The sequence below is a fragment of the Nicotiana tabacum genome, chromosome 12 (assembly GCF_000715075.1).
Source record: "Nicotiana tabacum cultivar K326 chromosome 12, ASM71507v2, whole genome shotgun sequence".
NCBI classification, from domain to species: Eukaryota; Viridiplantae; Streptophyta; class Magnoliopsida; order Solanales; family Solanaceae; genus Nicotiana; species Nicotiana tabacum.
This window is the reverse complement of record NC_134091.1, coordinates 19,627,903-19,699,991: the sequence shown is the minus strand read 5'-3', so window position 1 is coordinate 19,699,991 and position 72,089 is coordinate 19,627,903. Positions and strand designations below refer to the sequence as shown.

The window sequence follows — 72,089 nt, the reverse complement described above, 5'->3', positions numbered from 1 at the left end:
ATTTCATCTTGTTGTTATTCCTACTTGTTGCAATTATCTTTTCTTTTTCAGTCGTTCTCTAGCCGAGGGTCTATCGGAAACAGCCTCTCTGCCCTTCCAGGGGTAGGGGTAAGGCTGCATACATCTTACCCTCTTCAAAACCCATTTGTGAAAAACTACTGGATTTGTTATTGTTGTTGTAATCGCACAATAAAAAGAGATAAAGAAAAAAAAAAAGATTTCTTTTTTTTTTCAAAGAGATACCAATCATCAGTACAATTGTGAGAAAGAGATGATATCACTTGGAAGAAGAAGAAAAAAAAGTCATTGGTATGGGAATTTGATTTTTTTATAAAAAAAAAAATAGCATGGACATAAATCCAAGAACATGGTATTAATGAAAAGATGCATTAATGTTACTCTCTTTACACTAGCAAACACAAAACAAAACAACAAAAAGACAAAAAAAGTAGAGAATTCTCACCGATTCCAGAAATATCAAATGTTGCCTCATTGTATTAAGAAGTCTTAATTAGTAAATTGCATATTCACTTTTCTTCCTATCTGCCAACTTTTCTGCTTAGCTATGTCAAGACTTTCTTTTGCTTAATATTACTTTTTCTTTTTATAACATCATATGATTAACAAGGGAAGAAAAATATAACCTCCCGATCCTAAAATTTTTTTGTCCGACCCCAATAAATATCACCGCAAATCGTTCACTCTTTTCTTTTATTTTCTTTTGGAGTCTTTCACTCTTTATTTAGGAAAATTAAATGGCATAAGTGGGTTGGTCAGTCGGGTTGGAATTTAGTGGGCCTAATTTGTTGAAACATTGAAAAGGACAAAACTCATCTAATGAATCCAAAGTCCTAAATTCTCTGTTTGTCCCTTGTGCTAGGTGCGACGTATTCCCTTTGCCTCCATCGCTATTACAATCTTTCGAAGTCCAACAAAATTTAAAGAGGTATATTATAAATTTATAGAGATAAATAAATAAATAAAATCAATACTGAAAAGCTTTGTCTGCATTATCTTTTTGAATATGGCAAGGAAAATAAAATAAATTTATACAATTTTATCGACAATGCCAACAACAACAACAATAACAAACACAGTATAATCCCATATAGTGGGGTGTGGGGAGGGTAGTGTGTACGCAACTTTACCCTTACCTTGTGGAGATAGAGAAACTGTTTCCGATAGGCTCTCGGCTTAAAGAAGCATAAGGACTACATTAAAGAAGAAAAAAACAAGAATCAAAAACAGTGAGGAGCCATATAAAAGTATCATAAATAACAACCAAATAATCAGGGGAACGCAATGAAAGAAATGACACGTAGTCCTAGAAATCTAATGCCAATAAAATACTAAAGTACGGGCTAATAATACCGGTATGACAGTGAGAACACTGAAGAATTTTCTCGACAATGCTGTTGGGCCCAATCAAAAGATTTTCTTTTAATTTGATTCTAAAATTTTAATCGGTCCTTTTATTTTTATTTTCTCCAAAATAAAATGTTGTGCTTAATATCGCCCATTTTCACCCAAAAAATGAAGAATTAATTGGTCGTCATATAGAAGGCCCGAGAAACAAAGCTCAATCCAAGAACATTTCGTATTCTACTCTGCTAAATCTAAGGGCTTGTCCCATGGTAGATTATGGGCCTATAGTGCTCAATTTCGAATGAGATTTTTTATCTAGCTACACTATAATACAAATCTATTTACCATATTTATTTAGGTTCCTTATTAATTACTTTGTATATCTATATTTACAAGTTATATACAAAATCATAAAATAAAAAATAAAAAATCAAGATCCCTTAATTTTAGTATGTTAGTTACACGACAACCACCCACATTTCCATAACCCCCATAAATTTAAGATTCTGTTTCTCATTCAAAGGATGTCAAAAATATTTTCTCTCTATTTTAATAATCACCCAAAATCTCTCTTTTATTTTTACATCCCCCCAAATTCCGATTCTTTTTCCTTTTCCAAAGGTTTTCAAACCCAATTTCTCTCTTTCTTACTAATCACCCAAAATTTCTATTTCTTATTGATACAATGCAGACGAAATTCAAAATATTGCTCTAGAATCAAGCTGTTGGTAAGTTTTGAATCTTGTTTTCTTTCTTTCTGAAATATTTATTGTATGTGACTTGTATATGATATATACATCAATACCCAAAACAATACTTGATACAATACTAATACAATTATAATACAATTATATAAGATTTTTAGTGTAGAGTTGTGATTGAAACTTGAAGAAGATGAAGATTATAATTGTATCATAATTTTTCAGAAATGTATCGTGGTTGTATTATAATTGTACATGTAGCATAATTGTTGAAGGAATTGTATTACAAATGTATGATAATTGTATATTCATTGTATATTGTTATGAGCAGTTTTGAGTTCGTGATGAATTTCAAAGTTTGTATCACAAATATATGATAATTATATATTAATTTATTAGTATTGTATCAGGTATTATTTTGTGTATTAATGTACCATATACAAGTTAGATACAATTGTGATAGAAGTACGATACAATTATATTTTAGGCATAGATGTATCTGATACAATTATCATATAATTATCATACAATTCCTGAATATTTCTTCATTTTCGGTGTTGTCCAGTATCCCAGTAAAAGAACGGTACAATTGATGATTTTTAATAATATTAAGCTGTCGGCAATGGTGGGGGAGAGAGAATATGGAGATTCTAGGAGTAGATTAAGGGATTTTGATGTTAAAAAAAAGAAGGAGAGAGAAAAGGATAGTGAAAAAAGGAAAGTATGTAAATGAATCCCTTAATTGAAGGCACTAATAATGGGGTGCGGGCCTTTTAAGGAACAATGTACATAATTTGAAAGAAAAATCTAGATACTTATTAAAAATTACAAAACATAAAGAACGTAGGTAAATAAGTTTCTAATATAGTATAGCTAGGTAAAAATTCCATTTCGAATAGTGGGTTTTTCCTATATATACTTTAATAGAAACTTATTTACCTATTTTCTTTATGTTTTTGTAGTTTTTAGTAAGTATCTAGATTTTTCTTACAAATTGTACACTTTTCCCCTTAAAAGGCTCCCTCCCCATTATTAGTGCCTTCAATTAAGGAATTCAATTACATACTTTCCTCTTTTCTTTTTTTTTTTTTTCCTTCTCCTCTTCTTTCTCCTTCTTTTTTTACATAAATTTCCCTTAATCTACGCCCAGAATCTCCATCTTTTCTCTTCCCACCATTGATGACAGCTATATATTATTAAACAAATGTCAATTGCATCGTTATTTTGTTGGGAGACTAGACAATGCTGAACATGAAGATACATTTAGATTGTTTCTAGAATTATTTTCAATGTCGTTCCATTAAGAAGCATTGAATTCGATATTTCAATTTTTAGATTTTGTGATTTGTTTGGATTGGGTATTCTTAAAAATGATTGAAAATATCATTTGGAATTTATATCTCAATTTTGAGGGATATTAGTTAAGTATAAAGTTGGTTTAAGGTGAAATTTCAGATTGAAACTCAAAAAAGAAGATGTTGCAGGAATTGTATGATAACTGTATCATAATTGCATTTGAATTGTATCTAATACATCTGTCATGACCCAAAATCCAACTAATCGTAATGTCACCTAACTCAACCCGCTAGGTAAGTCAATAACCAACTATCCAACTTAATGAGATTTATTAAGAGAAGAAAAGATAATATTACTGCTTTTATACAAAATATTTTTCAAGGACTGGTAGTACAAATCATGAGTTTCTAAGATTTAAATTTTTACAAAACTGAATTGAAATAAGTACAGTATCTGTGTGAAATATAAATGAATAGAATTCGAATCTAATGCTACCAAGGACAAGTGATAGCCATAACTGGAATGCAGGTACATCTTCAAATCCAGCTCCCGTTGTACGCAGCAACATCAACATCCAATATCTGCACGCAAGGTACAGAAGTGTAGTATGAGTACAACCGACCCCATATACTCAATAAGTAACAAACCTAACCTTAGGTTGAAAGTAGTGACGAGCTGGGACAAAGGTCAGAGTCCAACTCCAATAACCAGCAATAGTTCATAATAATATAATAAAGATGGTACGAGAAATAACTCAACTCGTTCACAATTACGGAAAATAGGCATGCTTTTAAAGTATAACAGTAAATCCTAAATATTTCACCGAAAACCCCCAAAATATATGAGTAAGTTTGAAAATCGTAATTTTTTCCAAAAACCTTTCAACAATAAATAAGATATTTTTTTTTCCAGATAGCATGAGGTAAGTACATCTCTATGCCTACATGTCAATATACAGGTGAAATCATGAATGTCATCAAAAATCGAGTAGCATGAGGAAATGCACTTCTATGCATGTATCTCAAGTACGCGTGTCAAATATAATGCATCTCAGTGATGAACTCATGTACTCACACTGTCACGACAAAAAATTCCACCACATGCGTCGTGATAGCACTTAGTCTCCAAGACTAGCCGATTATAATAACAATTCAAGCCATTTTTTAAACATATAATTAAATACTAGTGTCAAAACCAACATCGAAAATATTCAAACAACCTCCCAATACTAGTAATACTGAATCACGAACTCTAACTGAATATATGAAATTATCTCGAAGGTCGAATATACAATACTGTTCGAATAAGAAATTAACAGCACAATAAAATGGAAACACTCCAAGGGATTGTGACGACCAAGCAGTCCTACCTTGAATCCTTGAGATCATACTCTAATCTCTTTTCGAATCCGATATCTTCAATATCTGGCTCTGCATAAAAATATGATAAAGTGTAGTATGAGTATACCACGGTCGGTACCCAGTAAGTATCAAGACTAACCTCGATGGAGTAGTAGCGAGGTACAGTCAAGACACTCACTAGTCAAATAACCTGTGCGATATAGCATACAAAAATAATAGAAAGCAAATAGCACTAATAGCAACACCAATCAACTAGTGATTTAAACAGCAAGGCAGCAAGAACACCATAAATATTTCACAAACGAATAATAAACACAAGTACATCCAATTAATTAAATCTTTCAAAATATACATCTTCTATCTATAGATTTTTCAAATAAAAATATTTAGAATGTAATCCGTACAATTAAATATATCCTGAATATACTTCCTTCAAATAAATATCTTACGAATATAATTCTTTCAAATAAATATTTTTCAAATATAATTCTTTCGAGTAAATATATTTCGAATATAATTCTTTCAAGCAAATACCTTTCGAATATAATTCTTTCAAGTAAAGTCATCATGTGACACTTCATTTAACTTTCCTGGTGTGAGAAATATATTCAACATATCACATCAAATGGCACGGCAATACCTTCGTGCACTTGTCTCATTCTCACCCAATATATATATATATATACCCAGTATATATTTATATATCAAATCAATTGGCACGACAACACCCTTCGTGCATTTATCTCTTTCTCACCGAGCATACATATAACAGTACCAATTAGGTAGGAAAAATTCCAATAACAACAAAAGAAATAAAGTGGGAGGCACACATGAAGCAACAATGACTACAAGTCACATAGAAAATATAGGTGCACAATAACATCCCATGATAAAGGCATGAATGTATAAACAACGAAAAGATATCACAATATAATGTATATCTCTTGTCCTCGCTTGCACAGAAATACCTTTCGTGCCATGAACATATGATAATATAAAAATAATGGCACGGCATCATCCTTCGTGCTTTTACTCTCATCCTCACGTGATAATATAATTGAAATGGCACGGCATCACCCTTCATGTTTTACACTCTCAAATGGCACGGCATCACCCTTCATGCTTTATACTCTCAAATGGCACGGCATAACCCTTCGTGCTTTTTACTCTCAAATGGCACGGCATCACCCTTCGTAATTTACACTCTCCCTCACATGATAATGTATATGAAATGGCACGGCATCACCCTTCGTGCTTTACACTCTTCCTTACCAAGCACATGTATATCATTAACAAGCAAGGTAATAAGAAGCATAAATAACATCAAGGAGAGTGTTTAGACGATAACACAATACAACAATTCATATCACAATTTGCCCACAGGCCACAACCAATTCCAAAGATACAATAAAAATTAATTAATTTCACAGCAAATAGTTCAAGGATCCACCCAACGTATATAAAACCTCAAAAACAACAACAGAAATGGAAAAGTAACTCAGTATAGGATAACACTTCTTTAATCTAAATTTTTGATAAATATATAAACGCCTCTTTTTAAGCTTATTTAATTAATTATTTACAAATAAAAAAAATCCATAATGAAATTAATTCCAAGAGATATAAAATCAATAAACACATGGAATTCACATAAAACTTCAAGTGGCAATCACCCCAAATTATCATAAAAAATACAAACTCGACAAACAAGGAATGAGGGATGACAAATACATGACTTAATAAGTGCCAACAATTTTCAATTTAATACATAAGGGCGTCCACGAATTTTAACCGATATAATTTACACATATAAACTAAGTACGTACTCCTCACCTCGCGTAGATGGTTTTCAATTACACAATTTTCATATAAGGCTCAATGCCTAAGGGGTAATTTTCCTCACTCAAGGTTAGGCAAGATACTTATCTTTTTGAAATTATGCCGATATTCTAAAATAGCCTTCTTGCTTGAATTGACCTCCGGACAGCTCAAATCTATCCAAATTGATTGTATAACTTTATTTAAATTTATAGGAAATAATTTCGGATTATAAAACGCCAACTTAAAATTTTGCATTAAAAAGTCAACCCAAGAGTCAACGCGGGGCCCGCCTCTCGGAACCCGACAAAAGTTTTACGAAATCTGAATACCCATTCCGATATGAGTTCAACCATACTAAATTTATCAAATTCCGATAATGAATCGACCTCCAAATCTTAAATTTTCTTTTTTGAAAGATTTTGCAAAAATCCAATTTTCTTCCAATTGATTCACTAATAAAAGATGAAAATAATCATGGAATCATGACATATAATGAAAATCGAGTAGAAAATACTTACCCAAACTATTTGTTGAAAATCTTCTAAAAAATCACACAAATCCAAGTTCCCTAGCTCCAAAAATGTTGAAATGACCTAAAAATGAAATTCCTCAAAAAAAACCCATTTTTCGTCACTAAAAGTCTATTTTCCGTCACTAAAAATCCATTTTCCGTCACTAAAGGTCCGCACCGGAACCTGCTTGCACCAGCAATTTAATATTTCACTAAAAAAGCTCTAACTCCTTCATACGAACTCGAAATTCAACGATTCTTGTTCCTATGGGTCACAAATAATAATACGAACCTAGTAGTTCAATCGAAACTTAATTTGGATCTCATTTGCTCAATGCGATACCAATTTCGCTCGTTAAACAATTAACTCATGTTTCGCGCTAAAAACCCAATCATGACTTGATGAAATTAGACCAAACATTCCAAATCATTCCTATAATTCATTATCAAACTCTCGGAAGTCTCAAAATTAAATTTTAATATCTAGAACTAAAAATGGACCTTTGGATCATTACATGCTTATGCTCAAAACACCAAATTCTTCCAAAAACGTTTCCTAGACAACCTGTAGTATATCAATCATAACCTTTTGTACCAAACTACAACTGTTAAATGGTGTAAATTTATGAAAACTAGATACAAAGAGCTACAACTTTTATTTTTGGATCATCGCCAAATTCCTTATAGATTGCAAGATATAAGGTCTCAAAGTCAGCCCTGTGCAGCAGAAATTTCTGGCGATGCACACTATTGTAGCTAAAATTTGCAGTATCAGCCTTCAGTCAATCGATCATAACTTTCTGTGCAAATTTTAAAATGATGAATGGTTTATCATTATGGAAACTAGAATCAAAGGGCTACAACTTTCATGTTTTGATAATTTTCATATTCCTTATAGATTTTGAGATATAAGCTTCCAAATTCAGCTTTGCGCATCAGAAATTTCGCACATTGCTGTCAAAAATCAGCAGTTAAAAATGACCCGAAACCACTTTGAAACTCACTTGAGCCCCTCGGGACCCCGTCTGAACACGCCAACAAGTCTCTAAATATATTATGGACTTAGTCGAGGTCTCAAATCACATCAAACAATGCTAAAAACATGAATCACACCCCAATTCAAGCTTAATAAAAACTAACGAATTTCAAATTCTACATTCGATGCCGAAACCTATCAAATCAATCCGGAATAACCTCAAATTTTACATGCAAGTCATAAATGACATAATGAAGTTGTTCCAATTTCCAGAATTAAATTTCGACTCTGATATCAATAAAGTCAACTTCCGGTCAAACTTTTCAAAATTTTTCTATTTTCCAATTTTTGCCAAAATGTGCTGAATTGTCCTATAGACATCCAAATCCAAATCCGGACATGCGCCTAAGTCCGAAATCACCATACGAAACTATTAAAATCATTAAAATTCCATTCCGGAGTCGTATGCTCAAAAGTCACATCTTCGATCAAACTTTAGAAATTCAAGCTTTATTAAATCAAACCTTTTGTTTGTTTTTCAAAAACTAACGGAAAACATGCCTACACACCTCGGTATAACTTTAAATTTTGTACATAAGTCATAAATATTATTACAAAGCTGATCGAACTCTCGGAATCCAAATCGGGATGCGGTATCAACAAAAATACAATTATGGTCAAATTTTGGAATTCTTTAAACCTTTAAATTTCTACTTTCCGTCAAATGGCGATAATTCAAGTTAGGGACTTCCAAAATTGATTCCAGACATACGGCCAAGTCCCAAATCACGATACGGATCCACCGGAACTATCAAAATACCGATACGGGTTTGTTTGCTCAAAATATTGACCGAAGTCAACTCAAATAAGTTTTAAAGGCAAACTTTCACATTTTCTTTGGTTTTTCACATAAAAAAATTTCGGAAAAAGATACGGATTGCGCATGCAAATCGAGGAAGGATGAATGAAGCTATTCGAGGTCTTGGAATACATCCAAATCGAGGAAGGTTGAATAGAGCTATTCGAGGTCTTGGAATACATCAATGAAGGTTAAAATTAAAAATGACCTATCGGGTCATCACATTCTCCACCTCTAAAAACAAACGTTCGTCCTCGAACGTAGCAAGAATTATTTTGAGGTTATCAAATTGTTGAGTGTACTATTACACACCTACTCGTGGTGAGTCCACGTCACTGATATTTTAACATAGTCCGACAACACCATCTCAGTTGAGATTATTTCTTTATCCACATTTATAAATTTTAAAACCAATTTCTTACACTCCAAACATTTTCAAAAGGTCTGATTTTTCACATCAACATGCGGTATTAGTCTCAACCGGTTGTAGCAACTCGTGCCTACGCACATATCATATATATGCCCATAATCACATCTCTAGTCATAATAGATGTTCATAATTAATTTCAGCATCGTCAATTAACCTCATATTAACCAAAATCTCGTTTCGAATTTTCACAACACTGACAACTAAACGTGAGGCATGAAAACCTCATAACTGTTTACCCGACTTAATGAGTCACATTTAATGCCACCTGGGCACTCACCCCGTGGGCTAAAACTCAATAATTACAATACGAATACAGTTAAATAAGCACAATAACACAAAAGAATTATCAAATAATCCTAACGGGCATGACTCTCTATTATCACTATAGTACAAATTTAAATTTCACAAAGGGAGAATTTAAACACATAAATTTTTACCACAAGGATCTCGTCCTTATATAACTTCCACCGCGGCTTGTAGCCCGATTTAAATATTTTACATCATATAAAAAATTGTGAGGATCTCGTCCTCAACTCTGCATCACAAGTATTTTGCACATTGTGCCAATTGAAAATTTTCCATTCCCTTTTTTTTTTTTTTTTTTTTATAAATTCCATGAAATAATTTCACAACACACAATGAACCCCCATACAGGTAAGGCATATAATTTACAAATTTTAATTAAACTATCCCGAATTTATATCAAAACCCACTGTAGTGAGTAACAGAAAGTCACTTTTGGACTCTTAGCCCTCAATAGTGTACAAAACAAAATGATAGACTCGGGCTAACACCATCAAATCTACCAACAGGGATAAACACGTGAATGGTGTACAAAATCACTAACTCACCATACATGGAGCATGATAGGAGGTCTCACTTCAATAATTGGAATTCAATCAAACTAAGAACAATGCTCCTCTATTATAAATTAAATCATACCTATAACGACACCATCTGTGTAGCGGCCTCAGCCATATCATATCAATTATATCAACGGGTCAGGCCTCCCCCTCTAGGGCGCCACTTTATCGGCCTGTCCTCCACCCCTAACTGATTGTACATGTGGGGTAGTAACTGGAATAGAGCCTGTAGTATGAGTATTCTGATGAAACTCGTCTCTCCCAAGTCTGGGACAATCTCTCATGATGTGCCTACTATCACCACACTGATAACAACCCCTCTGCAAGTTTAGATGCTCATACTGAGTCTATACCATATAACTGGAATAACCATTATACGAACCCTGTGTCGGTGGTGCATTAAAAGAACTTACTGGAGCACTCCGAGTATTCTGAAATTATTTCCATGACTCTGCTGATACTGAAATGTAGAATTATTAAGGACACAGGAATACCGCAAGTCCCAGCATCATCCCATACAAATCTCAACTCTTAATTATATACAAGTTTCGGAGAACTTTTCAATACCACATAAATACATCTCAGGCCAAAATTGATATAACACATGACCCCGCAATCTGATCGTTGATAGTGGACTCCCCTTACTTGGCGCGAAGCCATAGGACACATTCTGATGATCCACAATACTAACCTTCATCGCTCGTACGACACCGGTCATAAGACACCTCAAGTTATTTATTTAGCGTATGTCATCCTCGTGACAGTAAACTCGCTTCCTCTAGTGGCTTGGCTGCTAGTATGTACCCTTCGCTAAATAGAAATCCCATACGAATCACATAGTCTCTAATACCACCAACTATCTTCATATCTACATCCACCTCGTGACCCTACCACGATTGTGATGATTAGGCAACTAATTAAACTTTCTTAAGATCGTACTTGTGAGAAAGCACGAGAGAAAATATATTATTTATATTAGATAATGAATACAATACAAGAGGTCCTTATTTATAGTTATACACTACAAGGACATATTACTGATATTCCAATGTGGGACAAGACTATTTTATGTACATAGCTCTAAACTAATACCCCCCCTTAAGCCGGTGCATACACATCATATGTACCGAGCTTGTTACATATGTAACTAATACAGAAACCAGTAAGAGACTTAGTGAAAATATCTGCTAGTTGATCATTCGACTTTACAAACTTTGTAACAATATCTCCTGAAAGTATTTTTTCTCTGACAAAGTGACAGTCGATCTCAATGTGTTTAGTACTCTTATGTAACACCGGATTTAACGCAATATGAAGAGCAGCCTGGTTATCACACACCAGTTCCATCTTGCTGATTTCTCCAAACTTTAACTCCTTGAGCAACTGCTTGATCCAAACTAACTCATACGTTACCATAACCATGGCCCGATATTTGGCTTCAGTGCTAGATCGAGCAACTACATTCTGTTTCTTGCTCTTCCACGAGACCAAATTACCTCCTACTAGAACATAATATTCAGACGTAGAACGTCTATCAAAAGGTGATCCTGCCCAATCAGCATCTGTGTACCCAATAATCTGCTCGTGGCCTCGATCCTCGAATAGTAATCATTTGCCTAGAGCTGACTTTATATACCGAAAAATGTAAATAACTGCATCCTAGTGACTATCACAGGGAGCATCCATACACTGACTTATAACACTCACCGAAAAAGAAATTTAAGGTCTATTCACTGTGAGGTAATTCAATTTTCCAACCAACCTCCTATATCTAGTAGGGTCTCTAAGAGGCTACCCCTATCCAGGCAGAAGCTTAGCATTCGGATCCATAGGAGAGTCAATAGGTCTGCAACCTATCATTCCAGTCTCCTAAAGAATGTCTAAGGCATACTTCCGCTGTGAAATAACAATACCTAGAAAATACTTCAATCTGCCCAGATCCTTAGTCTGGAAGTGCTGAAAGAGATGCTGCTTCATATTAGCAATACCGTCCTGATCATTGCCAGTAATAGCAATATCATCAACACAAACCACTAGATAAATACACAGATTAGGAATAGAATGCTGATAAAACACAGAGTGATCAGTCTCACTACGAGTCATGCCGAACTCCTGAATAATTGTGCTGAACTTACCAAACCAAGCTAGAGGGGACTGTTTCAAACCATATAATAACCTGCGCAATCTACACACACAACCATTAAACTCCCCTTGAGCAACAAAACCAGGTGGTTGCTCCATATAAACTTCTTCCTCAAGATCACCGTAGAGAAAAGCATTCTTAATCTCTAACTGATAAAGAGGCCAATGGCGTACAACAGCCATGGACAAAAAGAGATGAATAGATGCTACTTTAGCCGCGGGAGAGAAAGTATCACTATAATCAAGCCCAAAAATCTGAGTATATCCTTTTGCAACAAGACGAGCCTTAAGCCGATCAACCTGTCCATCTAGGCCGACTTTGACTGCATAAACCCAATGACAACCAACAATAGACTTACCTGCAGGAAGAGGAACAAGCTCCCAAGTGCCACTCACATGTAAAACAGACATCTCATCAATCATAGCTTGTCACCATCCTGGATGAGATAGTGCCCACTTGTAGTCTTAGGGATAGAAACAGTGGACAAAAAAGATATAAAAGCATAATGAGGTAACGACAGACGATGATAACTTAAACTGACATAGTGGGGATTAGGATTAAGTGTTGATCGTACACATTTGCGGAGTGCAATTGGTTGACTAAGAGGAGACAAGTCCGCAGTAGGTGAAAAATTTGATGCAGGGTATAAATCACATGGGCATGATGCTGGATGTGGACAACGATGATAAGTCAAGAGTGGTGGAGCTACAGAAGGTTGAACTGGATTATGTAGAGGAACTGGAGCTATAGGTGGTGGAGCTACAACTGGAGGTGTAGGAGCTGCAACTAGAGCTGTAGGTGGTGGAGCTGTAACTGGAGCTGTAGGTGGTGGAGTTGGAGTGACTGAATCTCCAAAAGATGAAACTGGTAGTGCCTCAGAAATATCTAAGTGTGACCTGAACCTGGGAAGTATGATTGGGTTTTAAAGAAGGCAACATTAGCGGACATAAGGTACCGCTGGAGGTCAGGAGAGTAGCATCGATACCCCTTTGTGTTCTTGAGTAACCCAGAAATACGCACTTAAGAGTACGAGGAGCTAACTTATCTTTTCCTGGAGTAAGGTTATGGACAAAACAAGTGCTTTCAAAGATACGGGGTGGAAAAGAAAACAAAGATAATTGGGGAAACATGACAAAGAATGGAACTTAGTTTTGGATAGCTGAAGATAGCATACGATTAATAAGATAGCAAGATGTAAGAACTGCATCCCCCAAAAAATGCAACGGAGCATGAGATTGTATAAGTAGGGTACGAGCAGTTTTAATAAGATGTCTATTCTTTTTTCAGCTACCCTATTTTGTTGAGATGTGTACGGACAAGATGTTTGATGAATAATCCCATGAGATTTCATAAACTGCTAAAATAGGGAAGACAAATACTCTCGGGCATTATCACTATGAAATGTATGAATAGAAACCCCAAATTGATTTTGAATTTCAGCGTGGAAGGTCTGAAAAATAGAAAACAACTCAGATCAATTTTTTATCAAAAATATCCAAGTGCACCTGGAATAATCATCAATGAAACTGACAAAGTAGCGGAATCCCAAGGTGGAACTGACCCGACTAGGACCCCAAACATCTGAATGGACTAAAGTAAAAGGTGACTCTGCTCGATTATCAAGACGCCGAGGGAAATGGGAGCGAGTATTCTTATTGAGCTGACATGACTCACACTCTAGAACTGACAAGTGAGATAAACCAGATACCATTTTCTGAAGTTTTGACAAACTGGATGTCCCAACCGTTTATGTAATAAATTTGGTGAATCAGTAACATGACAAGTTGTTGAAGGAAGTCAAGATGTGAGTCCATGTAATTTAGCAAGGATAAGGTAATAAAGTTCGTTTGATTCATGCTCGGTACCAATGATCTACCCCGTACTGTGTTCTTGTATAAAAACATGGTCATCAAGAAATAAAACAACGCATTTAAGTGATTTTGCTAAGCGACTAACAACTATGAGATTAAAAAGACTATTGGGAACATAAAGGACTGAATCTAAAGGTAAGGAAGGAAGTAGGCTTGCTTGACCTATTGCAGTTGTCATGGTTTGAGACCCATTGGCCATTGTGATTCTTGGAAGAGATTGAGAATACGAAATAGTAGTGAAAAGAGATTTGTTACTAGAAATATGATCTGATGCACCTGAATCAATGACCCAAGACTCAGAGGATGAAGATTGGGAGAAACAATTCACGCTATTACCTGTTTGAACAACAAAAGCTATCTCAGAAGATGTCTGCTTACATGTTTTGTACTGAAGGAACTCAATATAATCTGCTAAAGAAACCATCTGACTATTCAAAGCATCGGTTCCCATGTCGCTACAATTTGTAGTAGTAGGGTTAACTTGAAATAGTGAAAATAAGTAACTCTTGTGAGAAAACTGAAGAAATAGCTTGAAAAACACTGTTTACAGCATGAAAACAGAACACTGTTCTGCGCCGGAAAACACTGTTCACTCCGGAAACATTGTAGCTCACCGAAAATTGCAAAGTTGCCAGAATTTGTTGGGGATAGCACTGGTCGACTCGGAATTTCTGTGCGAGTAAGCTTTCCTGAAGGAAGATCGTCAGAATCTGATTGTAAGGAGTCTCACACGCTCGTGGTAATAATGGTCGAGAAACCCAGACTCCCTTATAACCCCTTTATAGTATCATGAACCGTTGGCGCATAGTTGATACCGAATGCGCAATTTCATACACGAGTGGATGCAAAAGAACATAAGATATATGTTTCAAGCTGAATAAATGCTGCACGATAAGGAATGAAAGAATTGAAAAATTTTTCTACTAGTTCTATAGCCTCTTGAAGATAAGTACAAACGTCTCCGTACCGATCTGCAAGACTCTACTAAACTAGTTCGTGACTCGTAGAACCTATGAACCTAGAGCTCTGATACCAACTTGTCACGATCCAAAATTTTACCACAGGCGTCGTGTTGGCACTTAGTCTCTAAGACTAGGTAAGCCGATTATAATAACAATTCAAGCTATTTTTTTGACATATAATTAAATACCAGTGTCAAAACCAACAACGGAAATATTCAAACAAACTCCCAAGACTGGTAATACTGAGTCACGAACTCTAACTGAATACATGAAATTATCTCGAGGGAAGAATATACAATACTGTTCGAATAAAAAATTAACAGTACAATAAAATGGAAAGACTCCAAGGGACTGCGACGACCAAGCAGTCCTACGTTGAATCCTTGCGATCATACTCTAATCTCTGTACTAATTCGATATCTCCAATACCTAGCTCTGTACAAAAATGTGCAGAAGTGTAGTATGAATACACCACAGTCGGTATCCAGTAAGTATCAAGACTAACCTTAGTGGAGTAGGACGAGGTACAGTCAAGATACTCACTAGTCAAATAACCTGTGCAATATAGCATACAAAAATAATAGAAAGCAAATAGCAGTGATAGCAACACCAATCAACTAGTGATTTAAACAGCAAGGTAGCAAGAACACCATAAATATTGCCCAAACGAATAATAAACATAAGTACATCCAATTAATTAAGTCCTTCAAAATATACATCTTCTATCTATAAGTTTTTCAAATAAAAATTTTTAGAATGTAATCCGTACAATTAAATATATCCCGAATATACTTCCTTCAAATAAATATCTTACGAATATAATTCTTTCAAATAAATATCTTTCAAATATAATTCTTTCAAGTAAATATATTTCGAATATAATTCTTTCAAATAAATACTTTTCGAATATAATTCTTTCAAGTAATGTCACCATGTGACACCTCATTTAACTTTTCTGGTGTGAGAAATATATTCAACATATCACATCAAATGGCACGGCAATACCTTCGTGCACTTGTCTCATTCTCACCCAATATATATATATATATATATATATATATATATATATATATATATATATATATATTGGGGGCAACATCCTTCGTGTATTTATCTCTTTCTCACCGAGCATACATATAACAGTACCAACTAGGTGGGAGAAATGCCAATAACAACAAAAGAAATAAAGTGGGAGGCACGCAGGAAGCAACAATGACTACAGGTCACATAGAAAATATAGGTGCATAATAACATTCCATGATAAAGGCATGAATGTATACACAACGAAAAGATATCACAATATAATGTGTGTCTCTTGTCCTCGCCTGCACGGAAACACCCTTCGTGCCATGAATATATGATAATATAAAAATAATGGCACGACATCACCCTTCGTGCTTTTACTGTCATCCTCACGTGATAATATAATTGAAAAGGCACGGCATCACCCTTCGTACTTTACACTCTCAAATGGCACGACATCACCCTTCATGCTTTACACTCTCAAATGGCATGGCATCACCCTTCGTGCTTTACACTCTCCCTCTGTCACGACCCACACGACATCACCCTTCGTACTTTACACTCTCAAATGGCATGGCATCACCCTTCGTGCTTTACAATCTTCCTTACCAAGCACATGTATATCATTAACAAGCAAGGTAGGAAGCATAAATAACATCAAGAAGAGTGTTTAGACGATAACACAATACAATAATTCATATCACAATTTGCCCAACGGCCACAACTAACTCCAAAGATACAATAAAAATTAATTAATTTCACAGCAAATAGTTCAAGGATCCACACAACGTATATAAAACCTCAAAAACAATAATAGAGATGGAAAAGTAACTCAACATAAGATAACATCTTCTTTAATCTAATTTTTTGATAAATATATAAACGCCTCTTTTTAAGCTTATTTAATTAATTATTTACAAATGAAAAAAAATCCATAATGAAATTAATTCCAAGAGATATAAAATCAATAAACACACGGAATTCACATAAAAATCCAAGTGGCAATCACCCCAAATTATCATATAAAATACAAACTCGACAAACAAGGAATGAGGGATGACAAATACATGATTTAATAAGTACCAATAATTTTTAATTTAATACATAAGGGCGTCTACGAATTTAACCGATATAATTTGCACATATAAACCAAGTATGTACTCGTCACCTCGCGTACATGGTTTTCAATTACATAATTTCCACATAAAACTCAATGCCTAAGGGGTAATTTCCCCCACTCAAGGTTACGCAAGATACTTACCTTTTTAAAGTTATGCCGATATTCTAAAATAGCCTTCTTGCTTGAATTGACCTCCGGACAGCTCAAATCTATCCAAATTAATTGTATAACTTCATTTAAATTCATTGGAAATAATTCCGGATAATAAAATGTCAACTTAAAATTTTGCATTAAAAAGTCAACCCAAAAGTCAACGCGGGGCTCGCCTCTCGGAACCTGACAGAATTTTTACGAAATTCGAACACCCATTCCGATACTAATTCAACCATACCAAATTTACCAAATTCTGATAATGAATCGACCTCCAAATCTTAAATTTTCGTTTTTGAAAGATTTTGCAAAAATCCCATTTTCTTCCAATTGATTCACTAATAAAAGATGAAAATACATGAAATATAATGAAAATCGAGTAGAAAATACTTACCCCAATTCATTTGGTGAAAATCCTATCAAAAATCACCCCAATCCGAGTTCCCTAGCTCCAAAAATATTGAAATGAGCTAAAAAACAAAACTGCTCAATAAAAACCCATTTCTCGTTACTAAAAGTCCATTTCCCATCACTAAAGGTCAGCACCAGAAAAATTTCATATTTTCTTTGGTTTTTCACATAAAAAATTTTCAGAAAAAGATACGGATTGCGCATGCAAATCGAGAAAGGCTGAATGGAGCTATTCGAGGTCTCGGAATACATCAATGAAGGTTAAAATTTAAAATGACCTATCGGGTCATCACACACACTCTCAGAGTACTCAATCTCTGTGTCTCGTATTCTCACTCAGCATACTCGACACTCAGCATACTCAGTCACTCAGTTTTGTACAGGGCAGATCCAGCCCAAACATAATGAGTCCAGGGCAGATCCAGCACAATGCAAATAACTAGGGCAGATCCAGCCCAAATGTAAATAAATGCTAGCATTGCGCCTACTGTAGATGTGCAGACTCCAAAGGGGCAGATACAGCCCAAGCGCTATAATAAGCCAAATTCTGGCATGAATCAATAAAGCTTGCTGCAACATGCAGCCCGATCCCATAAATATCACTCACAACAGGCCTTCGGCCTCACTCAGTCATCAACCTTTCCAGTCTCTTGAGCTCACAACACTCAAGATAAGCAGCCCAAATCAATGATATGAGATGTGACTATATACAATACAAAGACTGAGATATGATATGTAGTGATGAATGTGACTGAGTACATAACTGCAATTAAGCAAATAACTCAACAGCAAAGAACGACCACTGTAGGTCTCAATAGTACCAACATATAGCCTAAATATATTTTCTAGCATAAATCACAGCTCAAGTGCTCTAACTCATAGAGTACAGTAAAAATGTTCAGATAAGATAACTACACAGTTCTATGGAATCGACTAAATCATAATTCACACGGTGCACGCCCACACGCCCGTCACCTAGCATGCGCGTCACATCAACATCAATCACATAACTCGTAATTAGAAGTTTCATACCCTCAATACCAACTTTAGAAGTGTTACTTACCTCGAAAAAGCCAAATCCAATACCGAGCAAGGCAAACGATGCTCCAAAAATGTCATCTCGCGCGTATCGACCTCCGAACGGCTCGAAACTAGCTAAAAGCAACTCAAACACATCAAATGAATCCCAATGAAATAATTCCAAATGATAAAGGTCGAATCTTTAATCAAAAGTCCAAAGTCAACCAAAAAGTCAAACCCGAAACCGCACATCGGAACCTGACAAAACTCACAAAATCCGATAACTCATTCAATTACGAGTCCAACCATACTAGTTTCGCTCCAATCCGACTCCAAATCGATGTTCAAGACTCAAGAATTCGCTCTATGAAACTTTAGTGAAAACCCCCCCAACTTTCTCTTTTGAAATCATCAACCAAATGCTAAAAATGAAGATAAATTCATGAAATATTATCAAAAAAGGATAGAGAACACTTACCTCAATCCACATGATGAAAATTACTTCAAGAATCGCCTCAATCCGAGTTTCATAGCTCAAAATATGTAAAAATGGCTGAAACCCCCGAAATAGAGTACTTTATAATCACTGGACGAATCAATGAATCGCAATCGCGGAAATACCCTCTCAATCGGGAAAAAGAAAATGCACTGCCCCCTGAAAATACACTACGTGATCGCGAACAAACCTCAGCGATCGCGATAGACAACCAACACTGCCTCCCCGTATACCCTACGCGATCGCATAACTATCTATGCAAACGCGAAGAAGAAACAGCCTCTGCCCAGCTCAGTCTAGATCATTACGCGAACTCGCGCACCCTTAGCGAACGCGATGAAGACCAGCCCCCTCCCTATGCAAACACGTGCATACTCTCGCGAACACAGAGAGAAAATTTTCACAGTAGACCAAAACACCTTACGCGATCACGGCCAAGCCTTCGCGATCGCGAAGAACGCCAGAAGCAACAGGTAACAACAGAATCCAGCAAATGAAAACCATTCGAAATTATCCGAATTACGTCTGAAACTCACCCGTGCCATGCGGGACCCCGTTCGAATATATCAGCAAGTCCCATAATATAATACGGACCTACTCGAGGCCTCATATCATACATAATAACATCGAAGCGATGAATCGCACCTCAAATCAAAATTAATGAACTTTCAACTTTCAACTTCCAAAACTCGCGCCGAAACATATCAAATAAACCCTGAATGAACTCAAATTTTGCACACAAGTCCCAAATGACATATCAAAGCTATTCCAATTCCCGAAACCATAATCTGAATCTGATATCCTCAAAGTCAACTTCCGGTCAAACTTATGAACTTTCCAAACCTTCAAATTTTTAACTTTCGCCAATTAGTGCCGAATCCTTCTAAAAATATCCAAATACAAATTCGGGCATACACTCAAGTCCAAAATTATCATGCGGATCTAACTAAACCATCAAAACTCCAATCCGAGGTCAAACGCTAAAATGTCAAACTTGGTCAACTCTTCCAATTTAAAGCTTCAATCACGAAGTTCATTCTTCCAAATCGATTCTGAATAACCTGAAAATCAAAATCGAAGATTCACACAAGTCATAATACATCACGCGGAGATACTCGTGCTCTTAAACTACCGAACGAAGTGAAAATACTCAAAATGACTGGTCGGGTCGTTACAACATCAATGTCTAAAACATAATTTTATCATACATGTATCACAATTGTATCTGGTATATTACTACCCAAAGCAGAACCTGATACAATACTAATAAACTAATATATAATTATCATATATTTGTGATGCAAACTGTGAAATTGGTCTCAAACGCACAACTGCTCGTTATAATATACAATGAATATACAATTATCATACATCTGTAATACAATTCCTATAACAATTATGATACCAATACAATTATAATATAATCGCGATGTATTTCTAAAAAATTATGATACAATTATGATCTTCATCTTTTTCAAGTTTTAATCACAACTCTAAACTAAAAATCTAATATAACAGTGTATTATAATTGTATTAGTATTGTATCGAATATTATTTTGGGTATTGATGTATCATTTACAAGTCACATACAATTTTGATACAGTTGTGATACAATTCTGAAATAAAGCTAATACAATTATCATATAATTCAAATTTTTTACCTATCAGTGAATAAAGCAGATACAAATCGAAGTTCAAACCTGTAAGATTTTAGTGAAGAGATAGCAATTTGGGAAGATTTCTATTAAAAAAAAAGTCATATAAATCAAGAATGAAGAGAATGATAGAGTTAAACGAGTTATATGAGAAGAAGGATAAAAATAAAAAGAGAGATTTTGGGTGATTAGTAAGAAAGAGAGAGATTGGATTTGAAATCCTTTAGAAAAGGAAAAGAATTAGAAATGTAGGAGGGGTTATTGGAAATAGGGGGCGGCCGATATCGTGGATAGTAACTGATAATGGCTAAATTTAAGGCATCTTCAATTTTCTTTTTTTTCTTTTTTTTTTAATGATTTTGTACATAAATTATAAATATAGATATACAATGTAATAAAGAAGGAACCTAAATAAATGTGGTAAATAGGTTTTTATTATAGTATAGCTAAATAAATTTCCCTTTCGCATCGGATTCCCCAATCTTTTGATTAATAACCTGCACTCATGAATAGTATTAGACCACATAATGGAGTTCCCGGCCTCTCTACCTTCTCAAGGTAGGATAAGACTGCGTACACATACCCCTCTCAGGCTCTAATTGTATAATTATACTGTATTTATTATTATTGTTGTTGTTACTTAATGGAGTTCCCATTAATCAATTCAAAGGTTGTAGACCTCGATTTAAAGCTAATTTAAGGCGAATAATTCTGCATTAGTTATAATACATTACTATCCCTAATCATACCTTCTAGGCCCGCGTTACCTGTTATTCCAATTGAGGCACTGTCAGTATTTTGTTTGAAGTGACCTTTGGGTGAAGAGTGGATTGGTTGCTTTTGCCATACAATAGTTGACATGAAGTTGCATTTAGATAAGGCACAACACAATTCATTATCAATGTTTGCCTCATCAAATCATGTCAATCAATTAAAACAAGCACTTTTAGTGCAATATAGCGTCACCTCTTTGAGGTGCGACCCTTCCCCAAATCCTATATAAACATAAAATATTTTATGCACCGAACTACCTTTTACTTTTAGTGCATTACACATTGCACGGGCTGAATATCACAAGAGTTGAAGCACTTAATGTATAGTTCTCCCTTCATTTCATTTTATATGATAACATTTTAATTAATGGGCACAGACTTTAGAAAAGGAGGATAGGTTTTTAGCGCATACCAAAGTTTCCTTATAACTTGTTGTTATTAACATGACATGACATTTTTGTTGATATAAAAGTTTTGATCACTAAAAGTAAAAAGGAAGTTTAAAATTTAAAAATTCCAAATATATAAAAATAATATTCTCTTTTTAACAAAATAAAAAAGGAGTGTAAAAGGAGGTGTTAAATAAGAAGAGATAGGGAGCAGGACTCTTTGTGTTGGAGTAACTTTTCTTTGGTAAATAAAGTAGTTGTATGCAAAAGACGTTCGAATTACTTCATTTATCCCTAGTATCAAAAGTCAATTACAATATCTGCCAAATGTTACAAAAAGATTCAGTCGAAATTCCAAAAATTTGGCCGAGCGAAAAACAAATGAATATTAATCAAACACAAGATACATATCAAATATTAGTTTAAATAAACGAGATCCATGCAAAGAAAAAAGAATATGAACAAAATCAATGGAACCAAACCACGTGGAATAGACTGGCAAAAGAATAGTCAAAGAGAAACCACGAAATTAGGTGCATAAGACAGGCTGGATTACAATAATGTGTTTTCATTTGTCTTTTTCTACCAAATCTTCTTTGCCACAGATCCGAAAAATTATCCCAAACAAGATTGTGGAGATGAACAGCTATAGTCTGTGCCATGTTAGATCTGGATATGGTTAATCAAACTTATAATCATACACAAAAGCTACTTAAAGTGCATTTGATATTATGGAAGTAATTCTTTATAGAAACTATTTTCTTGAAAACATTTTACTATTTAATTGGTAAGTGGAAAATATTTTCTGAAGAAAGTATATATATCTAAGATTAATAAGTAAATCAATAGTATTTTAATAACAAATTTTGAGTACTACACATTAATGATAATGTTTAAGAGTTAGTTGGAGGAAGTAACATGAAGTTAAAAATTAAGGATCCGTGTCACGACCCTAAATTTCCTCCGTAGGAGGTCGTGATGGTACCTAGTCTCTAAGACTAGGTAAGTCTATCAATGCGGAATAATCATAAATATCTGAAATAAATAAACTACAATTCAAATAATTACAACTCCCAAAATCCGGTAGAAATAAGTCACAAGCTTCTAAAAATTTATTCTTAATGTCTCTATGTATCAAGGTCTAAAGAAAAATAAGAAAGCAACATAAAAATGATAGAAGGGGACTTCGGAATCTGCGGACGCTGGCAGATATACCTCGAAATCTCCGTGCGCAGGTAACTCACTGACGTCTAGACTGGTAAGATGTACCTAGATCTGCACAAAAAAAGATGTGCAGAAGCGTAGTATGAGTACACCACAGCAGTACCCAGTAAGTGCCAAGCATAACCTTGGTAGAGTAGTGACAAGGTCAGATCAGGCCCTACTGGAGAATAGATAATGACATGGAAAAATGTTTAAATAATTTAATAAGATAAAATGATAATGGAATTGAATCAAGTAGTATGTCACATTTAATTACACCAAATAATGACAAATAAATACCTCGTGGAAATAAAACAGAATTTCTTTTCAACTTTAAGAAAAATCACAATAAAAATCAAAGGCAACTACGACCATAAATCAATATCAACAAGGGCACTACCGAGGTACCGCCTCGTAGTCCCAAATCATAATTTAATTCACAATATCTCATTTTCTTATCTCATCGCGGGAGCCTTCACAATTTATTTTAAAGAAAATATTTTTTCCGAAATAGCATCCCACGTTTTAGCCATCCTTATCACATCGCATGACTTCTAGTAGATTTCCCTACTAGCCACGCGTATCAAGCCACCCTTATCTCACCGCATGCATTTCAATATCCAAACCTTATACCACCGCATGCGTATCAATATCACAATATATCATAATTTGCACCTCAAGTGCTCAAATAATTTAACGTGCCAACATAATTCAACAACAATATTTTCCAAAATAAAGAGTTCACGGCTCATGCCAAAATAAGTCATCAATAATATTTTTTCACAATAAAGAGCTCACGACTCCATCACAATGAGTACAAAAATCTTATACAAATATTCAGGAATAAATAATTCAGTAAAATAATATTTTAAAATCTTTAATACGTTGCTTCAATACCAAATTTTAAATGTCAAATATTTCATATTAATAATATTTAAATTTAAGAAAATCAATTTCAAATAATGCACAGAATAAAAGGAACCAAGTTTCAACTAAACAAGTAAAACAATTAGCAGGAAAAGGTCAACCAAATTTAAAGTATACAAATCAAATCCATGATGGAGAATATAACAAGATTTAATAATTTAATTAATATGCAACAATGATCTTCATAATTTGAACACATAATCCTTCACATTTAGTCTGTGTACACACTCGTCACCTCGTGTACATGACTTTCATCACATTACAATTAATACCAATCTTAGGGGAATTTCCTCCTCACAAGGTTAGACAAGTCACTTACCTCGACTCGCTCCAATTTAACCAAGTAGTATATTTTTTCCTCGCTTTTCTGATTCTAGTCGACTCGTATCTAGTCATAATTAATTCAATACAGTCAACAAAAATTATAGAATTAATTCTATAAGAAAATACTATATTTTTCAATAAAAATCCGAAATTAACTCAAAAATGGCACGTCTCGGAATCTGGCAAAAGTTACGAAATATGAACGCCCATTCAATCGCGAGTCAAACCATACCAAAATGACTAAATTCCAATAACAATTCGACCCTCAAATCCTCAAATCTATCCATAGGGGTTTTTCAAAATTTTCCAACTTAAATCACCAATTAAATGTTAAAATAGTGATGGATTCGGGTAATCTAATCAAGATTGAGTTAAGAACACTTACTCCGATGTTTTCTCTGAAATCTCCCAAAAATCGCCTCAATCCGAGCTCCAAATCGTTAAAATTAAAAAATGGGACGAAGTCCCATTTCTGAACTTAAACATTCTATCAAGTGGTTTCTTCTTCGCGAATGCGACCCTTGTCTCGCATTCGCGAAGCACAAAAATGTGCTGCCCAACTTTTCTCTTCGCGAAAGCGACCAACGCTTCGCGAACGCGAAGCTTTGCAAACTCATACCTTCGCGAACGCGTCCCTTATCTCGCGAACGCGTCAAATAAAAGATTGAGGTTCCCAGCTGCCTCGCTCTCCTTCGCGAACGTGACGCCACTCACGCGTTCGCGATGCACACACTCCCATACCCGTCGCATTTGCTTCCTCTCCTCGGCGAACACGTAGAACAAAAATTCACCAGCCCAGAACACTCTCCGCAAACGCGAGGATCCTCTCGCGAACGCAAAAGAAGAAACTAGAAAAATTGCAGCACCAGATATCAGCCATCTCACCAAGGCCAAAAATGATCCGTTAACCATCCGGAACATGCCCGAGTTCCTCGGGACCTCAACCAAATATACCAACAAGTCCTAATACATCATACAAACTTAATCGAGTCTTCAAATCACATCCAACAACGCTAAAAACACGAATCACACATAGATTCAAGCCTAATAAATTTTGAAACTTCCAATTTCTACGATTGACTTCGGAACCTATCAAATCACGTCTGATTTACCTCGAATTTTGCACACGAGTCATAAATAACATAACAGAGGTACTCAAATTTTCAGAATCGGATTTCGATCCCGATATCAAAAAGTCAACCCCTCGGTCAAACTTCCCAAAAATTTAACTTTTGGCATTTCAAGCCTAATTCCACTATAAACTTTCAAATAAAATTTCGATCACGCTCCTAAGTCCAAAATTACCATACGGAGTTGTTGGAATCATCAAAATTCTATTACGGGGTCGTTTGCACATAAATCGACATTCGGTCACTATTTGAACTTAAACTTTTAATTTTTCATCAAAATTCCATATCTCGGACTAGGGACCTCGGAATTTAATTCCGGACATACGCCCAAGTCCCAATTCACGATACGGACGTACCGAAACTGTCAAAATACTGGTCCGAGTCCGTTTGCTAAAAATGTTGACCAAGGTCAATTCAGTTGAGTTTTAAAGCTCTAATTCACATTTTAATTCATTTTTCGCATAAAAACTTTCCGAAAAATTTTACGGACTGCGCACGCAAGTCGATTAATGATAAATAGTACTTTTCAAGGTCTTAGAACACAGAATTAATTATTAAATTTAAAGATGACATTTTGGGTCATCACAACCCGTTTGTCCATAAAACAAATTATATTTTTTTTTCAAAATGTGCTTGTCTATGAAATTTTGCAAGTTTTTTGAAATTTTCAGAAAAAAAAATTTCCCACTAACAAAACTACAACACTTTTTCAAGTGAAATGCGTGTCCAAACATAATTTCAAATTTCAAAAACCATTTTTCAACTTAACTCCAAATATTACTATTTCAAAAATTATAATTTTTATGTCCAAACACCTGCTAAGATAACTATAAGGAAAAAGGCTTTGTCCATATGATGGAAATATTTTCCTTAGAGAACATTTTCTAGTAACCAAGTACAAAATAATGACTTTCTCAGGAAAAATATTTTCCTAAAAATGATCCAAACACACTTTAAAAAACAACAAACTGACCAAGAACGAGGAAAGCGGGGTACTTGAGATATGCTTATGACATAAAATATTTGACAACTCACATAATCTTATTTTTTATTATTAAACAAATATATGGGTACTTATTTTTTTACTTGTTATAAAATAAAATATGATCACTTATTGAATCAGCATTAGTTTACTAATTGACCGCCTTTGTAAGCCGTGTTTATTAATAAATAAATGTGTCATGTCCAGTGTGACCTTACTATATATGAATAAAGACTTCGGACGTTGTGAACAAATATAATCTGAAACTATTCATATATCAATGGCTTGCAACAAAGAATTCTGTAAAGATTATATAGAGTTGAAACCAGAAGAAGCTAGTTTTTGTGATTTTTTTCGTATATTCTGTTCATGTGAATTAGAGAAAAGGAACTTTTTTGATGCACCAGGAACAGACAGGATCAAAGGTTTTCGCCGTCGATGGATTATTTTTGCCTCTGTCGCTATGCAGAAATTTTTAATTTGTTTCAGAAAACCAATGAACAATTTAGGTTCTAAAATAGAGCTTTGGTCAAATTATCCTTCTTGCAATGGTGGTCTTCTCCAGCTTTTCATCAACATAATTCAAGGTTCGATCCATTTACAATTTTTCTTCTAAATTTTAATATTTCTTTCACTAATTGAATCTGTTTAAATTTGTAAGCTCTTAGTCTATGTCTTGAATATATACTATAGCAGTAAATTAATTAATAAAGAAATTGGCATACTTCATTCATGGAAGAGATAATTATGCGTTTTCATGATTCTATGGTTGGAAAATATATAACTACTCTTTGGCTTGCTACAAAAATCTGTATATTAGATATTGGGAAAAGTTGTCTTAAATTACTTACAGCTTTGAGGCGGCTTCTAAATTTGGTATACAAATTATGTGTACGTGTGTGTAAAAGAAAAGGGTACAGAGATATATAAAGAAAGAAAAGAAGAAAGAAGAAAATGATGAACATGTTAGTAAACATAATGGAAAATTGAGTAATATATTAACTGTGAGATATTACAGGAAAAACGGAGAAACCAGACATGAAATCGGAGAAGTTCACGTCGATAATCGGAAAAATTGATTGGAGGTTAGACTTAGACAAGACCATAAATATGGGGGACAGCCGGTATGTTCCATCACTGTCAGTTATGGCTGCTAAATTGTCTTATGAAAATGAAGCCTTCAGCAGGAAAGTGATCACAGATAATTGGAAGGTATTATTATTTAAAGCAGAATCAAGCTTTATACAATTTACTAATGACCTTTTAGAATATTCATAATTTCGAAAGATTAATGTAATAGTATATATTTTTTATTTTCTTCTGCAGATGGATTTCATAAAATTGTACAACTTTTGGAATGGTAAGTTCAGTCCACTCTCTTTTTAACCAGATGTTGCTGAGATCTTTTTATTCTTATTGTGTGTCAATTTGAATGTTATTTCCTGTCCTCTAGTCCGTGACAAAATACTAGTATCCAATTTTCTATTGAGAGAAACTTACAAAAGATATTATGAAGATTTACAAGGAGCCAGATCTTGCCTTCTGAAGTAGAGTTTTTATTTTTTTTGAATGAGAGTCTAGGAGCAAGGGTAAATTTATTTCCATGTTACCTATAGGTGATGGATTCGAACCGTGAAAGCCAACGGTGGATACACCTTGCGGTGAGCGATGTCACATGACACCTGCTTCGTCACAATTTATATATATATTGTGTATAAAAAAATGACACCGCTTTTCATTACAGTAATTTATTAATTCATTCATTTTTTAAAATTTTGACACCGCTTAACAAGAATCCTGCAAATGCCCTTGGTGGAAGCAGCCACTAATGCTTGTATTAGAGTGAGATGTCTACATTATTACCCCTTGGGTTACGGCCCTTCTGACTTCTCCGGAGCCAGCGTGCACACGGAATGCTTTGTGCACCGGACTACTTTTTTTTTCCATTCATAAATATCATCCGTCTAGTTTTAGTCCTTTTACTATATCAGTTATCAAAAGTTAACCTTCAAATATTAATTCGCATTATTGTTTGGTTACTTAACGAAATCATTCTATTTCCTTTGTATTTACAGCTTACCAGGAAAATTACTCCACACAAGCCATTATGTTCCAAGACAAAATTGAAGATTCAAATCTAGTCGTGGTCGCATTTAGAGGTACAATCCCATATGATGCAGACGACTGGATCACAGATGTGGACCTTTCTTGGTACGAGCTTGAAGGTGTGGGTAAACTACATGCTGGGTTCATGAAAGCATTGGGCTTGCAAAAGAACACAGGCTGGCCCAAGGAAATAGATGAAAGCCCATACCAAAAACTATTCGCATATTATGAAATCAGAAAAGAACTTAAAAGGATACTGACCAAAAATGAGAAGGCAAAGTTTATATTGACAGGACATAGTTTAGGAGGGGCATTAGCAATTTTATTTGCAGCCATATTGAGTTTACATGAAGAGGAATGGTTATTGGATAAATTGGAAGGAGTATACACATTCGGACAACCTAGAGTTGGGGATGTACAATTTGGGAACTTTATGAAGGACAAGTTCAACAAGTACGATGTCAAGTATTATAGGCATGTTTATTCCAATGACATGGTCCCTAGGTTGCCATTTGATGACACAGCCCTCTTCTTCAGACATTTTGGATCATGTGTCTACCACAACAGCTTCTACCAGGGCTGGGTAAAGTTTAACATACTTTTGGATCACTTTCTTTTTGTTTTTGTTTTCATAACGGTGGTGTGTAGGTCAACTTGCGCGTACCTTAACTATTCCGCCTGACACCTGCAATCTCCCATCAGCAAACTGTTTCAAGTAACGTTACCTCCCAAGGCTAAGGCAAATGGGAAGAAATTGCCTAGCTTATCTTGTCTTTATTGAAATTTAAACACTAGTCTCCCATGGTTTACATTATGCTTAATTGACCACTAGACCACACCCTAGATTTGGTTCACACCTCATTGCCGTGAATTCAATGTGTCTGCATGTTTTTCAAAAGTCTGATTAATTATTTACCTCGAGTATCAAGTGCAACAGCTCTATTTTTATTGTTATAATGCAGGTGATGGAGGAGGAACCAAACAAGAACTACTTCTCACTGCTATGGTTTTTTCCAATGGTTCTAATTGCAGCATATGAGGTTATTAGGGGGTTCATACTCCCTTGGAGAAAAGGCAGGGAATATAGAGAGGACTGGTTCCAGACAATGTTTAGGATGGTAGGATTGGTGATTCCAGGATTATCAGCTCATACAACTATAGATTATGTTAATCTAACCCGATTGGGATCAGTTCTTCATCTTCCACAACCGGTTCATCAAGACAATCCTAAACACGATTGATTTTCAAGATTCAGTCATTTTAAAGCAGGGAACGAAAGCTTGAATATTTTTATTTTATTTTATTATTGATATTTTTATTTTATATAATATTAGCTTGAGATGAGTTTATATTAAGGATTCATATATAGTCATCCACAACTTGTTTGGGACTAAAGCATAGTAGTAAAATCAAGTCAAATTGATATATAACTTAACTCATGGATCAAGCCTGTAGATGATGCTCCTTAGAGGTTTCAGATTTTTCATCCAATTATCATGCCATATGTTAATATCTAACCCTATTCCCACTGCCCACTTAAGACCATGTAAGCAGTTCGATTTCTGTTTCATGTTGCAAATGGCCACACAAGCTTTTGGAATAGTAACATTAATCTAGTCCTCCACAGAACCCCATGTAGAGATTCTTTGAGTTCTATCAAGTTCTTTGGTGATATAAGTAGGAATAACATTACTTTGCATAGCGTTGTCAGGAATTGAAGTAAGGCTGGATTTGCAAGAGTGGTTCTACCGTCTAGGTTAAGGACTTTACTTTTCCAACTCTTAAGCTTGTTGTTGCATTATAAAGTAACGCTTTGTCATTCGGGTGCCAAATGCACAAAGCAAAAATAAAAAATAAAAAAATAAAAAAAACTCGTGGATTATTGGTAAATTCATTACATACAGATCGAATCAAAGAAGATGTTTTTAGAATCTTACAGAGTAACGAGAATTTTGTTGAAGATGGAGGTGCTCGAAGTAGAAAGAAAAATAAGCCTTGTGACTGGAGCACCAAGTTGGAACTTCGACTTGCATTAATGTACACTACTACTATTCCATGGACAATGGAAACCTTTCATTCTGTTCATGCCTCTGCCCGTTTAATGAATTCAGTAGGCAGATATTATTGATTTCCAGAAAGCACGTCTTGACAAATTCCATTTCCAGATCACTGCCGCTTATTACAAGATTATACATGATCTGACTCATTCACTACCAAAATGCCGAAAAGTACATCAGGAAAGAAGGATCTAATCATTTAATACCAGATTTAATCTGTGCAAGGAAATCTAAAATCTAATACACCTCGATGTAAAGGTAGGAGAATACCTGATATAGACGCTCGTTGAAACATCAAAATGCATGGCATGTAAAACAGCCACTCAGAGATCCTATTTGGCGAGTCCTACGGAAAGATAAGGCCTTGCTGGAGGATCTTGCCACTTCATGTGATTGGTTGGCTAACATTGAGCTTCTCATTTCTTGGGCCTTTCTCTGTGCTGATCTAAGTTTGTTCATAATTTTATCCATGGATGACGATCTCTTTTTCTCAAGTTTCATCTGCATTATACTTGTAGAGTTAGCGTGTCTTCAACTGCAAACAGGAAACACTTTCATTTCTATTGGTGCAAATGCAAGTTCTATTCATTCTTCTGTCCTCTATAGAATTGTGAAATATGAACAATTAAATCTTTCCCCCTTATCACATGGATTAAGAAAACAACAAACAGATAGTAGCATCCACTAATGAGAGAACATGTATCTTAATGATAGTGTAACAATCCAATTCAAAATTTCAAAGAAGTACAAGATAAGGGAGCTATTCATTCCACCTATTTTCCTTCATAGACAATTTAAGCTTATGATGTAGACAGGGGAGAGAAGAAATCACCCAGAAGTTAGGAGGTTCATGAACATCAAACAATTAACTTATGTAACAGTTGAATGACTCTACATCCTAATCCCCTGTATCAACAACAAAACCTTTATTTACTATACAAGCCTTGTTCTCTGGGCCAGAGTCCAGACATCTCGGCAGAGGATATTTGACTTTCGAGATAAACCGAAATCTCAGAAGTACTGGTGGAAGTTGCAGGATGGTTACCACTTCAACATTAGCTGTCTTTTCCAATACAGAACTACTAACCTAGACCGTGAAATAGGTAGAATAGAAGTCATAGTTGATAAAGACGCTTTTCATTAATTGATAAAATAGCATGCTATTACATATACCTTATGTAGACATATGAGTGTTGCTTATTTATCACACTTTATAGTATACCCATTTTGTCCATATTCAAGTTTTGCTACCTCTAGATTCTAGACTAACAAAGAGTAGATATGTTTGCATTCATGCGCAATACACTCAATTGAATCCATATAATGATGAATCAAATGAGTTTATGGGCAACAGAAAGAAACTTTAGAAACTAAAAAGTTCATGAAAGAGGTATGTATGAAAAACCGACCTCTAATTTCCTCATTGCTGCCTCTGCTTTTGCCTTTTGCAAGTTCTCCCATGCAGTGATTCTCGCTTCTTCCCTGTTAATCCTGATATTTCGGAAGAGAATAGAGAGAATTAATAGCATGAATTGAAAAACAAATGCACTTTGATGCTTGGAGAAAGAAATGTTAAGGAGCATGAATGTGGTCTGTCCTTTCTAAAACAGTACAGCTTCTTGAGAATTTTTTTTGGGAGCGAAATCAACTTGAGATCAGATATGGCTAAGGCAATGTACAAAGTAAACCAATACTTTTGAAATACAATGCTAATGAACAAAACACAAGGAAGGCAACTAATTGTCAGCTGGATGTTTTCAGATAAATCTTTCTTCCAGATGTGCTTTTAAAGATTCATAAAATTCATGGGAAGCCCTTAGGGGCCTTGCGTAGGGGCCTTGATAATCTTCTGTATATCATTCCATTTTTATCAGATTCCAGATGAATAGATCTGGTACAATACAGATCTACAACCTTAAATTCTAATAATATACAGTTTAGAAGGAACTTCAAAGTCTTCCCTTCCCTTGTGTTTGCATCTTTTACGAAAGATTTATCAGCTTTTCTCTTTCTATACAGTATACTCTATTTGTAATATATCCATCACCTCAGACTTCCATCTAACTACTTTCCCCTGACAGGGATTCAAAGTAATTTACTTACAAGCTAACAAATAAAATAGCTTCACTTACTTTGAAATACTTTTCGATGTGTCTGAAACATCCCAGGCTGAAGACCGGATTTCTACAGCCTTCCTTTTCCAGTCATCACTTTCCATGCTCCTACCCGGAATTCGAGCTTTCTGTTTCTTTGACCACCTGGTCACTGTAACCCGCTCATCAATGGGAACATCTCTCATTTCTGCTTTAGAAGAAGGGATACTCTGGAATTCTACAAGTGGTAGAATAGATGGAGTTGAAGGGGAGAAGGATGACTGTCTTATTGGAGATGAGGAAGGGCTTGCCTCGGGACTCATTTGAGTGGCCATATCCCTCCTTGAGATAACTCGTGACACACCATTTGCTGCATCTTGAATATCATCTCCACTCTCATCTATAGATTAGATTTAGAGACAGTTAAATGCAATAGGAAGGCACAGCCCTCATTTCTTCACATATTACACAACCCATAGTCATGAGGATTAAAAGGGCAGATAAGATGGATTTAAAAGTATGTCTATTTATCCCATGTAAGGGAAAACTCCATATTGAAAATAGGCAAAAATAAACACCAGTGACAAATAGAGTAATTGCACGTCCAAAACGAAAAGATCATTCAAAACAACAATCACCATCCATGGCAATTGGTTATGCAACATCTTTTACAGTTCATAGTTGTCTCCTATGGGATTCATAGGCAAAAGCCTATGGCCAGTGTGATTGTGTTACAAGTCTTTACCACATATCAGAGCAGGTGCTTCCTGGTACAGATTTACATCTAGGAAGTTGAGTTGAGCTTGAAGATATATCAGATTAGTAATAAATTTAACAAATAACAGAAAATCAACTTTTGTTTCTTTCCTTCTGGTTATTTTTTCTGCCAGTGCATTCCATTGACATAAATAGGTACACTTTCAGTAACGTCCTATCTCCAGCCAAAAAGGATGGGTTCCTTTCAACTTTGACTCTTGAAAACATGGAAATACCGGACCTTCTAGGTTAACCAATTTGATAGAGCCCTCAGAAATAAGCTGCATTCAGTCAAAGGCGGATCTATGATTTTAAATCTACGGGTTCAATATTTAAAGTTTTTAGCATTGAACCCATTGTAATTTTTAAAGTTATGGGTTCATATTGCTATATATTGCAATGTTAATGAATTTTTACACATAAATTTATCCATGCCAAATGTATTGTGTTCAGTTGAACCCGGTACCCTCTGCATCCAGTAATGGAAATATGGATCTCCATCTTCCATAGAAAAAATCAAGTATTGCAATCAATTAATCAGTGAGTTCTATTTGTATTTTTCTTGCAAAATTTCCTCTCTTCTAGGTATTAACGTCTAAAATTATGCTACATTTCACTTGATTTAAAGAGACACATATGATTCTGCAACGCAAATCAATGGCAACTTCTTGATTAGATTAAGCAACCAACCAATTAACTGGAAAGGCTAAATCAGTACCTTGGGAAACTGGCAAGGTCGATAAACTGACTAGCTCAGAGCATCCGTGTATGCTAACTGACCTTGCCATGCATGGCTCTGTGAGTGCATGGAAGTTTCCACTGCCCATGCTGCCTCCACATCGAATTGACAAACCATCAGTTGCCATCACTCCAGTTGAAAAAGGGGAATTGGCTAACAGATTCCCACCATTTCCTCCCTTAAAAACTGGCGGTGCTGGAGAATACATTGAATAGTAAGTTAGACCAGGAGGACCAAGAGGCCCGCTTTTGGATTTAGGCCGCCTCTGAGACTGCTGCAATGAAGTTCTCACAGAACTATCTCCTGAGACCGGGCTAAAAATCCACCTCTCTGCATCTTCCCATTTGGAAGGTAATGTCCTTCCATTATTGTAAGGCAGCAATGCAGTATTAAGCTGCTTCCGATTAGCTGCCGAATGCAATGGCACACGCTCTGAACTCCAGCCTTTCTGAACCCCAACACTGGAATGGCGATAATTAGGCGTTCTAGGACTTGGAAATGAACCAGCTCGGCTCGTTGTAACAGGGGTTCTCTTCATGACTCCAAAACGCGGAGATGAAGAGTGGCTGGTGTTAATCATAGCATTGTTTAGATCTAGTGAAGCAGGTCTTCGCCTATCTGGTTTCTTCAGCAGAAATTCCGACCTAAACCTCCGGTCTTGACATTCTATTCAAACAAATTTTCCAAACGAAAGTCCGACAAAAGAAAAGGAAAAAGAAAATTTGAGTTACCCAAAATGTGAAGTGAATTGCTTTGTGCTTTGAAAAGCTTTAGTGTCAGTACCTTTAAGAGCTTGAGAAAAAGAGTTTCTTGCAGAATCTAAAGACAGATTTTCATCCTCCGTCTCAACCTCGCTGTTCTTCTCTAACTTTTGAACTGGAAAACATTAAATGAATGACTATTACAGAAATGTTGAAGAATCTAGTCTAGCTTAAGAGGCTTTCGTAGGAAGCCAGCTGATAGAGCGGGAAAAAGCGTCAAAATAGTACCTTTTGCTTTTTCTTTTCTGCCAAGGTGACTATTTTTGTGTACAATGACTTTGTTTGGATCTGTAACTGTACTACCCAAAGCTTCACGGCATTCATGCCCTGCCAAATGCTGTTTCAAATCAAAACATTTCAGAGTTTTCGAAATAGACAACAAACTCCAAAAAGTAGACTTAGTAACACTATACCACCAATTTCCATACCCAAAAATAAATCTACGCTAATGCTTGTTAATTTTTCCTTCTTTTTTTTTCAGTACAGAAATTTTTGTTCTTTTTCCTTGAAGCAATTACTCTCAAATAAAATGTCAACATCATTAGTATATATATAAACATAATATTTTCATGATAAAAATTTGTAAGATGATGTTCGATGAGATCTAAATAGACGATTTACTAGTTTTCTCCACTAATATTATAGCTATGGAGTATGTACTAAGCTTGCTGAAGCTTAAATTTGTCAGTCGCGTTCACATTGCATCAAACAGAGGTTGCAGAAAAAACACGTGAATACTGAGAATCCAAACAGTAAAAACTGTGAGAACAAAAAAAAGGAAAGAAATGCAAGGAAAACGGAGGTGAAAGTACTTGAGAAACATCGGAAACGGAGGAATCCTGATCGTGAGCATCGGAAGCAAAGGAGCACCGGTCAACGCTGCCGGAAGCAGAGGAGAAGAGGCTGAAGTTTGAATCGCCGGTGAAAATAACAGAGTCCGGACTAACATCACGAGCACTTCTAAATCTTATTCCCGATCTAAGCTCCTGAAACCCTAGCTCCGGCATTGTCAATTGCTTTCACAGCTTCACTTCTCTGTCATTTCACTAGAATCTCCGTCACCGTCTCCGTCTCCGTCGGAGCAAACAGGTAGTCAGCGGGGGTAAGAGAGAGATACTTCACATTTAGTTACGTGGAACTGGAAACGGCCGAGGGTCTATCGGAAACATCATTTCTGTCTTCATAAGCAGAGGCGGATCCCGGATTTAAATTTTGTGGGTTTAACTTTTAAGAGTTTTAATATTGAACCCATTATATTTTTAAAGTTATGAGTTCATATCTACTATTGTTACAATTTTAATAAATTTTTACTCCGCGTCGAAAGTTATGGGTTCAGTTGAACCCGCTAGTAAGACATTGCATCCGCCCCTGTTCATAAGGTGGGGGTAAGGTCCGCGTACGTTAATTTATGTGAACTCATTAGACTGAATACAGAATTTAAAAAAATAGAGAAGACTTTTAAATATATGGTATAAAATAAAGCACATATATTTTATGTAGCTATAAATTATTGTATTAAGGTAAATTATTTTCGGAAAAAAAATCACGTAAGGAAATATACGAATGAAATATTAAAGATATATTTTATTATTATTTTTTTTTTTAGACTAAAAAGGAAATATATTCGTATAAATTGAAACGGATGTAATATTAAAGATGGTTACTGTTATATTATTACTGCTATAGATTGTAATGGCGTGTTGGTGACGAGTTTAGCAAAGATGATGATGTATGTAAATTGTAACAAAGGAATCTTCACAGAAAGGACAAAAGGTTTTTTTTAATTGAAGAGAGGATAGTGAGTTAATGATTATGTTATGTTTGGATTCCCACAATTAAGAGTGGGATTCGCTTCTTTCTATGCCCGCGGCCTTTGACTACTGTATTAAAATTTGACTGGGAAATCTCAAGTGATTTAAAAAAATTGACATCCATTACATTTATAATTTTACTGTGTATAATAAACGTAAGTTAGTAGTTAAAAAATTTAACGCAAATGACATGCTTAACTCGCTGTTGAGATTATGAAAACACGAAAAAGATCTTTGTGTTCCTTTAACTCGTAAAAAACTTGTCTTATTTGGTGTTTACATTTTGGTATAAATATTCAGTGGAAATAAGTATAATTACCGACTTAACTTCCCTTTAAAGTACAATTAAAAGTTAATTTGTTCATAATGATAGAAACTTGTCCGCTTTTGCTTTTTGTAAGATCCAAGCATAAACAAAACAATCTTTTTCCTTTTCCATCCTTTTTAGGAGGCGGGGTTATTGACTCTCGTAACGAACTACTACTAATTAACATGAATTAAGGAGATATCAATGCCAACAATAGCAATTATTAATTAAACAGCTTTAACATATCCCAAGAATTTAATGTCTAGCTCAGAACTTTTTTTTATGAAAGAAAACAAAAAAGCATAATGTTATTGAGTCAGGCTTGCAGGAACATCAATGTTGTTGTAGTAGTAGGTTGTAACATTGAATTATGGGTGAGTTCCGACCAGCTAGCCAAGAATGCAAAAAACCACACCGTAATTTATGATCCCCTGTTCAGGTTAATTTCTACTACGTACTGCTGCACCTGTGATTCTCAGCATTATTTGCTTTTGTTGAATCGAAGATTAGGATAGAAAATAATTAGCAGATAATGGAGTTTGGGATATCATATCTGTTTCGTATTCTTATATAAGTATTATCATTATTATTATTATTCTCGTATTTTCATTACTACTTGTTGTTCTCATTGCTTTGATTTTCTTACTATTTTGATATTTTGTTGTTATTAATGTTCTTGTCTTTCCTATTTTCAACATGGCTTATTCATTATAGTTTCTTTCTTGTTCAAATCTGCCAAGAAATATTTTTCTTGAGAACAACAACTCTACTTTCACACGATAGGGAGAAAGTCTACTTAATTACACAATACCCTTCGCATACCTCAAATCGTGGGAATACATTGAATATTTATTTTTGTTATTGTACTGTTGCACTTGTGATTCTCAGCATTACAAGTTTGAGGGTATGGAGGCATGGCCCCTCCTCGTCAATCAACAATAAATGTGTAAGTCAAAAATTGGTTTGTATTTTACGTTAGGTTCACTCACAAAGTCCCGCATTTATTGTTGGCATTTCCTGTCTCTTTCCTTTGGATTTCCCATGCACTTATCGTTGATGTTCGTATTCCTCTTCAAGACTAAAATAATGGTGCTAGCATAAAAACACAAGTCGAGTAGTATTTATAACTTGCTCTAAACAAACGCCTTGATTTTTAGTTATCAACCACTATTAGTTATAGATTCATTTATTTCTTGTTTTCTTCATTTTTAATTCCAAAATTAATTTTCAAGGCAAGCTAATATGAATATGAATACGAATTAAATACACCGACTCTAACTAGCTCTCTATGGACTCTTTCGTACAACAAACTTGAGTTCTAATTGAAGTTTGAAGGAAAAATATTTTATTTTTAAATTTATGAATGATCTCTACTATTTTTTATTTCCTCCACAAGTTAAAATAAGCTAGTAATACCCCTATTTATAATAGTATGAAGCTTATTTTAACTAGAAATAGGAAAGTCTATTCTTATATTTATTCTGACTACAAATTCTATTGAGACATGAATTAAATAAATCAAATTCTAAATAATTTGGGTATCCTACTACAACTTTGAATTAGTTTTCCAACATTTTCCCGTAATTCAAAGTTGTATGTTATGTATTGGAGCACTTCTCTCCAACTTCTATCTTTGTTGAAGCATTGTCATCAACTCTCGTTGATGCACTTTATCACCAACACCCTATTTTTGTTGAAGCACCTATCTTCTACTCTCGTTGATACACTTTGTCACCAACACTCGATTTTGTTGAAGCACCTGTCTTCAACTCCCGTTGATGTACTTTGTCACCAACACCCAATTTTGTTAAAGCACTTGTCTCCAACTCATGTTGATGCACTTTGTCACCAACACCCAATTTTGTTGAAGTACCTGTCTTCAACACCCGTTGATGCACTTTGTCACCAACACTCAATTTTGTTGAAACATATTATCAACTTCCAACTTTTTTAAAGCTCTCTCCAACTTTTAGGGAAGAGTTTATTCATCTTGTGCCATATTTGTTTGCACCTCTTTAAACTTATTATTTTTCTTGAATATGTCTTGAAACTTTTCATCAAATAATCTAATTTTGTTGACAACTAGCTACGATTTTGCCAACATATTTTTTGGTCCGACGGGCGACACACATTGGCTAGCGTCGCATGCCGGCAGCGGAAGCTACTTGATTCTCTCCCAAGATCGTAGAAGCTCCGATACCAATTTGAAAGAAAATATTTTATTATAACTCTTTGAAAGCCTGCAATTCTTAATTTCCTCTACACTTCTTCCATACATAAAATAAGCTACAAATGCCTCTATTTATAATAGTATGAAACCTATTTTAATTAGAAATAGGAAAATATATTCTTATATTTATTCTGACTACAAAACATATTGAGACATGAATTAAATAAACCAAATTCTAAATAATTTGGGTATCCTAATACAACTTTGAATTAATTTTCCAACAAAGTTTGAAGGTGGAGATCAAAGATGTCTTCTCTTGTACTAACAATTATAAGACTCACTCTATCGTTGGATGCAATTAAACCACAATAATTAAAAATACAAACCAAATCGAAATTTATCTTTTTTTTATTTTTGGGGCTTGCTTTGATTCAAGGTTATCAAAAGCTTCAATAATACGTTATCCAAATTCATAACCATGTAACACTCAAATTAAAATAAAATTAAAATAAAACAGAGTGTTTTGGAGTAAAGGAAGGCAATATTAGTGAAAAATGAAAGAAGAAGAAAATAATTATATTTAGGGTGGTGTTTTAAGAAATACTTATTCGTACTTAATGTTTGCACTTAACAAGTAAATGCAAAATATGTTCTTGTATATAAATTTTTATCACTTAATTAAATATTCGTGTTTTTATTTTTGCCTATTTAAGTTAAATTATTTTATTTAATATACTCTCCCGTTCACTTTTACTTGTCCATTATTGACTTTGCACGCCCTTAAAAATAATAAATAAAGAATATAATTTACCATGATTTACATATTAATTGGTGTATAGTCTTAATTGATTTGAAAAATAATTTGGAATGAGGAATTAATGGTAAGAGCAAAACAGGAAAAGTAAATTATTTTTCTCTTGATATACAAAAAGTGACAAGTAAAAATAAAAATTTATTTTTAGAATACTTGACAATTAAAAGTGAAGGAGTAACTACTAAATACAAATATAGGTATTTTACGTGAATATTGTAGTTCCTCTGGAGAATAACCAAATTAATTGGAGAATTGACTTGTAGTTGTCGAAAAGAAGTAAATATTGCAGTCCTTGTAAGGAGAGGTGGGTAATAAATAGATGAGCGAGAAGTAGCTGGACAATCTGGATTCAAGCCGGTCAAAGGGGGACACCACGATCGTGCATGAAAATGGACCCCTAAAGTCATTGTTACAACAATACTACTATAGTAGTTTTGTTTAAGAATGCATGCAACTTACTACTTACCAGTTGACAGTGTCTATCATCTGTCAATCAGCCATTAGGTATAGAAGAACAAAAATAATAACTTTAATTGTTATACTATTAGACAAAAAATAGTCTTAGTCTATTAGTTTTGTCGATGTCAGAAAATGTCTTGAGTTCAATTCTAATTCATCATAATTTTTAACTACAGAGGCTTTCTCAAATATTTTGCAATAAAAATATGGTAGTTGAGGTTCGAACATCTTGTAGTAGTAAAAAAAAAAGGCATGACACGTGGATAGAGGTGGATCCAGGATTTCGAGAATATGGGTGTCCCATTGATACTTCAGGAAAACTAAAATAAAAGGATGCGTTGCTCTCAAAAAAAAAGGAAAAGAAAGGCTTAAGAATAAGAAATTAAAGCAGTAATTTTGAAGGAATTCGATCACATGACCTTAAGTTAGCAAGAAATAAGGGGTCAAAATCAGTGAACCACTTTGCCTCTTTTGATCATGGTTGCCATCAAGTAATAATAAGTCATTTTTTCGTAAATTGTGTACATAATATATATGATATCGTCGGAGGATCACGGGTTCACGTGAACTACGATTTACACTGTGGATCTGCCCTTGCACGTGGACTATCATCAAGGTGACAAAGCATGATACATGGACCATCAATATAAACGATAAGTGGCATTCTTAATTAGACGAGTTAAAGAATGCAAGAAGGCACGAGAGGAACACCCACGGAGTTACACTAAGAAAAGAACCGGACCTCACAGTTGTAAAAGAAAAAACAATAGCGGAATGGATAAAGACCATTAAGAAGGGAAGATGCACGAACCTATCATAAATAAGGAAGGAAAATCGGTATATAATTACGGTTACGGGAAATCCTCATCCATAAATACTTTCGTTACAATTATATATGGTAGCGGGTAATCAAGGCGATTATGTCATGACCCAAAATCCGCTAAATATCGCGATGGCGCCGGACACCACTATCAGGCAAACCAACACTAAATAGTTAATTAAATTCTCATTTTAATATTTTTAAAATCATAAATTTACTTCAATTTATCTAGTAAAAGATGAATTTATAGAATAAATAACAATGTTTTTTTCAATTTCAATACTGAACATCCCATAATCATCCTAGAACCCGATGTCACAAGTGCATGAGCCTTTTCTAGAAATTTAAAATAAAATACAATAACTGTCCGGAATACAATTTGGATAGAAAAGAAAATACATTACTCTGAAGGAGACTCTGCTGGTTGTGGTGCGTCGTTAGAATGCAGCTCAATGTGTACCCAGTAAGTATCCCGCCTAACCCCGAAGAAGTAGTGACGAGGGGTTGATTTCGACACTTACTATGGGCTATAAATAGGATATCAATGATATAATTAAGTATGGATTATATGAACGGTTGCAAGCTCAATATTTTGAAGTAAGTAAGTCGTTCTTTTATAATTAAGAAATTCCAAAATTTATCTCCCATTATTTAACAATTTAACTCAGAACGAGAAGGCAATATCATTATTTATAAATTTCAAGACAAGCAATACAAGCATGCGCAAATCATGCCGAGGTCGTACGACCCGATCCAACAAATATTTAAAATGTGCACTACCAGAGGGTTGAATGACGTGAACCATAGATGCATCTATTTAATTTACCGAGGCGTTCGGCCCGTTCCACAAAGATAAACGCATTCAAACAGTCAATCGAGACTTCATCAAGGGGGAATTATCCAAGGAAATGGCAATTGCTCTTTTAACAGTCAAGAAATGATGTTAGCTTTTTAGAAAGTTTATTTACCAAGTTCGATATGATTTAAGCATTTTAAATTGACAACAAGGTTGCGAATATTACAAGTAGAGCATGCTTTTAGGTCCTAGACTACCCAGACTTAAGCATAATAGTAGCTACGCACGGACTCTCGTCACCTCGTGCGTACGTAGCCCCCACAAATAGGAGCACATATTGATTTATTTTACCTATGGGGTAAATTCCCTCTTACAAAGTTAGAAAGGAGACTTACCTCGCTCCGTAGTTCGATAACTGGCTCCCAAGCCCTTTCGATGACTCAAACCGATGTCCAACGCTCCAAAACTACTCAATAATTATGCAAACCCATTAATATATACTCAAATACTCATTATAATCCTATTTACCACAATTTCCAACTCCGCTTGAAAAGTCGCTAAAATCACCCTCGGGTCCACGTGCCCGGATTTCGAAGATAAACTTTGCCCATGACATCACGGACTCAAATATATAATTTATTCTCAATTTCATGCCCAAATTCGTGGTCAAAATCCAAGAATACCAATTTCTAGGTTTTTCTTCAAAATTCCAATTTTCTATTAATTTCCATGTTTAAATTCATATATAAACTAAGTATTTAACTTGCAATAGGTGGGAATCACTTACCTTAACATTGATGACGAAGAATGAGCTCCAAACTCGCTCCAAGACCGGCTCCCATGGAGGAAATGAGGTAAAAATGAGCCAAGCCCTCATTTTCAAATAACACACTGCCCAGCCCAACCCCGTCCTTCGCACCTGCGGTGCCTTGGCCGCATTTGCGGTCCCGCACCTGCGGAAATCCCATCGCAGGTGCGGCTCCAGCTCGGCCCAACATTCTCGCACCTGCGCTCTATGCGGCGCATCTGCGCGTCCGCTCATGCGTTACTCTCTTTGCACCTGTGCCTTCACAGGTGCGCAAATCTTTCCGCTCCTGCAGTTCTCAGCAGCCTGACCCTTCTGCTTCTGCGAGCCATTTCCCCGCACCTGCGGCCCTCTTCACGCAGATGCGGTTACACCAGATGCTCAGTTGTTTCAGCCCTTCTTCAAATTTCAAATTCGATCCGTTAACCACATGGAATCCACCCGGGGCCCTTGGTACCTTAACCAATTATACCAACACGTTCCAAAATACATTACGAACTTAGTCTAGCCTTCAAATCACATCAAACAACATCGAATTCATGAATCGCATCACATTCCAAGCTTAATGAACTTTAGAATTTCAAACTTCCTTATTCGATGCTGAAACATATCAAATCACGCCCGATTGCCCTCAAATTTTGCACACAAGTCACGTTTGACATTACGGACCTACTCTAACTTTCGGAATTGGATTCCGACCACGATATCAAAAAGTCTACTTCTGATCAAACTTCTCAAAAACCTTCAAATTTCTAACTTTAGCCAAATGACTCCAAAATGACCTACGGACCTCCGAATCCACTTCCGGATGCGCTCCCAACACCAGAATCACCATACTGAGCCATTCCCAGACTCGGAATCCCAAACAGATATCGATAACATAAAATTCACCTCCACCCCAAATTCATGAAATTCTTCCAAAGTGCTAACTTCCCCAATAGGTGCCGAAACGCTCCCGGGTCATCCAAAATTCGACCCGGACATACATCCAAGTCCAAAACCATCATACGAACCTGCTGGAACCTTCAAATTCTGATTCCGAGGTCGTTTACTCTAAAATCCAATCTTAGTCAATTCTTCCAACTTAAAGCTTTCGAAATGAGAATTTTCTTTCCAATTCAACTCCGAACTTCCCGAAATTTAATCCCGACCACGTGTACAAGTATAATACTTGAAGTGAAGCTGCTCATGGCCTCAAACCATCGAACGATGTGCTAGAGATCAAAACGACATGTCGGGTCGTTAGATTCTCTCCCACTTAAACATACGTTCGTCCTCGAACGTGCTAAGAATTGCTTTGGAGTTGTCTGAAATCACTACTTAACACATCGTACACCTACCCATGCTACCACAACTCAGTTGAGCACACTGGCTCGAGTAAATCTGAAGATTCCCCTTTTTTCTTAGTCAAAGTCAAATTAGCCTTAGAGCCAAATTCCAACATCCGGAATCTTCTGGCAGGCTTGTTTCCAACGTACGATCACCGTATCAATCACCACACAATGTACCAAAACATGACTGCATACCTTTGCTGAATTCACACCATGCACCGCATAATTCACATGACCATAATAACATCCTCTGATAACAATAGCCGATATTCCACGAACCCGATGCTCACCATACACTTCATGACATATATAGGTCTCGTTCCAACTCTTGTAATGCTGCCGCAACGAAAAAGATACGTAGAAATTTACAACCAACTGCCGAGTCAACCATTCATTGAGTTTCTCCCCTTGACAAGAACCATTACCTCATTCTGGACTGATTACCGATACTTACTCTTTAACTATGCCTCATACCGATCTGATCACACTGACCCCAGGTCGAATAATCCCGTCTCTCCCAGTATAAGTTGTTCAGGCAATAAGCCACTTCAGACGCTTCCAAAAGTCTCATGTGATGCCACAATATGCCAATAAGCTACAAATTTGAATGTGATACATAAGGAAAACGAACTCTGGAAAGAACTACTCAACCCACGTGACTAACTAGACAACTGAAAAGGTGTTACAAACCTTCCTCAGAAAATGGAAAACAAAACATACGAAAATAGATATAAGGGACTGTACTCAACATCACACTGGTGCGGCGTACAACCCGATCCAAACAATATGCACGTGGCGGCGTGCCACCTGGTCCACACATAAAATCTATATGAAGAGATACTTACCGAGCTAGAATGCTCATTATTACAAAATATCTTAATATCGGCCACGAGCACGCTAAGTGCATAATACCATCCCTGGGAGACAGATAGTGCCATACGCTACAAAAGTCAAGCACAACTAAGGTGTGATATATGATCTGAATATCGAGAGCCATCCTGCTCACATAACATCATCGCTACGCGGAACCTCAACATATATGAAATTAACAATCCGTTTCACAACTCACACAGCATAATATAGTATTACATGAAGTAGTCGACGATGAAATAACATCCAACGTCCTAATACTCCTCCACAAGGAGTGCTAAACTGAAATGAACACATTCGGCTTGATATAGAGCCCACATTCATATCTAGATCCATCTACGGACCTTAAGCCAATTCGGATCGTACTGTACTAATCTAATAATCTTTCAAGGGTTCATAATAACCCTTTTTTCCCCATAACGCACAAGAACAACCATCATATCCGGAACAAACCTCCACAGCCCACAATCAAATGAACTGAGCGCCCTCCAAGCATAAATTCTCATATGAACAATAGTACCGCAATCTCCATACTTGGTTACAATCTTCGATCAATCAAGTGACTACATGTCACACTTATACAATCTCCCCGTGGGATGTGTTCCCATGACCTTCCGCACCAGATAACAAGTTTGCACGTCCATACCACCGGTCGCACAATTTCTGTAAAGCAAATCAAAAATCCGAAATCACTACTCAAAGCCTCTTACACAGGACACCGTTCTCAGGTGACGCTAAAGACAATACCAGCTTACTCTAACCATCAGAATCCATTCTCGCTCATCCGAGCTCTTGACATTCTTGTCGACACCAAACTGCAACCTTGATTCTCAACTTCCGAATCCCATGCCGATCACTGTACTTAATCATGCCAATATGCAAGAGTACAAGAATTTCATCTTAACTTCCGAACTATTAATAGGGTAAACACTTCATCATATAAAAACCTTTTACTGAACTCATTCTAAGAGAACCATCGCAACACGCGACTGAATCCTCATATCCGCAGAAAATACCAACCTCAAGTAGTGGTCTAAACCATCATAACCCTTCCGGGATCCATCTGCACATAACAGGCACATAATACTTGAAAGCTTCCAAATAAGATCAGTTACGGCGACCGTCAAACCTCGCACGTACCATCATAAATCACATGAATAACCCAACACACTGAAGGAGCTGATCATCGCCATCATTATGCCAATTCAACCATTCCTAACCAAACCCCGACTTCTCTTAATTTACTCTGAATCTTCCTTAGAAATAACAATAGCTCCTTTATCAATATAACAAACTCAATCCGCACTCATCCCGAGTGACCCCATTTCACGAGACCACATTGTCCCTAAAACCCACGAACCATTTCCTACCCTCATTGTGCGCATAATCGCGTCTTCAGCTAGTACACCTCTGATGATTCTTCTATAAATCCAAAGTTACATGCTCCTCTTCCTATCATGATACCCCGTAGACCTAAGATAACACAAAACACTCCAAGCTCATTTATCATAATCCATTGCAAAAGCTCGATATTCAACCATACTATGGACTCGAAATCCTTAGGCACCACACCTTAACCTTTGAATCCACTAGGACTGTTATTGAGAGTCACCCACCCTGACTTGGTACCAAATATAATCAACTCCAAGGTTCTGCTAGCACATGAGCACCCTCTCAAAGAAGCACCTGGCCGAATCATCTTCCTTGTAACTCGCCTCTACATGAAGCATAAATCCTGAGTCTTCCCAAAGCCACACATTCCTCAAATTGCTTGCTCAATTTACCATTGATGTTCTCTTTCCTTAGTTGTAATAACCCATCAATATGCCAAAAACCAGAAATCTTACAAGTAGATGACCATGCAATCCAACTGTGGGCGGTGGGACTCTCCCACTTTGCTTGAAGCTATTATTGCCTAAACCTGGAACCCACCAAGATTCTTCCTTCATCGACATAATCTAGCACAATCAACCCGCCAAATTCCTCAAAATCCTTCCATTTACCTTTAATGAACACTCCGAACTACTAACCACATTTACATATTCAAATCTCCTACCGGGTAGCCAGTAAAATTCTTTGCAGAAGCTTTGTCAACACCACGTGACTGCTAACATGCTCACAGGATATAACCCACCTGTGGAAAATTACATGCCGACATATTCCAATGTCATTGAACTGGGTATAATTACTACGAAGTAAGTAGATCATCCTGAGTCCGAGCTCATTCACCAGCTGCACCAGTCCATTCACTCCTCATGGATGTCAATTAAAGGTGCGACAATACATTCCAATCCAAAGTCATGTGGTATCCTTCTTCATATCAAGCAACTCCTTCAATTGTATCCAATCTCCCGCCATATAATAGCTAATATTTCAAATTAAGTCCATAGACCTAATCACCGTCCACCATCATTCCCAAATCACTCTAAACTTTCCTCAAGGCGTGTAGCTATTCTATCATAGAACCCACATGCTACTCTTCCATTCTCCCACTTTGGTCAAACTCACTCCTTTAAGTAACTACCCGACTCCTGTTTCTCACACTTGGACTTCTATAAGTTTATCTACCGCAAGGAACCTCCCACATGCTCTTCCTCATCCTTCGCTACCCAGTTGTTGCCTTAAATCAAAATCTACCACTATAGCACTTGAACCTATGGATTGCTACCAACTTTAAACCTTTCCGGAAATCATCTTTCTCGAGCCATCAATACCAGGAATGCCAATTTGATCCTGAACCCCTGTACACTGCGACCTCTGACAGTCGCTTTCTCGGTACCATTTATAATACTCTGCCCCAAGGCAAATTGAAGGAAACTATAACACCGGCGAACTTAACACATTATAACCAATCAAGGACGATGACGCCACATCACAGGCGAAGATTTCACCACGTTCGAAAATATCGAGTCCCGCTACTCCATCTACCCAGGTCTGAACATTATTAGTTCGATTGTCTTTTCTCCGTCGGAAATAAAATACTGAATCTCTGAATCATGCACTGGGTAAACCTTCTTTCAAGTCATTCACTTCTCCCGAGACATAGGCAAACATCCTACCCTTATATCAATATTGTGCGATAACAACTCATGAGCATCATAACAACCTGTGTATAGCCTCAAAGCTCTCAGAAGTACAACTACTGAGCTGAAATGACATAATATCCTTCCACAAGGTGATGACAATAGCCCAATCAACTACGCAGGGAGAAACATCCAGCACCACATCTGTAGTACCATTACAATTCCTCAATTCCCGATTTATAACCAGCGCTTCACGTCGCATAAGATTGAATGGGAAGAAAATGAAGGCATAAGCCTCAAGGAATCAAATCGCACGATGAGGAATCAAGAAGGGAAGTGCTCATAACAGCCATGTAGCCTCTAGAAGATAAGTATATACATCTCTGTACCGATCCGCAAGACTCTACTAGACTCGCTCATGACTCGTGAGACCTAAGTGAACCTAGCGCTCTGATACCATGTTGTCATGACCCAAAATCCGCTAAAGGTCGCGATGGCGCCGTACACCACTGTCAGGCAAGCCAACACTAAATAGTTAATTAAATTCTCATTTTAATATTTTTGAAATCGTAAATTTACTTCAATTTATCTAGTAAAAGATGAATTTACAGAATAACTAATAATGTTTTTTTCAATTTCAATACTGAACATCCCATAATCATCCCAGAACCCGATGTCACAAGTGTATGAGCCTTTTCTAGAAATTTAAAATAAAATATAATAACTGTCCGGAATACAATTTAGACAGGAAAGAAAATACAATACTCTGAAGGAGACTCTGCTGGCTGCGGTGCGTCGTTAGAATTCAGCTCACCTAAATCCCCGCCATAATCATGCCTCGGCGCCCACAAGGCCGCTAAACATATGTGTACCTATACAAAAATATGCAGCAGTGTAGTATGAGTACGTATATCAATGCGTACCCAGTAAGTATCCCGCCTAACCCCGAAGAAATAGTAACGAGGGATCGACTTCGACACTTACTATGGGCTATAAATAGGATATCAATGATATAATTGAGTATGGATTATATGAACGGTTGCAAGCTAAATATTGTAAAGTAAGTAAGTCGTTCTTTTATAATTAAGAAATTCTCATCATAATAGTAGCTACACACGGACTCTCGTCACCTCGTGCGTACATAGCCCCCACAAATAGGAGCACATATTGATTTATTTCACCTATGGAGTAAATTACCTCTTACAAGGTTAGAAAGGAGACTTACCTCGCTCTGAAGTTCCATAACCAGCTCCCAAGCCCATCCGATGACTCAAACGGATGCCCAACGCTCCAAAACTAGTCAATAATTATGCAAACTAGTCAGTAATGGCATCTGGGTTTTTTTATTAAAATTTATGCAATCATTCTTTAATTTATTCGCAAGGTTCTAACCGCAATTTTGGGAGTGATTATCAATCTATTTCGTATTTTCTTTCTTTGTCAATTATTTTCATTCCCTGCTTTATTCTTCAAATTATTGGGAAAATGGAGTAAATCTTGGTTATCAGTAACCCGATTTCTTCTTGATATTGACTTTGATCGAGAAATCTATTTTTGGGTTAAACAAATTAGCTATGTTACCGGAAATCTGATAATCTGTTAACTTTTCAAAATTCATTTTTAACGACCAAATATGTCAACCGCTAACGAGAACAACCATATGAACCAACTAGGTGAAACTTTACCACATCACACACCTACGGGATCCCGTCAGCAACCCCGTGAAAGTTCACCTAAAAGGTCTGCTTCTTGTAATGATGGTCAACATGTAGACGACCAAACCGTGGAGCAGGATGCCTTAAAACAAATTGATTGCAGAACACGTGAACAGTGCACTAGAGGCTTTTATCACAGGATTACCCAACGCAACGCAAACTCCTCCGCCAGTTAATACAACAACTTTGGAGAACCCGTGTTCGGGGCTTGATAACTCTGGAAGTGGAGAAATTCCCAATGAATCTCGCGATGGAAGGTCAGGTACACCGAATAATTTTAGTTTACAAAGTTTAGTGCTAACTTTGCAAAAACAGGTGAAGGAGCATAACGAGCGTATAGAGAAAATACCTGGCGTGCCCCCCGTGATCAAAGGTGTGGATATTGACAAATATTCACAACAGCCTTGGAAGCCAAGTGCAACACATTTGCTGTAACGACTTGACTTGTCGTTTTAAAAATTTACGTTCCGTTTGGTAGCTTAAGGTCTCGAGAAGCTTTGAAATGTGTATTATGACTTACGAGGGTGGTCGAGTTTAGTTTTCGGATGATTAAGAATTTAATTGAAAGAACAATTCTTGTTTTGGAAGCTTAAGTTGAAATAATTGACCAGATGATGAATTATGGGTAAACGACCCTGAAATGGAGTTTTAATGATTCCAATAGCTCCGTATGGTAATTTTGGACTTAGGAGCGTGTCCGAAATTTTTTTTGAAAGTCCGTAGTGAAATTTTGCTTGAAATGGCGAAAGTTAAATTTTTGGGAAGTTTGACCAGGGAGTTGACTTTTTGATATCAGAGTCGTAATTCAGTTATGAAAATTTTCATAGATCCGTTATGTCATTTATGACTTGTGTGCAAAATTTGAGGTCAATCAGAATTGATTTGATAGGTTTCGACATCGAATGTAGAAATTGGAAATTCTTAAGTTCCTTAAGCTTGAATTGGGGTATGAATCATGGTTTTAGCGTTGTTTTATGTGATTTGAGGTTTCAAATAAGTTCGTATAATATTTTAGGACTTGTTGGTGTGTTGGGTTGAGGTTCTGAGGGACTCGGGTGAGTTTCAGAGTGGTTTCAGATCATTTTTAACTATTTTTTTTTTTGACAGCAATCATAAGCGCATTCGAATTTGTACCACCCCAAGAGCATAATTATAAGCTTGAAGCAAAACTTGGGGTTCAATTCATAAGCTCGAGGCGGAGGCAAAAAAAGTGGTTCATGTCGTGCCGCGACGTTAAATCAAACGTTTATTGGGAGGCAACCTAGCTTTACTGCTTTCTTTTATTTTATTTTATTTTATTATTATCTTATATTGTATTATTTTTGTAGTATCAATTTTTTATTTTCTAGGAGTATGGAAAGCAAAGCTATTGGAAGGATGCAACAACAAACTAGATGGTTGGAACTAAGTGAGAGGTACCCGCACGAAGGACCAAGCCTGGGAGAAGTCTGAGTACCCCATGAGCTGCTAGTGCTTCGGCCTTTGGCCTACCAGAGAGTTTCTTTTACCCTCTTATTAGTTATGGTGTGCATTGGGGAAAATGCACAATTTGAAGTGTGGGTGAGGAGATTGTCTGGGTGACTTTCTACGCTATTTTAGTTGTGTTAGTTTAATTGGATAATGTTTTTTTTATTATAGAAAAATGAAAAAACAAAGAGTGGATTTTTCCCGACGATGGATATCCTAGACAATTTTCTTGAGGGATTAAAGTCTAAACAAAAATATAAAAATATATCTTTTAGCTTTCTTTAGGTAGGAATAATCCCCTGTGATTTTTCTTTGTGCCTCGATTCTTTTCCATGGGATGTAGTTTGAACGGGGTAGTAGTTTTTTCTTTTATTTTTTTTAGAGTAGATTAGAATTTAGGAAATAAATAGAGGAAGAAAGATGAGATTCCTAGGTGCCCTTGACTTGTTTGATAGTAGCATATTTAGACTTTGGCATGTGTAATATCTTCCCTATGAGCTAAAATTACTTATGATGCCTTGGTTAGTTGATAGCATGTTTTGTGACGCTTACGTCTCATTTTCTTGACTTATGTTCACTTTGTGCTTAATGATTAATATCTCGTGGCTTCGTGAATACTTGCATTGCTTAAGAGTTAGAATGAGACCATCCTTAGTTAGTCATGTGCCGCGTGTGAAGTGAGTATTTGTGTAGCCCATGTCATTGTGATTGAGTCTAGAACTTGCCCCGTATATGAGTCGAAGCGAAATTTTAGGTGATGCTCGATTTGAAAAATGATTTTAGGCTTTCTTTGATCTTGTTGAGCTTATTGTTTACCATAAATAAAATTTATCCCTAGTTAATTCTTTTGAACCTATAGACTCTTATTTGGCACCCGCATTACAAGCCTATACCCTTTTTGTTCTTAATTGACTTTGTTTTGATCCCTTTACCTCTTAAAGCACTTTAATTGTGAAATGAGCGCTAGAAGAAGTAAGGATTAAGTGTGGGGTGGCTTTTGAGTGGAACCAATGAAAAGAAGAAAGGTGCACTTGTTTGGTAAAAGAATACACCACTAGTTGAAAGTGCAAAGAAAGAAAAAAAATTAGATGAATAAATTGATATCTTGTTCTTGATAGTGGGTATGAATTAAAGTAGTGCCTTAAGAAAGAGGGAACGTTGTTAAGGATGATTTTATTTATGAAATTGAAGTGGATCGAGAAAATTGCGCTTAAGTTATCATATGATGTGTTAAAGTGCTTAGAAGGGCGAACCACTATTCCTAAATATATCTTACTTGTCCCTTAGCCCATATTACAACCATAAAAATATCCTAATTGATTTTAGATCGAGTGAGCCTACATTAGTAGAGATTTACATTATGGGCAAGCCTATGGTACCAATTGTATGCATGAGACTTCTTTTGTGAGAGTGAGAGATTTCTTTGATATATATGAGTCCTTAAAATATATTTGAGCATTTGATTTGAATGTATGGATTCAACTTACTCTCTTGTTCTTGTTGTGAGGGCACATTGTTTCACGAGGGATATGTTACGTTATTAGACTTCTCAACAATGTTGAGTGTTCAAGCCATGAGTGCATTGTGACTTTTGAGTCGGTTTTTTGAGGTTAGGATTGTTATGAGCATGTTATCTTTGTTGTGAATATTTGTGAAGTATGGCATACGAAAAGGGAAGTGTATGTGATTGCATATGCTAAAGTTGAATTGTTGTAGTCAACCATGGTCATTGGTGTAGTGTGCTTCAAATGTGGTATATATAAAGTGTAGTTTGATTGCTCGAGGACGAACAACGTTTAAGTGTGGGTAGTGATGTGTGGCTATAATTATATATTTTTAGTGCATTACTTACCTTACATTTAGGTGTTTTAATGTTAAACTATACTATATTTATGCTTAATTCAATTTATTTTATGTGTAGGTACTTTGAAGATGAAATTGGGAGCAAACTAAAGATATTATGTGTATTGTATACACTACAAAAATGATTTATGATTATTTAATTATGGTGACAATGATTGAAGTTGAGTATTTATTATAAAAGAAGACAAAGAAAGACAAAAAAAGAGAAAAGGCAAAAGAACAATTGAAAAGAGAGAATTTGACAAAGTTAGGCAACGAAGCAGCAAACTGAATCGAAGAAGCAGTACGCGACGCGAGCTTTGAAGCTCGCTATAGTTGTTGCGTCGCACAGCATACCGCGAGGTGGAGTGCGTGGCTGAGCAGGCTAGGCGCGGTCTGTCGGTAGGCGATGCGGGTTTCGGGTTTTAGGTTTATTTTATCTTTTTTTTGGTTTTGGACTTGGTTATTTTTGTCTAGGCCTTTTTCCTACACATATAAATAGTCATTAAACACCATTTTAGGGGATTGAACAGATTAGACCAACATTAGATCGAATTCGACCTAAGGAGGCAAGAACACACTAGGAGAAAGGTGGAGAATTCTTCTACGAGATTTTTACTTTCTTCTTTCTATTTCCATTATTGGTTATGAATTTTAGTATTGTAGTTATGCATACTATTATGAATAGCTAATTTGTTATCTAGGGGTTTGATGAACCTATTGGAGGATGATTTTTATTTTACGTTAATATAGATTTGCCGTAGTATTTTCTCTATTTGTTCAACTACGTTATTATTTTGGTTGGTTGAAGAGCTCTCAATCGACTGTACCTATTTAGTGTGTATTACTCGGGAGAGAGTGCATATTTAGGTAGTTGTTGAACAACATCACTCCTAATGTATATGAGAGATCAATACGGAGGGTTTAAAGGTGGGATTAGGGATAACGAAACCTTGGTGCGATCTGAGTGAGCCGTACTTAATGTCAGCTAGCGTAATTTGGGAGAATATGTCTAGTAAATTATGGTAATTACTCGGTAGAGAGTTACGACACTCAGAACGCTCATGATCGGTAGAGAATACTTAGGCGAAATTATAGAAGACGTAGCGGGAAGGATTCCGACAATTGGGAAAATCATAACTCTAGACCTCCTTAATCTTGTCTCCAATCCTTATCCTTGTTAATTGATAGTTTTACTGCTTTCTAGTATTTATTAGTTAATTAGATAAAAATAAATATTATAATCTTTATAATTAGAAAATTATTTGGACTTGTGTTTCTTAGCGATATTGAACAACTGTAGCTAAGCCTTAGTTCTCTGTGGGATTCGACTCCGGACTTGTAAACTGGATTATATTTGCAACGATCGTTTAGTCCTTTTTATAAGGCATAGTTGGGCGTGATCAGTGACTATAGGAGAGATAAGGGTGGCTATTGTTAAGGATGATACGTGATGATGTAGAGTTATTGTGTTAATAATTTTTATGCGATGATATGGGGTTATTGCGTTGGTAATTTTCATGTGATGTTGTGATTTTCCTTGTGTTTATTTTTATATCTTGTGCAATTTATCTTATTGTTGGTAAATTGATAATAGTCTGATCTATATTGAAATTGGGAGCATGTAACTATTGCCAGGCGGATTATGAAATGAAATGTGGGCACGAGGTGCCGTGAGTAAATAATGATGATATTGGCACGTGAACTGTCCGCGCAGTTGTGATATGAAATGTGGGCACGAGGTGTCGTGAGTAAATGGTGATGATATTGGCACGTGAGTTCTCCGTGCGGTTGTGATAGAGAAATTGGCACGAGGTGCCGTGAAAATATGAAAGTGGGATCTTGAAATGAGATGTCACATGGTGACTTTTATTCGAAAGATATTTATTTGAAAGAATTATATTTGAAAGAATTATATTTGAAGGGAGTATATTCGAAATATATTTATTAGAGAGTATTAAATCCTGAAGATTATTATTTGAAAAAAATATATATAGGCGAAAGCTTTATATTTGAAGGACTTGATTAATTAGTTGTACTTGAATTCATTATTTGTTGAGCAGTATTTATGGTGTTCTTGTTGCCATGCTGTGTATATCACTGGTTGATTATTGTTTCCATCATTGTTATTTGTTTCTTACTATTTTTGTATACTATATTGCACAGGTTATTAGACTAGTAAGTGTCTCGATTGTACCTCGTTTCTACTCCACTGAGGTTAGTTTTGATACTTACTGGGTACCGGCCGTGGTGTACTCATACTATACTTCTGCACATTTTTGTGCAGAGCCAAGTATTGGAGATATCGGACTCGGACAGAGTTAGAGTGTGATCACAAGGATTCAAAGTAGAGCTGCTTGGTCGTCGCAGTCCCTTGAAGTCTTTCCATTTTATTGTATTGTTAATTATTAATCAAAGAGTATTGAGTATTCGATCCTTGAGATCATTTCATGTATTCAGTTAGAGTTCGTGACTCAGTATTACCAGTCTTGGGAAGGTGTTATAATTATTTTCGTTGTTGGTTTCGATTATAAAGAAAAAAAATCGCTTGAATTGTAATTGTAATCGGCTTACCTAGTCTTAGAGACTAAGTGCCATCACGACGCCTGTGGTGGAATTTTGGATCGTGACATTTTCCAATTACCAAAAAGTTTAAAATGCCTGATATTCCCAAATATGATAGAACGCCTGACCCTCGGGATCACGTAAACGCGTTCACTACCGGCGTGAAAGGCAATGATTTAACCAAGCATGAGATCGAATCAGTTTTGGTTAAAAAGTTTGATGAAACACTCACAAAAAAAACGTTAATATGGTAATCTCTTTTACCTGAAAATTCCATTGATTATTTTGCTGAGCTTGCAGATTAATTTATAAAAGTACATTCGGGAGATCAAAAAGTTGAAAAAAGGATGAAAGACATCTTCAAGGTAAAACATGGGAGTACAGAATTGCTCAGGGAATTCGTAGATAGATTCCAACGAGAGAGGATGATGATGCTGCGAGTACCTGATAACTGGGCGGCTATGGCATTCGCGAGGAAATTGAACGAGAAAAGTTCAGAAGCCATGAGGAGGTTGAAAGAAAATTTACGAGAATTTTCTGCAACAACTTGGAACGATGTCTACAATAGATACAATACGAAGATGTGGATAGAAGAAGATACGGTCGCACAACAAAGGGCCGAAGAAACACTAGGTTCGAGACGCTCAAAATCAGAGACTAGATCCGGTAAAAACAGGTAGGAGCCATAGATGGGACCTGTGGGGCGAGACTCTCGATCTAAACAAGAGAATGCATGATTTGATTCAAGATCAAGACAAAAAGACGCGAGTTCTTCATCTAGGTTCAGAAAGGAACGAGATGCCCGAAGCAATGATTCTAGTACACAAGCAAGAATAGGGGATTATAGCTTTAATATTAGCACCTCCGAATTGGTGTCTATTTTAAGAGGTATGGGAGATAAGGTGCGATGGCCGAAGGAAATGAGATCAGATCCAAACAATAGAAACCCAGATTTTTGGTGCGAGTTTCATAATGATCATGGCCATAGAACAGTAGATTGCAGGCTTTTGCAATGAGAGGTTGAACATTTGTTGAAGCAAGGCTATCTTACGGATCTTTTCAATGAGAAAGGGAGACAATCATACATGAAAAACAGACAAGAACCCCCAAACCCTTCATCACCAAAGAGAACAGTCAATGTCATAACTGTAGGAGATGAGGTCAATGGAGTAACATAGACAGCCGCGTAAAAGACATCAAAAGTTGTTGTCACTCACGGAAAGCGAGTCTGCCAAGTCTTGGATGGCGATAATAAAACATTTGATGATGAAGACGCGGATGGCTTGATGATACCTCACAATGATGCACTGGTAATATGCCTACTTATACATGATACTAATGTAAAACGAGTTTTGATTGATCCAGGTAGCTCAGTGAATATTATTTTACTGAGGGTGGTAAATGATATGCAACCTAATTATAAGGTCATACCAAAAGCACGGTCCTTGTCTGGGTTTGATAATTCAAGCGTTGTTATGAAAGGGGAAGTTGTACTTGCCACATTTGTAGAAGGGGTCATCAAAGATACAAAGTTCCGGGTGATGCGGACATGGCCTATAATATAATCGTGGGAAGACCATGGATTCATGATATGGACGTTGTCCCATCTACGTTGCATCAAGTTATCAAATTTCCTTCACAGTGGGGAATCCGACAAATCCGCGAAGATCAACAAGCTTTACGAAGTGTTAACTCGGTGGTGATTGCAAACACAGTAGCCAATGATGCAGATGCGAAATAGCAATTACAGAATTCAGTCGAGGACACTGTTTTTCATACCTCAACTAAAAAAACACAAGGGCAAACTAATGTCGACTCAAGACCTTATGTGATTCAAGAGCCAAAGGAAAATGAGAACATTAAAACAACCACCGAGAAGATCGAAGCTGTAATACTATTTGTCAACTGGCGAGATAGAAAAGTTTACATCGGAGCAAATTTGAGCCCAGAGATGAAAGGTAAGTTAATTAAATTTTTATGTGCTAATGCAGATTGCTTTGCTTGGTCACATTCAGTTATAACAGGTATACCACCACTGAATGAGGATCCATTACACCCATCTGTTAAGCAAAAGAAAAGGAAGCAAGGGTTTTTCAAAAACTAAGTAATCCACGATGAGGTACAAAAGCTTTTGAAAATTGGTTCAGTACGAGAGGTAAAGTACCCTGGCTGGTTAGCTAATACTTTTATGGTTCCAAAAAGAATGAAAAATGGCAAGTTTGTGTAGATTATACTTATTTAAATAAGGCTTATCCTAAAGATTCATTTCCTTTACCGCATATAGATCAATTAATTAATTCTACCGCAGATCATGGGCATTTAAATTTTTTAGATGCATATTCAGGTTATAACCAGATAAAAATGGGCCCTCTTGATGAGGAAAAAACTTTGTTTATCACATATAGGGAGACTTATTATTACAAAGTCATGCCATTTTGCTTGAAAAATGCGGGAGCCACATATCAGAGATTGGTAACTAAAATATTTCAAGAACACCTGGAAAAAATCATGGAAGTCTGCATAGACGATATGTTGGTCAAGTCAACACAGGCGGGGGATCATTTTCAACATTTGTCTGAGACCTTTGAGATTCTTCGCAAGTACAACATGAAGTTAAATCTGAAAAATGCGCTTTTGGCATGGCTTAATGTAAGTTTTTAGTTTTTTTTTTTGTTTCTAACATAGGTATTGAAGTAAATCCTGCACATATCAAAGCTATTGAGGAAATACCATATATACTCACGAGCAAGAAATAAGTTCAAAGATTAACAGGCAAGATAACAGCTCTGGGAAGATTTATATCAAAGTCATTAGAAAAAAGTTTTAAATTCTTTTCAGTGTTGAAAAATCAAAATCAATTTGAATGAACTGACGAGTTCCAACAAGCTCTAAAGGACCTAAAGACGTATCTATCGAATCCACCTCTGTTAGCCAAACCAAAAGACGAAGAGAGATTGCTCATTTACTTCGTTGTGTCAGAAGTAGCAGTAAGCACAATATTGGTACGTGAAGATAAAGGTAAAAAATGTCAAATTTATTATGTTAGTAAGTCCTTACTAGATGCCGAGATATGGTATTCTCACATAGAAAAACTTGCTTTAGCTTTAAGTATTGTATCAAGAAAGTTACAACCTTACCTTCAGTGTCATCTTATTTTTGTTATAACTGCTTTCCCACTAAGGAACATAATGCATAAACAAGAATTATCAGGTAGATTAGCTAAACAAGAAATAGAACTCAGTAAGTATGATATCATATATCAGCCTAGAATTGCAATAAAATCGCAGGTGTTAGCAGATTTTGTAGCGGATTTCAGCACGAACCTAGTTCCTGAAGCAGAAAAAGAACTACAAGTGTTTACCGGAGCTAATCCAGGGACTTGGACCCTATTTACTAATTGTTCATCAAATGTTAAAGGAGCGGGTTTGGGTAATGTTTTAATTGTACCCTTGGGTGAAGTCATAAAACAAGCAATAAAATGTTATCCAATCACTAACAATAAGGCAAAGTATGAAGTTGTGATAGCATGCTTGGAACTGGCACGAGAACTTAGTATCGAACAAATTGTGATAAAAAATGACTCGCAGTTGGTAGTTAATCAAATGCAGGGGACTTACGTGGCGAGAGAGACACGAATGCAGCAATACCTCGAAAAGGTACGAGAATTGTTTAGACAAATTCGGACATGGAAAGCCGTGAAAATACCCAGGGAGGAAAATGCAGAAGCAGATGCGTTGGCAAATCGCGTGTCTGTCGCAGATGCAACAAATGCAGAAAATGCTATTGTGGTACATTTGTTTCATTCAGCACTCCATCAAACCAAGAGCAAGGTAAATTTCAATAATTTAACTTGGGATTGGAGAAACAAATTTGTGATCTTTTTTGCAGTATGGTACCTTGCTCGAGGATAAGAAGAAATCCCAATTATTACGGTTGAAAGCTACCCGATACTTCTTAATTCGCGAAAATCTATATCGCAAAATGTTTGGGGGACCTTTAGCACGGCGCCTTGAACCATCACAAACGGAATATGTAATGAGAGAAGTACATGAGGGGCATTGTGACAATAACGCCGGGGGAAGATCGTTGGTGAAGACATTAATAAGGGCAGGATATTATTGGCCAAAAATGGAAGAAGAAGCAGAAAACTTCGTAGCCAGGTGTGATAAATGCCAACAGTATGCCAATAACATGGATCGACCGGCGGAACTGTTGCATTCAGTTATCTCACCATGGCCTTTCATAAAATGGAATATGGACATCGTATGGCCTTTGCTTCAAGCTAAATGAAAGGTACGATTTCTATTAATTTTAAGGGATTATTTCTCAAAATGGATAGACAGGTGCCTTTAAATAGGTACGAGAAAAGGATGTTACGGATTTCATTTGGATAAATATTGTCTGTTGATTTGGAGTTCCAAATGAGATCGTCTGTGACAATGGCCCACAATTCATAGGCGCGAAAGTCACCGAATTCTTCCAAAGTTGGCAGATTAAACGAATTACTTCCGTACCTTATCACCCATCGGCCAATTGACAAGCTGAGTCGACAAATAAGGTTATCATCAATAACTTAAAAAAGCTATTGGAAGAATCAAAAGGCAAATGTCCAGAAGTACTACCAGGGGTGCCATGGGCTTACCGAACAATGACAAAAACTAGTACGGGTGAGACTCTATTTTTACTTTTATACATAACAAAAGCTTTGATTCTGATGGAGATAGGTGAACCAACCACGAGGTACACGCACACCATTGAAGCAACAAATGAGGAAGAGTTACAGGTAAATTTGGATTTAACAGAAGAAAGGAGAGAGCGACACTAATTTGAATGGCGGCTTAAAAGTAGATGATTGAACGATATTATAACAAGAAAGTTAATTTTAGGTACTTCAAGATTGGGGACTTCGTCCTCAAAAAGGTATTCCGGTCAACAAAATCGGCAAATGTAGGAAAGTTGAGTCCAAATTGGGAAGGCCCATATAGGGTTAGAGACATTGCTGGAAAAGGAGCGTACGAGTTGGAAACCATAAATAGCAAGGTGTTACCATCAAATTGAAATGCAATCCATCTGAAGAAGTATTACTTCTAAACGAGGTTAATACCCACGGTCAGGTATCACGCAAGTTTGATTTTTATTTTGTTTATTTAAATTTTACTAACCATTTTAGATGATATGCAAAAAGCTGGTCCATACCAAATGATGATATTAGACCCGAAATACAGGCGGAATACTGAATATTCCTAGTCTAGGTTATAACTTTTCTGATGGAAAAGGGTTATGCAGTCATCATCTAAACAATTATCCCCGAGTCCTATTTTGTATTTTTCTTTTCAGGAAAAGGACCAAAAGAAAGGAGTTGATCCAGTGTTCGAGATTTCATACTTCAATGCTCCAACATTGGGGGGACTATGCATATAGAAGGTTATAGAGGGGAGAAAGATGTATACCAAGGGCATAGTTTAGCCTGAATTAAAATCTTGAAAAAACCCTTGAAGATTTTTCAAAGGCATTCAAACTCGCAAAAAGGATGCGAGATATTCCCATGAGCTTCTAGGTTAAGGCCATAAATTTAGTCACGGGAAGATAGACCCGAATTTGTAGACCTGCTACAATGAAAGCAGTTATGAAAATGTTGTATGAGTAGTTATGAAAATGATGTACAAACTTACTTATTTGAGAGTTCAAAAAGTAAAACTTCGTCAAATTATTTCTTGTTTCATATCTACTTCATGTTTCATATATTTTCACCAATATGAATATGAGACGTCTTTTTCATCAGTGTCGTTAATATAAAAGGGCTCTCTTTTATGAAAACTCGTGCATATTGAAGTCACGGTCTATTAAAGCATTTTAAGTGCAAGAATAAGCTCACAAATTAAAAGAGCAGAAAGCATAATATTTGGAAAAAGCAATAAATATATTTATATCATTACCCCAAAGAACAAGGGCGGTAAAACCTTCCAAAAATTATCCAAAAAACACGGGAATTCCAACCAACAAACAAACACTTTCAGCAAAAAGTCAGGAAAGGGGAGAGCTAAGGATAATCATCTACGGGAAAAGAAGGATCAACTTGAGGAGAATAGGGTTGAACATCGGCTTCACCAGGAGCAAATCCATCTTCGTCACCCTTAGAACCTTCGTCGTCAGGCGTAGAGAAGATTTGATGCTGCTGAGTCTGTTCAGTTATGTCTCTGGCCTTTATAATCTCAACATTAAGGTCAAAACCTTCCTGGCTAGATTCAGTTAAAGTCTCGAAGCGAGTGCTCAAAAAATCCCAGCTAACATCCAGTGATGACTTATCTTCAAGGGCTTCATAATCCTTCTCCCACTACTCGATCTCATATTTCAATTCTTCTTTTTCTGCCTCTGAGGCTTTATAAGTTGTCTTCAAATGCATAAGAGAACTTTCAAGGAACTGAATCTTATTTGTAGAGGCACAGAGGTCTTCTTGAGCTTGGGTACGCATCTGAACCAGATCACCCGCGTAAACCTCTCTTTGAGTAATGAGCTCTTTCAAACTCCTTATTTTCTTCAGTAGCCTTGGAATGTTGTTCAGCAAAGGAGGATTCCAGTCTGTCGTTATCTTTCTCAACCTGACTGAAATAAGCTTTTAAAACCGCTAACTCAGTGGAGACCATCCTCATTTGTTGTTCCAAAGCTCATTTATCCTCTGCAAGAATGTCTCCAGCTGAAGGCTTTAAAATTGTTCTTTCCAATTGTCACCCTCAATGCACTACTCAATTACATGCTGGTCAGTCCATCATAAGCTTTGTACCTGTCAAATTAATCTAAAAAAACAAAAGAAGAGGAGTAACGAATGAGAAAAAAAAGGAAGGACAAGAAGATAAGTAAAGATATACCTTAAGAGAAGAGTGAATGATGTCATTCATAAAAGTCGAAGAACTGTGACCCTCCAACTTCTTCTTTTCCACGGGTCCTAACAACGGTTTCAGCCACACATCAGTTAGTCCAGATTTTCTCAACTAATTCCTACCATCGGGGACTTCAAATAAAACTTTTTTCATACCCCGCCTGCTACTAGAAGGCTCAGTTTCTACACGAGGAACAACATTGTGGGCAACCATTGGGTCAACTCTAGGCAAATAAATAATGGGGTTAACAGTAATATGTAACAGACAACAATAAAGCGAAGCAAGTGGTAGCTCTTCAGAAACAGACCCGAGTCCTTCTTCACCCTCAAAGACATAGGTGAATAACCTTTCAACGGGACTTAGAAGGGGGGGAGGGGTTGTCTAAGTTACCAGCGTCTTCATTAGAAATATCCAAAGGGACAATCTCCGGCTCATCAACGAGTCTGAAAGGAATTGAACTTGATGGGGGATCTTGAGAGACAGGGACACGCGGTTTTCTCACCTAGGAATATTCTTCAGCATCCTCTTTATCATCAGACCTACGGGCTTCAGTAGTTTTTCTCTTGGAGGAAGAAATACTCAAAATTCGCTCTTGTGCAGAACTTACAGAAATCCTGGCTGTGAGAATAGATGCAGGACTGATGCCATGAATGAAAAACCCTAATAGCAAAAATGGGTAATGAAAAAATTTATATATGAATAAGTAAAGAGGGAAAGAAACCACGAAAATAAAAAGGTATCGTGAGTCTTCACTTTCCAACCAAATTTGTGTGAAAGAAATTTTCAAGATCTTTTGTCCATGGAAGCAGCAGTCAACATTTTTTCTACCCAAGCAAGGAAGTCATGAATTTGTTCGAAGACTTCCATGGTTGCTGAAAAAATAAATATACTATTATGTAAAGGAACTCAATACATCAAAGAAAGAAAAAGAGAAAAACACTTACGTGCAAAGTTCCATTTTTCTGGAAAAGGCATGTTTTCTTCATCCACTAATCCACAGGTGGGGGCAGCAACAAATCGGGCGTATCAGCCACGGTCACGGTCATCCTTGGGGCTGACTAAAACCCTTTTACTTCTAGTCACGAGAGAAAAGACTCCTTCACGAAATAGCTTTGGAGAGTAAAGGTGAAATAAGAGACGGAAGGTAAAAGGAGCGAAAACCAAATCCGACAAATAGCGAAGGCAAGCAACTGCCCTCCACATGATGAGACCGATTTGACTAAGGCAAATATTAAAATAACGACAAAACTCAATGATCACTAGTTCAATGGGAGGTTTAAACCCTAAAGTGAAAGGATAGGTATAAACGAAAGAGAAGCCGACATGGTAAGAAGTGATTCTTTGGTTGGCACCAGGAATTAAAACTAGAAAATTTGGTTTTCAATGACATTCACGTCGAACTAAAGAAAGTAGACCAGGAGTGATCAGACTTGGGTAGTGTTCAGCAGGGTTAATGGAAGCTATAGAAGAAACTTGATCTTTCATGGCTTCACGATCTAACACAAAAGAAAACTCTTGAGGAATCTCAAAGACTATAGGCTCACGCATAGGTTCATTCTCATCCCTACTCTTAGAAGAAGATCTATGTGTTAAAGGGGATCTAGATCTAGAAGAATATGGTTTGAAAACACTACTTTGAGAGGTAGAACTGCGAATAGAAAACAAACCAAGACTATAGAGTCTGCCACCTCTCCTACTCCTAGTAGGGGCAATAGAAGGAGAAAGCTCATCAATGATCATAACTTTACGATGGTATGGTGTTGAAGAAGACATGTTTAACAAAGAAAATACAGAGGAAAGATATTGGAGTACGAAGGAAGGTTAAGGAGATGTATACAAAGAAGAAGGAAGAGGATTTCAAAAAATCAAGTGTAATGAAGTATTTATAGGAAGAGGCAATTATCATCAAGGTTGATCATTATGAAGTGTCATAATAGAACATTCACTTCGTGACTGATGCAGCCGCAGAAAAACCCTAATAAGGCGCTGAAAAACTGCATAACCAATCAAGTTAAGCCACGTGACATGGGCATTAAATGGATCTGATGTACGTTACATCGATTCTTAAAAGAGCATTATAATACTCGAGAAACGGCGGCAAAAAATTCCCGCCATAAATACTTACCATTTCCCGAATATTCAGTTGAGAATATTCAAAGGGGGGGGGTTATCTGTAATAGTGGAAAACAGGCATGACACGTGGACTATCATCAAGGTGAAAAGGCTTGATACGTGGACCATCAATATAACGACAAGTGGCATTCTTAATTAGACGAGTTAAAGAATGCAAGAAGGCACGGAAGGAACACCCACTGGGTTACACTGAGAAAAAAACTGGACCTCACAGTTGTAAAAGGATAAACAAGAGCGGAATGGATAAAGACCATTAAGAAGGAAAGATGAGCGAACATGTCATAAATAAGGAAGGGAAATAGGTATATAATTACGGTTTACGGGAAATCCTCAGCCATAAATACTTCCATTATAATTATATATGGTAAAGGGTAATCAAGGTGATTAATATTATTAACGAGCCCAAATTAAGTAAGGAAACTGTTATAATTGTATACTCCTATCTAAGGACTTAGACCACATTTGTAATGACATCTGATTTTTTTATTGAAATTTATGCAATCATTCTTTAATTTATTCGCAAGGTTCTAACCGTAACTTTGGAAGTGATTATCAATCTATTTCGTATTTTATTTCTTTGTCAATTATTTCCATTCCTTGCTTTATTCTTCAAATTATTGGGAAAGTGAAGTAAATCTTGGTTATCAGTAATCCAATTTCTTCTTGATATTGACTTTGATTGAGAAATCTATTTTTGGGTTTAACACATCTGACCTCTTGTAACGAGAGTCAAGCTCTATTACTCCAATGGAAGAATAAGAAAGGAGGAGAAGGAAGAGAAGATAGAAGATAAGAGAGAAAGGGGAAAATGTTAATTCATATTCGATAAGATTTCATTACAAGGATGTCGTCATAATATAAAAATCTATCCTAGGATTGTAACGGCACTATGCCTTAGCGAGACATATGTCCCAATTATGATAACAAACTATTGGAACTTAATTGAAATAAGACAACTGGATATAAGGGACTAAACTAACAATTTAAAGACATCAACAAGGACTCGATTACATAATACTAATTAAACTCTAATAATACTAAAAATTGACTTGTGACAATCCATTCCCCTTCAGAACCTTGTCCTCAAGGTTCAAATCCTGAAAACTGGGACTTGATGAAGTTATAATCTTTCCAAGTGGCTTCTTCAGGCAACAATTAGCCCACTGAATCAAACTTTGAGTAGCAGCCTTGTTCTCTTTCTTGATCATTCTTCTATCAAGTACAACTATAGGTTCCACTAATGGTTGTCCTTCAGGAGAGCAAACTGTAGGGTCAATGACAGGTACTACCTGTGGTCCTGTCTTCTTTTTGAGCTGCGATATATGGAACACTGGATGTATCTTAGTAGTAGGAGGCAGTTCCAGTTTATAGGCCACTGGACCAATCTTTTTGACAATTTGATAAGGCCCGTAGAATTTGGAAGCTAATTTCAAACCCTTCTGAATTGCAATTGAGGTCTGCCTATATGGTTGAAGCTTCAAGAATACCCAATCTCCTACCTCAAACTCCCTTTCAGTTCTTTTCTTGTCTGTAAATAATTTTATCGTGTTCTGAGCTTTCTCCAAGTTGTCATTCAAAATCTTGGTCATCAGTTGTCTTTCCTTTAGAACTTGATCAATGGCAGCTACATGGGATTGAGCAACCAATTCAAATGATAACTGTGGAGGATTGTACCCATACATTACCTTAAAGGGAGTCATTTTCAAGGACGAGTGATAGTTACTGTTGTACTAGAATTCAACCATAGGTATTCATTTGTTCCACTCCTTAGGCTTATGCCCAGTCATGCATCTCAGATAATTTTCTAAGCATTTATTCACTCTTTCAGTTTGCCCATCAATTTGAGGGTATAAGCAGAACTATACAACAATTGTACCTATAACTTATTGAACAATTCCTTCCAAAAATTACTAATGAACACCTTATCCCTATCAGTTACAATACTCTTAGGTTGCCCATGTAAATTATAGATAGTATCAAGGAATAATCTGGCTACCTGAGATGATGTGAAAGGATGTGATAAGGGGTAGAAATGTGTATACTTGCTATACTTGTCTACTACCACCAAGATAGTGTCTTGACCTTTTGACTTTGGTAGCCCTTCAACAAAGTCCATTGAAATACGATCCCATGCCTTTTTAGGTACAGGTAGAGCTTGCAGTAATCCTGGGTAAGCAGCTTGCTCATCTTTATACCTTTGACAAATCTCACACTCTTATACTACTTTCTTGACATCTTCCACCATTAAAGGCCAATAGAATATAGCTTTCAATCTCTGATAACTTGCCACAATATCAGAATGTCCACCAAGACCAGAGGCATGTATTGTTGTTATTAGCTGCTACCTGAGTTGGCCATGTTTGCCAACCCACACTTTACCCTTATATCTCAATATTCCTTGTTGCATATTAATGTCTAAGTTGGCAACTAGATTGGTACTTATGTTAGAGATGGCCTGCATGATATCTTAATCTTCTTCATAACTGGCTAATACCTCTCCAATCCATTTGCATTGTAACCTTGTTATCACATGGCATTGTGAAGAGTTGTTAGGCTATTGTTGATCACACCTTCTGGATAGTGCATCTGCCACTATGTTCTCCACCCCTTTCTTGTACCTGATCTCATAGCTTAACCCCATCAATTTAGGCAAGCCTTGTGCTATAATGAGGTAGTAATTTTCTGATCCTGTAAAAATTTTAAATTGAAATGGTCATTTTTAATTATAAAGTGATGTGGGTGCATGCAATGTTTTAAAAGGCGTGGGCGTAAGGCGAGGCATTTTACATATGCCTCGCTGAGGCATTTTACGAGGCACGGGGCATATGCCTCATAGGTATTTAATTTTTAATATTTTATAAAATAATATAATGACAGTAAATATTTATAAACATGTAAAATTTCATAAAAATTGAAGAAAACTATAAATATGTGAAATATATATATATATATATAAAAATTGAAGAAAACTATAAATATGTGAAATATATATATGTGCTCCATCCCCACAAAAAACTAGTCAAAATAATCTATTATACGCTACTTACAAGCACAAGTAACTTGAGTCTAAAAGAATAAAGTTTTCTACATGGAGGAACACAAAGGATGACTAACCTGCAATTTGAACTTTGAACTTGCTGCTATGAAGGATAATGGAGTTCTCTTTATATTTGTAGAGAAAAATTGAATATTCATTGCTTTGGGAGATATTAATAGACTAGCAGACAAGATAAAAAAAATTAGAAAAGACCATGAATTAGGGCTTCAATCAATAAAAAAGGTCTTGACTTTTAAATTTAATACATTTCAGTTCCTTTTTAAAACTTTTGAGTATTACCAAGCTGACTTTTGAGAATTTGGGTATTATATGATGGACTTATTCAACAAATTTTATTTTAATTTGAAAATGTCTCTAGGACTTACGCCTCACTAAGAAAACGCGCCTCAAATGCCCGGGCGTACGCCCTGAATTGTTGGGCGTACGCCTCTTGAGACTTTCGCCCCGCACTTTCTCCTCGAGGCATTTTCGGTGCGCCTCGCCCCAGGACTCACCCCGAAAATGCCTTTTAAAATACTGGGTGCAGGTAGTGCCTCCATCTTTAAACTGCCATCAACATGGCAATTAGCTCCTTTTCATAGGTAAACAAACCCCGGTGTCTTTTGCTTAATGTCTGACTCATGAAGGCCAAAGGCCTTTTATCTTGCATTAGAACAGCTCCCACACCTATGTTGCATGTATCGACCTCCTAGACAAAGGTTTGGCTGAAATTTGGTAATGCTAGCACTGGAGCATTAGTCATGGCATTCTTACGGCTGTTGAATGCTTCATTAGCTTTATTTCCCCATAGAAAGCCACCCTTCTTCAATAAGGTAGTGAATAGTCTGCTCAATTGAGCATAACCCTGAATGAACTTCCTATAGTACTCGGTCAGACCAAAAAAAAACCTTAACTCCTTCAATGTTACAGGTTAAGGCTATTCGAGCATAGAGATACTTTCTTGGGTTCAATACTTACTGCAGCTCCAGATATGATGTGTCCCAGGTATTCCACCTGAGATTGTGCAAACTCACATTTGCTTCTTTTGGTAAACAAGTTGTTTTTCCTTAATAGCTGCAACACCACTTGTAGATGTTTTTAGTGATATTCCATAGTCTTACTATAGACTAGGATGTCATCAAAGTAAACAAGCATATATCTCCTTAACTGTGCCTTGAAAACTTCATTCATTAAGGACTGAAAAGTAGCATGTGCATTAGTTAGTCCAAAAGGCATGACTCTAAATTGCCAAAGCCCATGGTGGGTTCTAAAAGTAGTTTTATGCTCATCCACAGACTTCATTCTCACTTGATGGTATCCATCCCTAAGATTTATCTTTGAAAACACAGTATAGTAGCTGGTTTAGGATTTTGTTAAGCTCTTGGGTAGGTAATGGCTAACGGTCTATTATAGGAAGGTGTCAAGGCAGGTTTGGAAGGTATAAGAGAGGCCAATGCTGCAGATGACTCTTCATAAATTCTGGCAATCTCATAAGCATCCATAATAGTTGTAGGGGTGGCTAGCTTCACTAATGGTTTCAGCTCTGGTTTTAAAACCACTAATGAAACTCAAAACAAAATGAGTTTCATTCAATAAGGGATTAATAATGGTCATATAAATAGTGAGTTCCTCGAATCTCTCTTGATATTGATCCACACTTCCCTTTTGCACTATTTTATTAAACTTATCCACTATATCCTGTGGTCTAAGATTTCCAAATCTCCTACGTACTTCAACACTAAATTTCTGCCAAGTAATTCAACCTCTGTGATTGACCAAATAACTGTCAAACCACACATCCACCTTATCTCGCACATGCATAGATTCATAGCTCAGCTTCTCCTGTTCAGAAATATTATAAAGCTCAAAGAATTTTTCACACTTTCTTAGCCAACCTCTAGGGTTTGTACCATCAAAATTAGGGAAATTGAGCTTAGGCTATGTAACGACCCGACATGTCGTTTTGAGTATCACAACCTCGTTCTCCTATTTACTGCTTAATATATGCCTCACAATTGATTTATGACTTATCGGGTTAGTTGATTCGGGTCCGGAAGGATTTCGGAGTAAAATGAGACACTTAGTCTCATAATTGAAAACTTAAATTGGAAAAGTTGATCGGATATTCACTTATGTGTAAATGACCTCGAAATTTAATTCTGATGATTTCAATAGCTCCGTATGGTGATTTTGGACTTAGGAGCGTGTCCAGAAAATTATTTGGAGGTCCGTAGTGGAATTAGGTTTGAAATGCCGGAAGTTAATATTTGGGAAGTTTGACCGGGGGGTTGACTTTTTGATATCGAGGTCGAAATCCGATTATAGAAATTGGAATAGCTTCATTATGTCATTTATGACTTGTGTGCAAAATTTGAGGTCAATCGAACTTGATTCGATAGGTTTCGGTATCGAATGTAGAAGTTGGAAATTTCATAAGACTTTAGTTTCAAGTGAGTTTGCACAAGACCTAACTTCAAATGAGTATAACTCTCATAATACGAAGTGTTATACGGTGTATTACCTATAAAATGAAATATATTTGAGACTAGTTTCTAACGCTTCAAACCGTTTGTCATTTGGACATTCCTACAAGAAGTTATGACCAAATTACCAAAGGCTGGAAAAATGCAATTCTGCGACCAATTATGCGGTCGCAAAACTGCTTCTGCGACCTCAAAACTGGTCGCAGAATGGACCAGAAGAGCCCAGTTTTGGGAGCCGATTTTGTGATCAATTTTTCGGCCCGCATACCCATTCTGAGGTCCATTATGCGACCGCAGACCTGCTTTCGGAGGGTTAATTTTTTTTATTTTTATAACCCAACCCTATTTTAATAAATAGGCTTTGGGGCTTATTTTGGGGCAATTATCTGATGATTTTAGAGAGAAGTGAGAGTGTTCTAGAGAGAGGAAGTAGATGAAGTGTCTTGTTCATCAAATTCTTGTCCAAGACTTGAAATCCAACAAGAAATCCCTCAAGTTCTTCATCAAAGAGGTAAGGTTCTAACCCATAATCTTCAATTTCGAGTTTGGGTAATGATGGGTGATTAAGAGTATAATTCTTGGGTGTAATAGTATTATTTATACGTATCAATAAGGTTTATGAAAAGAGTGTTGAGTTCAAATGGGTAAAGATTGGGTTGAAAATGGTAGAAATCTTCAAAGACTTCAATTGAAGATTTGAGGGTCGAGTTGATGTCGGAATTTGGTGAAATTTGTATGGTTGGACTCATGGTTGGATGGGCGTTAATATTTTATAACTTTTGTCAGGTTCCAAGATGTGGGTCCCATGGGAGATTTTTGAGTGTAATTTTGGATTTTTGGAAAATATTAGTATTTTGATATGGAATTAATTCCTATAATTTTTGTGGGCTGAATCAAATTAACTGTGACTAGATTCGAGCCGTTTGGAAGTTGATACGCGCAAAATAGAATTTCTGGAGCATTGCTTAGCTTGCTCGACATTGGATTTGGCTTGTTCGGAGTAAGTAACTCTTCTAATCTTAGAGTTGAGGGTATGAACCCTGAATATATGTATTTCGTGAATTGCTGGAAGGTGACGCACATGCTAGGTAACGGGCGTGTGGCGGGCATTATAGAAATTGTGACATAATTATTTCTGTGAAATTTTGTAGTTGAATGATCTTGGCATTTTCCATGCGGTTTTATGAGTTAAAAAAATTGAGCTGAAAAGCATATTAAAAATCATGTTGAGGCTATGTACCAGTATTATTGGGACTCACAGAGGTCATATTGTTGTGAATTATTTATTTTAAATTAAAAATTTATACTCAGTCATATTCATGTCATTACATATCATATCTCAGTCTCAGTTATTATTTATTGATACATCATATCATCATTTTGGGTTGTTCTCATAACATTGTGATCCCATGAGAGAGTGACTGGAGAGATTGATGACTGAGGGAGGCCGGGGGCCTGATTGTGAGGATATTTTTGGGATCGGGCTGCA

The 72,089-nt window shown here is 36.3% G+C and overlaps 2 protein-coding genes and 1 pseudogene across 2 annotated transcripts; 1 reads left to right on the top strand and 2 right to left on the bottom strand.

Annotated features, from left to right (window-relative positions):
• The first annotated feature begins 26,972 nt into the window (after positions 1 to 26,972).
• On the top strand, positions 26,973 to 30,320 carry LOC107774512 (triacylglycerol lipase OBL1-like). Its single transcript, XM_016594064.2, has 5 exons — positions 26,973 to 27,349; positions 27,781 to 27,974; positions 28,089 to 28,122; positions 28,838 to 29,451; positions 29,831 to 30,320. The coding sequence occupies exons 1-5, from the start codon at positions 27,043 to 27,045 to the stop codon at positions 30,107 to 30,109; spliced, it is 1,428 nt and encodes a 475-aa protein (XP_016449550.1). The 5' UTR covers positions 26,973 to 27,042; the 3' UTR covers positions 30,110 to 30,320.
• A 410-nt stretch (positions 30,321 to 30,730) lies between these two features.
• Positions 30,731 to 36,422, bottom strand: LOC107774511 (uncharacterized). The gene is made up of 8 exons (XM_016594063.2): positions 36,087 to 36,422; positions 35,503 to 35,611; positions 35,297 to 35,389; positions 34,493 to 35,179; positions 33,058 to 33,418; positions 32,335 to 32,416; positions 31,196 to 31,426; positions 30,731 to 31,078 (listed from the first exon to the last, which is right to left on the bottom strand). Exons 1-7 carry the CDS (start codon positions 36,279 to 36,281, stop codon positions 31,220 to 31,222), a joined length of 1,734 nt encoding a protein of 577 aa, XP_016449549.2. The 5' UTR covers positions 36,282 to 36,422; the 3' UTR covers positions 30,731 to 31,078; positions 31,196 to 31,219.
• Positions 32,713 to 32,821, bottom strand: LOC142167628 (U6 spliceosomal RNA; annotated as a pseudogene).
• Positions 36,423 to 72,089: the final 35,667 nt, after the last annotated feature.

Excerpts from the sequence above, each read along its gene's own strand:
- LOC107774512 (XM_016594064.2), top strand. The coding sequence starts at position 27,043 with ATGGCTTGCAACAAAGAATTCTGTAAAGATTATATAGAGTTGAAACCA. Across the intron at positions 27,975-28,088 it reads TGATCACAGATAATTGGAAG|ATGGATTTCATAAAATTGTA; the intron begins GTATTATTATTT and ends TTTCTTCTGCAG. Across the intron at positions 29,452-29,830 it reads ACAGCTTCTACCAGGGCTGG|GTGATGGAGGAGGAACCAAA; the intron begins GTAAAGTTTAAC and ends GTTATAATGCAG.
- LOC107774511 (XM_016594063.2), bottom strand. The coding sequence starts at position 36,281 with ATGCCGGAGCTAGGGTTTCAGGAGCTTAGATCGGGAATAAGATTTAGA. Across the intron at positions 35,390-35,502 it reads CAGAAAAGAAAAAGCAAAAG|TTCAAAAGTTAGAGAAGAAC; the intron begins GTACTATTTTGA and ends AATGTTTTCCAG. Across the intron at positions 32,417-33,057 it reads ACATCGAAAAGTATTTCAAA|GATTAACAGGGAAGAAGCGA; the intron begins GTAAGTGAAGCT and ends CCGAAATATCAG.